This window comes from Schistocerca serialis, chromosome 5, assembly GCF_023864345.2.
Source record: "Schistocerca serialis cubense isolate TAMUIC-IGC-003099 chromosome 5, iqSchSeri2.2, whole genome shotgun sequence".
Taxonomy (NCBI): Eukaryota; Metazoa; Arthropoda; class Insecta; order Orthoptera; family Acrididae; genus Schistocerca; species Schistocerca serialis.
Window position 1 is genome coordinate 216,925,594 of NC_064642.1, and position 72,089 is coordinate 216,997,682.

Consider the following 72,089-nt stretch of genomic DNA (forward strand, 5'->3'; position numbering starts at 1 on the left):
ACTACCATGAAATTTCCGTAAGAGTGATGAGCCTGACATCTGTCATGTAAGATAAACTATTAGTAATGCCCCAGACAGCGAAGTATGAGGGGGAGGAGGGGCTTCTTCCCCACTGTATAATATGTTACTGTGTGGCTTCCCAGTGTCATTTCATAGGTCTGCATGTCACCAGTCCACAGAAAACGACCGAGCGAGGTGGCGCAGTGGTTAAACACTGGACTCGCATTCGGGAGGACGACGGTTCAATCCCGCGTCCGGCCATCCTGATTTAGGTTTTCCGTGATTTCCCTAAATCGTTCCAGGAAAATGCCGGGATGGTTCCTTTCAAAGGGCACGGCCGACTTCCTTCCCTATCCTTCCCTAATCCGATGAGACCGATGACCTCGCTGTCTGGTCTCTTTCCGCAAAACAACCCCCCCCCCCCCCCACAGAAAACGGAAAGCTGCACTGATATAAAGTATCTCCCGACCTCCAAATTCTTTGCATTTTACGTTATTTTTAGCCCAAAGCATGAGTAATGTTGAGAGACATCCAGAAACTATTCAATGTCTAAAAACTGGTATCAAACTGATATCAAATTGTGTTAAAATGCGTAAGGGTAAAATAGATGCACATGTTACTATTGGTATAACACGTGAGTTTTTCATACTTCAGGTTGGGACGGGGGTATGAAATTTTGGTGAGTTGTACAGCCCTATAAAAGAAGAAAATACACAGGAGTGGTGGTCCTGCAATGATTATGGACAGAGATAGGGCTCTCAAAAAATCCTGTGTCAAAAATGAACCATGTGATACTTCTAGCATCAAAGCTGATGATAATTTCAAATTAACCTCAATACATTGGCAAAAATACATATTCAAAGCCGGTGGTAGGTACAAACTATCATCATAAATTGTACTAAATGCTTTCCCTGAAAATTATAATCAGTTAGCTCAGGAGTCCACTGGAAGTGTAAAAGGCTGCAGAAACATAATTGACCTCTTAGCAACAAATAATCCTGAGCAAATATGGAGCATCACAATGGTGACAGGGATTGATAACCATAAGGTTGCTGTAACGATGTAACGAGACAAAAAAGAGCAGATAAAAATTCGCTTGACACCCTCTCTTAAGAGATAGTATCCACTCGTTCCAAACTATAATATTAGTAGTAGTAGTAGTAGTAGTAGTAGTAGTAGTCGTGGTGGTGGTGGTGGTGGTGGTGATAGTGGTGACAGTGACAGTGGTGATGGAGATGATAAAGAAGAAGATGTATGACTTATTTTACATATAACATGTATACATATAAAATAGCAAATCTATGTGCTACAATGATAATTTATAATTACCTGACATTATAAAAGCGTGTTCTAAAAGTGATATAACTTTATGAAAGAATGTTTCTGTTTTGTAGTATGCATGACCATTTCTTAATTGAGGAAGAAACAAGTTTTTAAAAATTTATGCACCATTTATGTGTAATATTCAGTACATTGGATGTGCCATTTATGCCAAGACACAGAATACTTATACATAAATGTCTTCAAAGGATGCCACAAACAAATCCACCATAAAACAGCTGTATGATGAGTCCTAGAAGACAGGAAATGCAGCAGATTCCACTGAAACTGCCTAAACAAAAGTGCTAACACCAATAAAACTCACAGACATACAAGCTGTATTTTCTAGTTCCAAAAAATATTTGACACCGATCTAGCCAATTTCATTTCTCCATTGGTGGTGCACATATTTAAAGATGCATCCACAAAGAAATTGTACTGTTCTTGACTTGCTACATGAAGGTATTGGAAATGTGTCAGTGATTCATGTTATCTGTAACAACACATGGTTTTAGTCCAATGAGGCATGGTACCAGTTTGATGTACGAGGTGCATTCAAATTCTAAGGCCTCCGATTTTTTTTTTCTAATTAACTACTCACCCGAAATCGATGAAACTGGCGTTACTTCTCGACGTAATCGCCCTGCAGACGTACACACTTTTCACAACGCTGACGCCATGATTCCATGGCAGTGGCGAAGGCTTCTTTAGGATTCTGTTTTGACCACTGGAAAATCGCTGAGGCATTAGCAGCACGGCTGGTGAATGTGCGGCCACGGAGAGTGTCTTTCATTGTTGGAAAAAGCCAAAAAACACTAGGAGCCAGGTCAGGTGAGTAGGGAGCATGAGGAATCACTTCAAAGTTGTTATCACGAAGAAACTGTTGCGTAACGTTAGCTCGATGTGTGGGTGCGTTGTCTTGGTGAAACAGCACACGCGCAGCCCTTCCCGGACGTTTTTGTTGCGGTGCAGGAAGGAATTTGTTCTTCAAAACATTTTCGTAGGATGCACCTGTTACCGTAGTGCCCTTTGGAACGCAATGGGTAAGGATTACGCCCTCGCTGTCTCAGAACATGGACACCATCATTTTTTCAGCACTGGCGGTTACCCGAAATTTTTTTGGTGGCGGTGAATCTGTGTGCTTCCATTGAGCTGACTGGCGCTTTGTTTCTGGGTTGAAAAATGGCATACACGTCTCATCCATTGTCACAACCGACGAAAAGAAAGTCCTATTCATGCTGTCGTTGCGCATCAACATTGCTTGGCAACGTGCCACACGGGCAGCCATGTGGTCATCCGTCAGCATTCGTGGCACCCACCTGGATGACACTTTTCGCATTTTCAGGTCGTCATGCAGGATTGTGTTCACAGAACCCACAGAAATGGCAACTCTGGAGGTGATCTGTTAAACAGTAACTCGGCGATCCCCCAAAACAATTCTCTCCACTTTCTCGATCATGTCGTCAGACCGGCTTGTGCGAGCCCGAGGTTGTTTCGGTTTGTTGTCAGACAATGTTCTGCCTTCATTAAACTGTCGCTCCCACAAACGCACTTTCGACACATCCATAACTCCATCACCACATGTCTCCTTCAACTGTCGATGAATTTCAATTGGTTTCACACCACGCAAATCCAGAAAACGAATGATTGCACACTGTTCAAGTAAGGAAAACGTCGCCATTTTAAGTATTTAAAACAGTTCTCATTCTCGCCGCTGGCGGTAAAATTCCATCTGCCATACAGTCCTGCCATCTCTGGGACGTATTGACAATGAACGCAGCCTCATTTTAAAACAATGCACATGTTTCTATCTCTTTCCAGTCCGGAGAAAAAAATCGGAGCCCTTAGAACTTGAATGTACCTCGTATATGTGAATGCACTCAATTCACATATTTGGGCTATAACACACACCAACTGCAAGCATTCCCTATGCATACATTCATTCAACGAAAAGTGAATACTGAATACTACACATAAATGGTGCAGAAATTTTTAAAAACTGTACCTAAAGATCCCCCACCCCATGAATCATAGACTTTGCCGTTGGTGGGGAGGCTTGCGTGCCTCAGCGATACAGATAGCCATACTGTAGGTGCAACCACAACAGAGAGGTATCTGTTGAGAGGCCAGACAAATGTATGGTTCCTGAAGAGGGGCAGCAGCCTTTTCAGTAGTTGCACGGGCAACAGTCTGGATGACTGACTGATCTGCCCTTGTAACACTAACCAAAACCGCCTTGCTGTGCTGGTATTGCAAACGGCTGAAAGAAGGGGAAACTAAGGTCGTAATTTTTCCCGAGGGCATGCAGCTTTTCTGTATTGATAAATGATGATGGCGTCCTCTTGGGTAAAATATTCCAGAGGTAAAATAGTCCCCCATTCGGATCTCCAGGTGGGGACTACTCAAGAGGATGTCGTTATGAGGAGAAAGAAAACTGGCATTCTATAGATCGGAGCGTAGAATGTCAGTTCCCTTAATCGGGCAGGTAGGTTAGAAACTTTAAATAGAAATGGAAGGGTTAAAATTAGATATAGTGGGAATTAGCGAAGTTTGGTGGCAGGAGGAACAAGACTTTTGGTCAGGTGAATACAGATTATATAATGGTAAAACAGAGATTTAGGAAGCAGGTTTTAAATTGTAAGACATTTCCTGGATAAACTGACTAAACCAGAGGTTGTACAGAGTTCCAGGGAGAGCATAAGGGAACAATTGACAAGAATGGGGGAACGAAATACAGTAGAAGAAGAATGGGTAGCTTTGAGGTATGAAGTAGTGAAGGCAGCAGAGGATCAAGTAGGTAAAAAGACGAGGGCTCGTAGAAATTCTTGGATGACAGAAGAAATATTGCATTTAATTGATGAAAGGATAAAATATAAAAATGCCGTAAATGAAGCAGGCAAAAAGGAATACAAACGTCTCAAAAATGAGACCGACAGGAAGTGCAAAATGGCTAAGCAGGCATTCTTAAGGACAAATGTAAGGACGTAGAGCCTTATCTAACTGGGAGTAACATAAATACTGCCTACAGGAAAATCAAAGAGACCTTTGGAGAAAAGAGAACCACTTATATGAATATCAAGAGGTCAGATGGAAACCCAGTTCTAAGCAAGGAAGGGAAAACAGAAAGGTGGAAGGAGTATATAGAGGGACTATACAAGGGCGATGTACTTGAGGGCAATGTTATAGAAAGGAAAGCGGATGTAGGTGAAGATGAAATGGGAGATATGATACTGTGTGAAGAGTTTGATAGAGTACTGAAAGACCTAAGTCGAGATAAGGCCCCGGGAGTAGACAACATTCCATTAGAACTACTGACAGCCTTGGGATAGCCAGTCCTGACAAAACTCTACCATGTGGTGAGCAAAATGTATGAGACAGGCGAAATACCTTCAGACTTCAAGAAGAATACAATAATTCCAATCCCAAAGAAAGCAGGCATTGGCAGATGTGAAAATTACCGAACTATCAGTTTAATAAGTCACGGCTGCAAAATACTAATGTGAATTCTTTAAAGATGAATGGAAAAACTGGTAGAAGCCGACCTCGGGGAAGATCAGTTTGTATTCCGTAGAAATATGGGAACATGTGAGGCAATTCTGACCCAACGACTTATCTTGGAAGCTAGATTAATAAAAGGCAAACCTACGTTTCTAGCAATTGTAGACTTGGAGAAAGCTTTCGATAACATTGACTGGAATACTCTCTTTCAAATTCTGAAGGTGGCAGGGGTAAGATACATGGAGCGAAAGGCTATTTACAATTTGTACAGAAAGCAGATGGCAGTTATAAGAGTCGAGGGACATGAAAGGGAAGCATTGGTTGGGAAGGGAGTGAGACAGGGTTGTAGTCTCTCCCTGATGTTATTCAATCTGTATATTGAGCAAGCGGTAAAGGAAACAAAAGAAAAATTCGGAGTAGGTATTAGAATCCATGGAGAAGAAATAAAAACTTTGAGATTCACCGATGACATTGTAATTCTGTCAGAGACAGCAAAGGACTTGGAAGAGCAGTTGAACGGAATGGACAGTGTCTTGAAGGGAGGATATAAGATGAACATCAACAAAAGCAAAACAAGGATAATGGAATGTAGTCGAATTAAGTTGGGTAATGCTGAGGGTATTAGATTAGGAAATGAGACACTTAAAGTAGTAAAGGAGTTTTGCTATTTGGGGAGCAAAATGACTGATGATGGTCAAAGTAGAGATGATATAAAATGTAGACTGGCAATGGCAAGGAAAGCTTTTCTAAAGAAGAGAAATTTGTTAACATTGAGTGTAGATTTAAGTGTCAGGAAGTCATTTCTGAAAGTATTTGTGTGGAGGGTAGCCATGTATGGAAGTGAAACATGGATGATAAATAGTTCGGACAAGAAGAGATTAGAAGCTATCGAAATGTGGTGCAACAGAAGAATGCTGAAGATTAGATGGGTAGATCACATAACTAATGAGGAGGTATTGAATAGGATTGGGGAGGAGTTTGTGACACAACTTGACTAGAAAAAGGGATTGGGTGGTAGGACATGTTCTGAGGCATCAAGGGATCACCAATTTAGTACTGGAGGGCAGCGTGGAGGATAAAAATCGTAGAGGGAGACCAAGAGATGAATACACTAAGCAGATTCAGAAGGATGTAGGCTGCAGTACATACTGGGAGATGAAGAAGCTTGACAGGATGGAGTAGCATGGAGAGCTGCATCAAACCAGTCTCAGGACTGAAGACCACAACAACAACAACCTAAATATCCGCCGCAGGACGTATGGTTGCAGAATGAGAATGCTGCAGCTCATACAACCAACAATACTGTAACTGTTTAGGATCTGTGTTTTCATACACAAGTAATTTATCTCTCCCTGACTCTTGCTTGTGGGTTTAGTAACGTCATTGGACATTCCCTGGAAGCTAACAACATATCTAATTGCATAACACTGCTTATGCCTGACAATGGTGCCTCTGGTGAGGAGAGCTGATAATATTGCAGGCCACTCATGTGAAATTCTGAACGTACTGATGTATGATACAAGTGACACCCAATCACCTGACCACATTTGAAGCCCGTGAGTTCCACATAGTGCCCTGTTCTGCTCTCTCACATTGTGTAATGACAACTGAGGTCACTGTTATGAAGTAACTGGCAGTAGGTGGCAGCACAATGCACCTAATATGAAAAATGTATGCTTCTGGAGGTGTCTGGATACTTTTGATCACATAGTGTAGGTACATAGGCATTAAAGTTCGATCATTTATGTCAAATGTTACAAGGTAATTTAAGCCCGAGCAGTTTAGGTACAGCAATGTATTTTATATAGGAGAAATGGAGGCCATCATCTTCTTGATGTAGTATCAACTTGCTCTGCCTAATCAAAAGATATTAACTGTACAGTAAATCACCCTTAATTAAGCATGAAATGTACAGCATGTTTAGAAAGAGAAAAATTTATTATTCTGAAGTAGAATAAAAAAGGGGGGAGGGGCAAGGAGGGCTTAAGATAATTGCCCCTCCAAGTTTCACAGTTTCTTTGTTGCAGCTTTATCAAAACTAATACCGCAAATTAAGCATATGTTGAAATGTAACAGTGTTATCTTTGTTCACTGTCCACACTCATTGTACTCCTCATCCATACTTGGATAAATTAAAATACTGAACGAAAGAACTGAGCAAGTACAGGCATATCTAGCTGTATACAGAATTTTTTTTAGGATAGTTGTGGTAGATAACACAATGTGATCTGAATTGTGAATCACAAGATATTTCAGTTTTCATTGGCTGGCTGATCTAAATTCACAATTGCCAGAAGCAAGTGGGGTCTACCATTGTCACAGAAAGGTGTGGTGGTGGCTGAGGAAATGCAAGTTATTAGAGATGCAGGTGAAGCCATGGCATCAGAAAAGTTACTAAGGCTGGTAATGGATACAAACTGCATATTCTGCAGCAGCAGACGCCCTTTCTTATCAAATGAGTGGAAGAGTCCAAAATGCCACAAACAGCAGGGTAAAGGTGAGGAATGATAAACTTACATACTATAATAATCATAGGAGAGGTAAAATTCTGGCAGACATCATTCTGAAAGGGTTTTACTTGGCACTATCCATGAAGGTATTCTAATATCAAAAACATTAACAGTTCTTAAAGGTGATGGTGTGATGTTACTGTTGCCCCAGTTGGGCAGGAGTGGGGAGGATGTGCCTTCGCTCCAAGAGAATATGGCTGAAGCCTGAAGCAATCAGAAGTATTGCAAGGGGGGTTCCACAGTTATGGTAAAATACAATTTATCTTTGAGTGTACTACATAACTGATGTATTTGCAAATCAAGTCACACAAGAAGTGAATTTGTTTGGTGATTATAAGTATTTTTGATTTGTGACAAATTCAAAGAATTTGACCATGTCAGACAATGTGCAAAGGTAATGCCAGTCTCGATGCCATTACTAGAATTAATGTGGTAAGTTGAGTGTCTTTACTATTCCAGTGCTTACTGCCTCAGTATTGTTACTGTATCATAACTGATGAACATTTCGTTGTGATAGGCAGAGGAACTGGTTATTTTGTGTTTGTTGAGAAAGTGTCAGCATTTACTAAACTATCCTGGCAGTGTGGCAGCAAGATCTCCATGGCAGGTACATGTTTCAAAGCATGCTAGAATTTTGGCAGCTTAGTATTGCATAGTCTGGTGCAAGTAACTTTCTCTTGTGCATTAGTAATGTCAGTGCGAGAGTATAAAGTTACATCCACGAGAGCACTGTGAATTCTAATGTACACCAATGAAATTGAAGGACATTGGTCTTGACAATATACTGAGTTTTCACCAGATTTCTCTGTGATTCATTTATGGGTGCAACAACTTGACCAGAGTGTTATTTCTGTGGCATACTAATTCTCAGAATTCATATGCTGGTGTGCAACATGTTGCTAGTTGTCCTGCACGTAAGAGGAGGAGGAGCTTAGTGTTTAACGTCCCGTCGACAACGAGGTCATTAGAGACGGAGTGCAAGCTTGGGTGAGGAAAGGATGGGGAAGGAAATTGGCCGTGCCCCTTTCAAAGGAACCATCCCGGCATTTGCCTGAAGTGATTCACGGACATCACGGAAAACCTAAATCAGGATGGCTGGAGACGGGATTGAACTGTCGTCCTGCACGTAAGATCAGGTTAAGTTTGACAAATGGGGAAGGTGTGATTGGACTTCAAAGATGCAGAACCAAAGAGATGGTTTGCGATTCACTGGAACTATGTGCTCTTGTTGGGCTACCGCTTTCTGATACAGGCAGTTTACATGTGGTATGTTGATGGTTTGGGTTTGGGCTGCTGGTATTTTCTCCCATATCAAATCAATGTTTTTTGGTCTGTTTGACAGTAAAAAGGTAACTATGCAAATCGATAGAAAATACTTGAGGGGAGAGCGAATAGGTTTCAAGGTTACCAAGATTGGACCAAACACCTGTACTTGTAAATGTACTGACCAGGGAAAACTGTCAGTTTCCTCAGAAAGAGTTTGCTAAAAAGCAGTCTACAAAAAGAATGAGAAATTTGACATCAATAAACATGTTTGTTTATGATTCACCTACCTTGTTTGAAAGCTATCAATCTTTTCTTTCTAAAGAAGATCTTATCTTTTCAGAAAACTGTACTGGAAAACTAAAAAATTATCTGTGTTCAAAGTTGTTGACTTATACAATGTTCAGAACTTAAAATGCAATCCTTTCAACCATTCAATATTATTGTCTTGTAGTCCTAATTTTTTGTTTGCATTATGTATAATTTTGCTAGAACAACATACTAGTTATGGAAATATTTCCGTTATAAAATTTGAGTCTATAGAAAATTTTTGGCGGGTCTTTCAAATTCATAAGGATAAAAGTACACCATAAATTCCAACACATAAACTAAATATCACAGTTTTTGTCATTTGAAGAATACCCTGGTTATCATTAAGTAAAATAACTTTATGCACTAACAAATATACACTGATCAGCCAAAATGTAGGATGCCACCTGGTGATGCTACAGGCTCGTGATGTGGTAACAAAAATCAAACGGTCGAAAATCCAGGTGGAATGTAACAATATTGTGAAAAGGAAAGCTGCTACTCAGCATAGAGCCAAGATGCTGAGTCGCAGATAGGCACAACAAAAAGACCCTCACAATTAAAGCTTTCGGCCATTAAGGCCTTCATCAACAATAAACGACACACACACACACACACACACACACACACACACACACACACACACACACACAACTGTAGTCTCAGCAATTGAAACCATACTGCGAGCAGCAGCACCAGTGCATGATAGGAGTGGTGACTGGTTGGGGGTAAGGAGGAGGCTGGGGTGGGGAGGGTGAGGGATGGTACATTGGTGGTGGCAGACAGTGAAGTGCTGCAGGTTAGATAGAGGGCAGGGGGGGGGGGGAGTAGTGGAAAAGGAGAGAAATGGAAAGATGGCTGTGATTGTGGAATGACGGCTGCATAGTGCTGGAGTGGGAACAGGGAAGGGGCTGGATGGGTGAGGACAGTGACTAATGAAGGTTGAGGCCAGGAGGGTTACGGGAATGTAGGACATATTGCAGGGAAAGTTCAGACCTGCGCAATTCAGAAAAGCTGGTATTGATGGGAAGGATCCATATGGCGTATGTGCATAACTGATTTGGTGGTGGCATTAGTGCCATGGTGTTTAGAAGTATTTGCGGTTGTATGAGCTCCAAATTCTAATAAATATTCACATAATTTTGCATAATTGTTGGAACAAATGTATATGAGGGTAATCTCAAAAGTTAGGTCTCCTATTTTTTTATAAGTACATAGACCTGTTTATTTCTACAATGGCTTACGTCAGTTTACATCTTAAACATTTAGTTATTTTTCAACATAATCACCATTTCTGTTGCATTTTTGTAGATGCTGTGGCAGTTTTTGTATGACCATGTCATACCAGCTCACCACCATGCTGTTCAGAAAGTTATGAACCTCTTCTATCACCTCGTCGTCGGAGCTGAATCGCTTTCTGGCGAAATGTTATTTTAATCTAGGGAACAGGTAGCCACTGGGCACCAAGTCAGGACTATAGTGTGGGTTGGGTTCCACTGAAACTGTTGCAGGAGAGCAACGGTTGGCCGAGCAATGTGTGGATGAGTGTTGTCATGGAGAATGTGTACTCCTTTGCTCAACATTCCTCTTCTTCGGTTCTGAATTGCCTGTCAGGAATCAAAGGGCAGAGATCATCCAGGGTGATCTGCCGATCTTCATGCATGCTTTGCTCAACCTTCAATACTGTCTCCTCAAAAACTGACGGTCTCCTACTCCTTTGTTCATCGTGAATATATGTCTGACCAGCTGCAAACTCTCTACACCACTTGCGAACTTTTTTGACATTCATGCATGACTCACCATACACATCCGTCAATTGGCGATGGATTTCAATTGGTGCAGTGCCCTTTTGTGTTCAAAAACTGAATAACTTGGCGGTAACGTCCAACGGGAGCTCCATTCTCATTGGCTGCCAAGCCTAGACTGAGCACCTCAGTGTGACGTGCGCATGTTTACACACAACGCCTGAAGCACTCTTCATAACAGTGTGACCAACTGCCACATAAACAGAGTTCTGTACTTATAAAAAAAAAATAGGAGACCTTACTTTTGGGATTACTCGTACTAACAGTATCTGAGGACACTGAGCCTCAACAACGTATAAAGATTTACCAGATTTGCTTACTTTTCACATGCTGATGAACCGACTTCTCCCAGAGTGTTGTGTTAGAGTATGTTGTCATCAGAGTATACATGCTGGAGTGTGGCATACAAACATCTACACTATAGGAGTTAAACAGGTTCACTTTGACCATGCAGTACCACCAGGTAGGTCTATTGAAACTCAGTCCCACTCCTCTGCTAGGCCTCTACTTCCAGTCACAGGTAATTTGTTCCATAGTGCTTTGTTGGTTAGGGTTTTGCAAATAATTTAACATATTCCAAAATGGTGCATCTGGCAAAAAACTGCACAAACACTATGGTATAGTTAATAACAAAGCAATTAGTTGATCATATATTCTCCTATAGTAAAATCTAGATTTTTAAACAGTAAACTGAGAAGTAGCAGACTCGTCTCGTTGTAGCAGTAAGACTGGACTGAACTGAACACTTTTGCCAACACTGATGGACCATTCATAAAACTTGGCAGTGGTAGCCATGAGGGAGCCAGCAGAAGATGGACTGGTGTTGGGATGAAAAGTACCAAGCAATGGGATGTCGATGCATCTTAGCACCAGTGGCAACTACAGCAGCGATGGATGATGCTGTCCAGAATTCTTCAAAAGCTAAGCTCTCAAAATCTGTATCAACTGTTCTACATGCATGTAGCACTTCAGGACAGAATGCCCAATAGGGATAAATATCCAGTAGTTTCCGCTTCACTGGGTGAAGTCAGGGTGCAACTGACATGGGTAGAATTAAGAGGGAACTGTACAGTACTTAGGTTTTCAGCCCTGACACGTACTCGACATGAGTATTGTATGAAGATGAAAGGGGATCAGAATCCCTGAGTACTGTGTCAGCAGAACAGTGTAATTTTAACCACTGGTAATCTATCTAAGTGGTTCAGCACCTGTGCGTGTTGATGATACTCAAGTATCAGTATCAGAGCAATTGTCTCCAGAGGTTCAAGCTGGACAGGCAAACTGTGTTACTGTTGTCCTTAATTGCAATGTTAGGTAATAAAAGTTGAACTTATAGACAGAAAGGAGTAATTTAAATTCCAACATGTAAACTGAAATAAAGACTGGTAGTGAAGAGGTAAATTTAAATGTAAAAACAGACTGACATAGTCAAGTCCAAGGTGTCTAACTTAAAATTCGAATAAAAAGTGACACTGAAGATTACTTTGCCCAATACTTAGTACAAATGAAGCTGTAGGCTGAAGCACAGCTCAGAAAGATTTTTTAAAAAGTAGATTCAGATCCTAGTGGAGGAGAGCGGAAGTTGCAACACCCATGCAAGATAGTTTCAAGTAACAGATCATGAAAAGGTAGGAAGCTTATGAAGCTGTCTATTGCACTTTCACTCAGTAAATAGGGCTGAGGCAAGCAACATGAGAAGATGGTGGGCAAGGAATTGTCTATATAAGGGATAAAATGCTGCTCAATCAGTGCACTAATTTTAATATGCATGTAACCAAGAAGAATTGGATGTTTGATGCAGAGCAAACACAAGCACATCGTTTCAAAAAGAGCAGCTTGTGCATAATCAAACATTTGATTCAAAACTAGACAAAACACAACACAAGATTCTACATTTGTCTCAGTGTGTCATACAGCATTTGTCTTTTATCTCGCTGAAAGCAGCAGTCATCTGTTGTCTAAAATTGATTTATTTTGATCTGCATGGAAATGTGCAGCCAAACTTATTCATACAGGAATTTATAGGTGTGCTTCAAGTATCTTGGTCAGCCCAGGAATCAATTCCTTGTGTTGTAGGACATTTTAAAGGCCAGGTACATTAGGAGGATGGATAATGTGGCTAAGTTCATGCCAATGTGGAAGAGTTTTGCGATAAATTTCTCAATGAGTAATGGTCTGCTGAAATTCTAGGTTGGGGGAAAAATACAAGGGAATAAAGTATACTGACAAGGGCTTGGCTGTATAAATTTTTGCAGAGGGTGTGGAATGTACGTTGGCACTGTGTGTTCACTGAAAGATGGTTGCAGTGTCACAGGATAATTATGATAACTATGTCCATTTCCTCAAAAGAGTGGATTTACTGGTGACCAGCATGGCGGGCAGAAGAACAGACTGCTACAGCGAGATGGTGTTAGGCTGGTGTATCCTATTCATAGCTGAAGTTTCACACAAAACACAAGCTGTAGGTGACAGAACAGGAGCCATTGTAACAATGCAGAATATGGCAATCAGCATAAGCTACATGATCTGTTAAAGTAGAAAGTGTCTTGTTGGGGGTCAATCAGAGACAACGAAGTCTGAGGTCCCAAACTTTAGCAAAAAACTGGCAAACAACATTCATGGATTATGTGTAAACAATCTACAGTACACAGACACCATGGCTGATCTTGATGGTGTGCAATAGTGATGGGGTGGGATGGGGGGAGGGGGGGAGCTTTAGGGCAGCCAGGCAGCATGTGAAAACAGTTGCCAAGGTATTCTAGTGACTTCTTTCAGAGTGAAGAGACTCATACCCTTCAAGAGTCAGAATGGGGCACACCCACAGTGCAGGGAGTGCATGCTGAGCAGCTTGACCAACGTAGCAGCAGTCAAGCCATCATCACATTCAGATGGACTTTGCACAAACGATATATTCAAAATTGTGAGGCTGTCTGACAAACAGGAACTGAATGCAGTAGGAATAGTAATGAATAACAATTTGTCAAGAACGTTGAGCTCCAAAACAGAATAATAGTGCAGGGTGAATGCGCTTTAGTCTTAGAAGCGACAGAATCCAAACAAGCAAGAAAAGCATAAAGAGCAAGAGTGCCTCTGGAGGAAAGTAACATTATCCCTAAATTAAACAATGGAAAATCCAGGATGGAATGTGATGATACCAGAGAAGGAAAGTTGCTACTCACCGTACAGCGGAGATCTGCATCTACATCTATACTCTGCAAGCCACCCAACAGTGTGTGGCGGAGGGCACTTGTGTCACTGTCATTACCTCCCTTTCCTGTTCCAGTCGCGTATGGTTCGCGGAAAGAACGACTGCCGGAAAGCCTTCGTGCACGCTCAAATCTCTCTAATTTTACATTCGTGATCTCCTCGGGAGGTATAAGTAGGGGAAAGCAATATATTCGATACCTCATCCAGAAACGCACCCTCTCGAAACCTGGACAGCAAGCTACACCACGATGCAGAGCGCCTCTCTTGCAGAATCTGCCACGTGAGTTTGCTAAACATCTCCGTAACGCTATCACGCTTACCAAATAACCCTGTGATGAAACGCGCCGCTCTTCTTTGGATCTTCTCTATACCCCTCCGTCAACCCGATCTGGTACGGATCCCACACTGATGTGCAATACTCAAGTATAGCTCAAACGAGTGTTTTGTAAGCTACCTCCTTTGTTGATGGACTACATTTTCTAAGGACTCTCCCAATGAATCTCAACCTGGTACCTGCCTTACCAACAATTAATTTTATATGATCATTCCACTTCAAATCGTTCCGCACGCATACTCCCATATATTTTACAGAAGTAACTGCTACCAGTATTTGTTCCGCTATCATATAATCATACAATAAAGGATCCTTCTTTCTATGTATTCGCAATACATTACATTTGTCTACGTTGAGAGTCAGTTGCCACTCCCTGCACCAAGTGCCTATCCGCTGCAGATCTTCCTGCATTTCGCTACAATTTTCTAATGCTGCAACTTCTCTGTATACTACAGCATCATCCGCGAAAAGCCGCATGGAACTTCCGACACTATCTACTAGGTCATTTATATATATTATGAAAAGCAATGGTCCCCTAACACTCCCCTGTGGCACGCCAGAGGTTACTTTAACGTCTGTAGCCGTCTCTCCATTGAGAACAACATGGTGTGTTCTGTTTGCTAAAAACTCTTCAATCCAGCCACACAGCTGGTCTGTTATTCCGTAGGCTCTTGCTTTGTTTATCAGGCGACAGTGCGGAACTGTATGGAACGCCTTCCGGAAGTCAAGGGAAATAGCATCTACCTGGGAGCCTGTATTTAATATTTTCTGGGTCTCATGAACAAATAAAGCGAGTTGGGTCTCACACGGTCGCTGTTTCCGGAATCCATGTTGATTCCTACAGAGTAGATTCTGAATTTCCAGAAACGACATGATATGCGAGCAAAAAACATGTTCTAAAATTCTACAACAGATCGACGTCAGAGATATAGGTCTATAGTTTTGCTCGTCTGCCCGACGACCCTTCTTGAAGACTGGGACTACCTGTGCTCTTTTCCAATCATTTGGAACCTTCCGTTCCTCTAGAAACTTGGGGTACACGGCTATTAGAAGGGGGGCAAGTTCTTTCGCGTACTCTGTGTTGAATAGAATTGGTATCCCGTCAGGTCCAGTGGACTTTCCTCTTTTGAGTGATTTCAGTTGCTTTTCTATTCCTTGGACACTTATTTCGATGTAATCCATTTTTTCGTTTGTGCGAGGATTTAGAGAAGATTACCCCTACTATTATTACTATTATTATTATTGATGATGTTGTTGTTTTTGTTATTTTCATTATTATTGAGTGTAAATTTCAATATGCAGAGTAAGCACCGCGTTGTGACTTTTTAAAATAATGTCAGAATGGTACTGCATCTATTCACCGCAGCATTATTCTACAAAATTCTTTCTGTACTTGTACCATGTCACATTTGAGTAGTAACATGAACTTTCGAACGTGAAGACCAAGATCAGTCTCAGGAGATGAATGAATGCCATAAGTGCTGTGTGGCTCTTGTTCGGCAGTGTTCTGCTTAACTGTAGGTGTAGTGACGTCAAATTGAGGCCGGTGTTCAGCTGCTTAAATGTAGGTAATCAACAATGGAGCAAATACAACCCTCTCAGAAGGGCCATAAATATGGAGCAACACGTGGAAAGAGACTGGCAAAACAACACCTCTTCGCCGGCTGGTGTGGCCTTTCGGTTCTAGGCGCTTCAGTCTGGAACCGCGTGACCGCTACGGTCGCAGGTTCGACTCCTGCCTCGGGCATGGATGTGTGTGATGTCCTTAGGTTAGTTAGGTTTAAGTAGTTCTAAGTTCTAGGGGACTGATGACCTCAGATGTTAAGTCCCATAGTGCTCATAGCCATTTGAGCCAACAAGATTCAGACACTACTTTTCCTCTTTGTGAGCATCCCATCTCTAGCGCTCATCCACAGGCTCCACAAATTAGATCAGCATTCGCATTGCGTGCGATGTGATGCAGTGGTCAACATACTGGGCCTTCACTCGGGTGGATGGCGGTCCAACCTGCCCAAATCGCTTAGTGCAGATGCCCATATGGTTACTTTGAAAACACTGTGGTCAGTTTCCTTCTCCATCCTTCCCAAATACGCCTCTAAGCGCCCTGTAATCCAAAGGACATTGAACCCAAATCCTTCTTCCTACTCTCTCCAGTAACGGTAGGCTAAAACCAATTCAGACTACGGAAATGTACACCCAAAGCAATCTGGTTTTTCAGACACAGCACGTCTGCTAGGCAAATATAATATTATTAAGCCAATGTTATTCCCACTACCAGAAAAATAGCTCATGCTATTTTCCGTGTCAGAAGTCTTTGGTTTGATAATACCTGGTATATACAAAGAGTCATGCGAATACAGTGAGACACAGCGTACACAATCCGCATAACGTCCGACTGCTGCAATGAAAATAAATGAGAATAAAGCTAGAAACCTCGAAAAATCAGCGATAATGGATTACAGCCTTACATAGAGGCTTAAGGTTAGCATCGAAAACACATGCATCTTGATCAGTGCTTAGTCTAAGTGGGATCCTATAATAAAAGAAGCAGCATCGATTCACAACTGCACATGCAGTAAAGACAATATCTACAATTCTAATACAGAGTGGGGACGAGTACTCACGGTCACAAAAAGGTAAAATTTAAGGAAGACGTTGAAAAAATCAGCCAACCAGTTTCAAAACAAAGGTTCACTATCCCTTGACCTAGGTTTCGATAGTTCTAAAAATATTTTTTTTTCAGAAGGGATGGGCCTTGATACATCACACAGTGGTACAATACATTAGCTGAAGCTGAGCGGCTCTTGTTATATTTTTAGAAACGTTCAAATCTGAGACAAGGGCTCATAAACCTTTGTCTTGTAACTGGTTGGCTGATGTTTTTTCAACCTCTTCAGATTTACACCGTTTCTGATACGCAACCATGTTAAATGTTTTAAAATTTATGGACTGAATACAAGTTGGGGAGGTGACGTTGAGATACTCCCTGCTCCCTTCCTCTCCATAATTCTGACCTCAGTCCTGATTCCCTACATTTGCGCACGCGAATCTTGCCCCCAGGTGACGTCGTCATTGCCGTAGTAGGCCATAATGTTAATATATAAGAGGCACATATAACTTTGGCAGTCATCTCCTGACGATGAAGATGGAACTAATCTTCGAAACGTCGAACTTGAAAGCGGATGTGACGCGTTTGAACGCCAGGAAAATTCTATACGGGGTGGAAAGATACTGCGACTGTCAATAATGTTCTGTTGTATTTCATGTACTGTGGGTGAGCTGTAGATACCGATTCCTACACTTCGTGTCATTTTGCACGAAGACGCTCGAGAAACTCATCTCTGAGAGTTGTTGTTGTTGTTGTGGTCTTCAGTCCTGAGACTGGGTTGATGCAGCTCTCCATGCTACTCCATCCTGTCAAGCTTCTTCATCTCCCAGTACCTACTGCAACCTACACCCTTCTGAATCTGCTTAGTGTATTCATCTCTTGTTCTCCCTCTACGATTTTTTCCCGTCCACGCTGTCCTTCAATACTAAATTGGTGATCCCTTGATGCCTCAGAACATGTCCTACCAACCGATCCCTTCTTCTAGTCAAGTTGGGCCACAAACTCCTCTTCTCCCCAATTCTATTCAATACCTCATCCTTAGTTATGTGATCTACCCATTTAATCTTCAGCATTCTTCTGTAGCACCACATTTCGATAGCTTCTATTCTCTTCTTGTCCAAACTGTTTATTGTCCATGTTTCACTTCCATACACGGCAACACTCCATACAAATACTTTCAGAAACGACTTCCTGACACTTAAATCTATACCCGATGTTAACAGATTTCTCTTCTTCAGAAAGGCTTTCCTTGCCATTGCCTGTCTGCATTCTATATCCTCTCTACTTCGACCATCATCAGTTATTTTGCTCCGTAAATAGCAAAACTCCTTTACTACTTTAAGTGTCTCATTTCCTAATCTAATCCCTCAGCATCACCCGACTTAATTCGACTACATCCCATTATCCTCGTCTTGCTTTTGTTGATGTTCATCTTATATCCTCCTTTCAAGACACTGTCCATACAGATTTAATAACATCGGCAATAGGATACAACCCTGTCTCACTTCCTTCCCAACCACTGCTTCCCTTTCATGTCCCTCGACTCTTATAACTGCCATCTGGTTTCTGTACAAATTGTAAATAGTCTTTCGCTCCCTGTATTTTACCCCTGCCACCTCCAGAATTTGAAAGAGAGTATTCCAGTCCATATTGTCAAAAGCTTTCTCTAAGTCTACAAATGCTAGAAACTTAGGTTTGCCTTTTCTTAATCTTTCTTCTAAGATAAGTCGTAAGGTCAGTATTGCCTCACGTGTTCCAACATTTCTACGGAATCCAAACTGATCTTCCCCGAGGTCGGCTTCTACCAGTTTTTCCATTCGTCTGTAAAGAATTCGCGCTAGTATTTTGCAGCCGTGACTTATTGAACTGATAGTTCGGTAATTTTCACATCTGTCAACACCTGCTTTCTTTGGGATTGGAATTATTATATTCTTCTTGAAGTATGAGGGTATATCGCCTGTTTCATACATCTTGCTTACCAGATGGTATTGTCAGGACTGGTTCTCCCAAGGCTGTCAACAGTTCTAATTGAATGTTGTCTACTCCCAGGGCCTTGTTTCGACTTAGGCCTTTCGCTGTTCTGTCAAACTCTTCACGCAGTATCATATCTCCCATTTCATCTCCTTCCACATCCGCTTCCATTTCCATAATATTTGCCTCAAGTACATCGCCCTTGTATAGACCCTCTATATACTCCTTCCACCTTTCTGCTTTCCCTTCTTTGCTTAGAACTGGGTTTCCATCTGACCTCTTGATATTCATACAAGTGGTTCTCTTTTCTCCAAAGGTCTCTTTAATTTTCCTGTACGCAGTATCTATCTTATCCCTAGTGAGGTAAGCCTCTACATCCTTACATTTGTCCTCTAGCCATCCCTGCTTAGTCATTTTGCACTTCCTGTTGATCTCATTTTTGAGACGTTTGTATTCCTTTTTGCCTGCTGCATTTACGGCATTTTTATATTTTATCCTTTCATCAATTAAATTCAATATTTCTTGTGTTACCCAAGGATTTCTACTAGCCCTCGTCTTTTTACCTACTTGATCCTCTGCTGCCTTCACTACTTCATGCCTCAAAGCTACCCACTCTTCTTCTACTGTATTTCGTTCCCCCATTCCTGTCAATTGTTCCCTTATGCTCTCCCTGAAACTCTGTACAACCTCAGGCTTAGTCAGTTTATCCAGGTCCCATCTCCTGAAATTCTCACCTTTTTGCAGTTTCTTCAGTTTTAATCTACTGTTCATAACCAATAGATTGGTCAGAGTCCACATCTGCCCCTGGAAATGTCTTACAATTTAAAACCTGGTTCCTAAATCTCTGTCTTACCATTATATAATCTATCTGATACCTTCTAGTATCTCCAGGGTTCTTCCATGTATACAACCTCCTTTCATGAGTCTTGAACCACATGTTAGCTATGATTAAGTTATGCTCTGTGCAAAATTCTACCAGGCAGCTTCCTCTTTCATTTCTTAGCCCCAATCCATATTCACCTACTACGTTTCCTTCTCTTCCTTTTCCTACTATCGAATTCCAGTCACCCATGACTATTAAATTTTCGTCTCCCTTCACTATCTGAATAATTTCCTTTATCTCATCATAAATTTCATCAATTTCTTCGTCATCTGCAGAGCTAGTTGGCATATAAACTTGTACTACTGTAGTAGACATGGGCTTCGTGTCTATCTTGGCCACGATAATGCGTTCACTATGCTGTTTGCAGTAGCTTACCCACACTCCTATTTTTTTTATTCGTCATTAAACCCACTCCTGCATTACCCCAACAGACCAATAAACCTCCATCGGAAATTTAAATGGCTGCAAATAATTCTCCTAAAGACCTTAAAAATGTTGGTGTAAACTGGAAGGACCGAAAACTTGAAAAGGAACTGTTCACAAGACAATAGTGTAATTAAGATGGTGATGAGAAAACACATGAGATAGGTATTGGAAGAATTGGTAGACAAGGGTGTTGTTTGTTAGCAACGCTTCTCAACATTCACTCGGAGAAACATTACAGAAAGCAAGAGGCGTCGTAGTAGGAGCACAGACAAAGGGTGTTAACACTTTCTCCGCTACAGACGTGCTGTTTGCATTCCGTGCCGAGGCGGCTTTTGTACGGCTGTACTGCTCACCAAATGCTGACGCTTGTGCTGAGAGAGGGTGTTCCGGTCCGAGTCAAATACTTATCATCCGGTTTACCGATAATTTTTTTCCATCTTACAGTCTGATATCTTCGCTCCATGAAAAACTGAATTTCTTTTCGTTACCCGCCACACTTACTGCGCTGCATCAAATTAAAAAAAAAAAACATTGCACGAAATGTTAAAGATTTTGCAGAGGTAGAAACATATTGCGTAATTTTTTGCGTATGGTTGATTTTAGCTGACACATTGCAGTAAAGGACATGTAGATAAAACATCAAAGATTTATTTGAAGTTGGGAGCTGAACGATATTTCATTCTCGAGTTATTGGACCGAGCGAGGTGGCGCAGTGGTTAGCACACTGGACTCGCATTCGGGAGGACGACGGTTCAATCCCGTCTCCGGCCATCCTGATTTAGGTTTTCCGTGATTTCCCTAAATCGTTTCAGGGAAATGCCGGGATGGTTCCTTTGAAAGGGCACGGCCGATTTCCTTCTCAATCCTTCCCTAACCCGAGCTTGCGCTCCGTCTCTAATGACCTCGTTGTCGACGGGACGTTAAACACTAACCTCCACCTCGAGTTATTGGATTTGTATCTTTACGGAAAGTCGGGAGCGGTGCGCTCAGTTCCGTCCATGCTCAATTCTCGGCTGTTATGAAATACCGTTTTTAATAACACTATTAGGCGAAAAAAATTTATTTTTGCTCAACTTACAGACTGAAATATTCGCTTGAAAAAGGACTACAATACTGCTTCAAATTAAGTAAAACAATGTGCGAAATTGTGACTATTTTGCAGATGTAAAAGCACGTTGCTTAAATTTTTCGTATGGTTGATTTTAGCTCTTATATTACAGCGAAAGAAATATAGATAATATATCTAAATTTTATTTAAAATTGAGAGCAGAAGGATATCTCATTTCGTTCTTGAGTTATTGCATTTTATGTCCGATGGGCGGACTCGCGCGACGCGCCCATAGACGTTCCTGCGCATCGCGAATCACGTGGTCATAATAAGCGTCATATCTCATAAACGATTCAGGATATGGAAACGAGGTCTTTTGCAAATGTTGGCACACGATGAGACACATATGTCGTACAGTGAATACTCGAAACTTTTTCATTGACTGAAAAATGGAAGTAACTCGTCCACGGCAGTGACCATGCAATGTTGACTGAATCAGAGGAGGATCGTAATAACGGGCAAAGCTTATGTAATTGGGGTAAACACATGAAAGATCGGTAATGAGAATCAGAAAACTTGAAGGTTTCGTGTAAATATCACTGTTTGGAAAGACACTGGAGTAAGCAAAATCGTTTAGGTAGTAAGGAAATTTGGTGATAGGAAACAGAAAGTGGTTGGAGACACGAGCGAGGTGGCGCACTGGTTAACGCACTGGACTCGCATTCAGGAGGACGATGGTTCAAATCCGCGTCCGGAGATCCAGATTTAAGTTTCCCGTGACTTCCCTAAATCGCTACAGGCAAATACTGGGATCGTTCATTTGAACAGGCTTGGACGATTTCCTTCCCCATCCTTGACATAATCCGAACTTGTGCTCCGTCTCTAACGGCCTCGACGTCAAAGGGACATTAAACCCATTCTTCCTTTCTTCCTCCTGTTTGGAGGAAATAGGAAATAAAATATTTGTGAGTTAAAGAACTTTTGGAAAAGTGAAAGTTATGTTGACGTCAAAAAAGAACTGTGATAAAAATTTCGGCAAGTGGTATTTATAGAGTGTAGTGTTGTATGACAGCGGATCATGGACAGTGAAAAAGAAAGAGGGAAAACACTTGGATACCTGTGAAATGTCGTTCTGGAGAAAAATGCTAAATGTTAAATTGACTGACAGAATGACGAATGAAGATGTTTCTAAGAACAGGAAAGGAAAAGACACTAGTGTGATTGGTAAGAATGAGGAATACATTTTGATGGGACGTGTACTGCGAAGAAATTTCACATAACAAAGAGCCATTAAAGGGAAGAGCGATAGAAGAATAAGAAGAAGACTGACTCATAACAGGTGTACCAAAGAAGAAGAAATAAAAAAGCCTGGCATCACTGTTGGTGGGGATTGAAGTTGATAAGTCTCAAGAATGTTTGTGTTAAGTTACCTGATGGCCAGAAGGTGATCATCAGGGCGGTGTAGGTGGTGAGGATGGAGATGAATGTCGCGACGAGGCTCATTTTCAGCGTCAGCACGCCTGCCAGATTGGCCTCTGGACGCTCCGAGTTCGTCTGAAGCGCCAGCAGCCGCAGCTCGCGGTGGGCGGCGCCGCCCATGCGCCTCCCTTCCATCAGCAGCTCCCAGCACAGCCTTTGTGTGCGCCCCGCCTCTACCTCCACACAGTGGGCGGGGACCACAAGTAACAACAGGAAGCTTGTTTGGAAGAATATTCCCAGATGATACTGCCATTTCATGCCATTCAGGTCCATATCTAGGAATAACACTTTTGTAAAACTGAAATACAACATTATGACACTCATTGCCGAAATGGCTACGAAATACAATATTAAGAAACTTGCGTGAGCGGAGGATACCACCGTTGACAGTTCACACAGCCCCATATACACTCTCCTGAGTGATCGCACATGTTCCGACATGTAATAGACACACCCATGGCTGACATCTAGGTCTTTCACTGGCGCAGCCCACCCTGTGGGGTTCACTTGCCTATGGCATGTCGCGCCTAAGTTATCACGCATTTCGAGTATGCAAATATACAAGTGTGAGATTCTCTGCCTTATCACAAGCTGCAAATTCAAAAATCGTAAAACTGTTAGTATACCTGTTCCATAATTGTACACACAATAAATTCCTGTTACCACTAAGCTCTGATCAGTCTTGGCAGTGATTCCAGCAGCAACCAATATACCACAAACAACAAACAATAAAAGCAGCTGCACCTTTATGAACATTCCCTCTCTCCTAGTCTCTTTCTTGATGTGGACAGACAGAATTCTGTCACAAGCCGTAATTAGCTCAAGCATATATTCATACTTTTTTTGGTTGAAACAAGCATCAGAGATTACAGGAACTAAATTCAGAACTACGTAACATATATTTCCTATCAGAGTAATACAGTCTATCACAGAAAATATCTTTACCGAACAATAAGATAAGATTGAATAAGTTAATGCAGACACCAGTTGTGCTGAGCAGGCGAGGATAAGTGTCACCAAATCCGATCTGCATCTTCTGAATGACGCCGTCCTCACATCGACAGTAAACGGCATCAGGCCAAACAGCTTGCATACGACGTGGAACGGTTTGCTCCCCAGTAGGAGCTTCCTAGTGATTTCTGTCACTGTGCCGGTGTCCATGTTTACTGACGTCATCTGAAAAAGTAATATATGCTGCTTGTATGTTACAAGTGCCAAAGTATTTATTATTTGCATTGCTGCCAAAAGAAAATCTTCTCCCTCTGTCTATCAAGGTGTGGGTAATGAATATACTTAAAGTGTCAAACCTTTTCATCATATTTGCCAGATCTTCCACTGTGTGTCTGCTTCAAGAATAAATTGTTAACTATACAACACTGATGGGAATTTATACCCTGGAACTTTCATTTTACGAATCATTAGGAGAGTTATAAGGGAAATAAAGCGTGAACCAAAGCCAGGAAGGGGATTTAACTGTGAATAACATTTTTTATCATTCGTTTCCCTTAATAGTTTACAAGCTAAAGACAAAGCATGCTCAGTCTCTTGCCCTTCCTCTGTCAGAATCTGAAACAAAAGTAAGGGGAAACAATAAATAAAATAAAATTGTTCACAATTTCAGGGCCACTGTAACTTTTGATTCACCCTGTACTTTACATTGGAATGTTCAGCTACTCTTATTGAAGTTTTCATCCTTGATAATTGCTAGCCTCATTGGAAATTGATCAGAAGCAGGCAGTAAATTTGTCAGAAGATAAATATGAGAGAAGGAAGCAGAGTCCAATAAAGCAGTGATTGAAAGTCATCAAGCAATGAACCAACAGCATCAGTAGCTGGGCAGCGTGGCAATACTTAACTAGTACAAGACACTTCAATACACAAAGTATTAGGTTTGTAACGTTACGCATATTTAGGTGAGCTAATCGGCCGCCCAATATTGGCACGAGGTAAGATGAATTTTTGTACGGCTGAATGCTAGTGGGCCCACATCTCAGGGCACCCCTGGCAGATCCGGCTTCCGGCTAGGCGAACAGTATGAGCGAGTCCAGGAACAAAGACTAGCAGCGTAGCCAGAAATGGGGATGTTCCCTAAACTGGGAATTTTGACGGCCGTTACATGTGTGGCCTTTGTGCAGGAGGTGCTCCAAGAAACGGCGGAGTATCGGACAATCTTAAAGATAGCTAAGTTATAGCTCTCTGACATTCGACAACAACCCACATCAAATACTATTAATGCAAATATGAATACATTGTCGATCTCAGAAAAATGAGGGACATCCAGTGACACTACAATATTTCAGTCAACAGTATTTCAAAAACTACAGAAGTTAATATTTCACAGTGAATAAATATTTGCGCCATGGACCTCTGAATTAACAACTTTTAATCACTTCATGCAATTTCAACAAACCATATCTGAGATGACATCATTGCACCAAAGCTACAATCTCTGATAGCTACGTTTCTGTATCTATTTTATTTATTGATTCACAATTTCTTTTGTATCTTTTTCCATTATGCAAATGTTTGTCACAACACTGTGTTCTTCACATTTACACAGAGCACGGCATTAAAACGTCACGTTTTGTCGTACTTGTGTATTTATTTAATGAACACTTTACTATTTTGCCAGTAACTTTATTCAAATGTTGACTGCAAGTGGTATTAAAAAATGTGCTAATTTATAAGTGGTCTGTCACATGTGTTAGCGGACACCACCATTGAAAAGAGAACCAAAAGACACTTCTGTCAAGAAGGCACAAATAACTGTTTACAGAGTACTTAAGAACAATCTGTTGTCATTTATGATGAACAAACTTGCGAAAGAATACTGGTTTATTTATTTATGAGCCAACTTTTATTTACATTTATTGCAAACGATCTGAGTGTGACTGAATGTTTATTACATTTCTTTATTCAGATGGTGTTGTAATATATTAGTTTAGTCTGGGATGAGGTCAACTTGAATGAAATCATGTCTGTAGAGCTTATGGATCGTCTCTGGTTGACAGCTGAGTTAATGCGTTGTTCTCCAGCAACGCTTTAGAAAGTTTCTTAATTGCCATCTTCAGGCGAAGATGACAAGTAAGATAGCAAGTAAGAAACTTGTTGAAACGTTGCTGGACAACAACGCATTAACTCGGCTGTCAACCCGAGAAGATTTTATCATCGAGATTCGCCGAGAAAGCCTGCATTCTCATATAGGACATGAATGTCCAAAACGTAGATCATAATATAGGACACCATGATATGGTAGACAAGCAAACGGTTTAATCAGAGATTTGACGTTAGTGAGTACATTATTTTAAAAGAACCTTGCGCGCTGTACAAATCGATATCTGTATTATTAGAGTATTAGTCGTATTATAGTATCCTATTTTATCTTCCCTCCTTTTATCATCCGTCACATTCTTCCATCATATAATTTCTACATCTTTAAGATTGTGACGTCTATATCGTTGACCCACTGCTACCCTGAGTTCTTTGGTGAGAGAGTGCTACACCTGCTAGCATCTGGAGTCACAGTGAAATGTAGTGAGAAATATAGTGCAAAGAGCTAAAGTATCTTGGCTTTGTTCTTGTCTACAATAAAGCTCATCGAACTCAAATTTATATTTAGTCGCGTTTGTAAAAATTTTTAATTTGGAACACAGTAGATTACATGTATGTTATCTTGGAAATGATCAGGGCTATATAATATAAGAGATGGCGAAATACACGTGGACCTTTATTTCCTGTGCTTAAGGACTCGTCTGTTATCGTTGCATGATCAATGTCAAACCAACATCTGGCCGAGCGGCTCAAGGCGCTACAATCTGGAACCGCGCCACCGCTACGGTCGCAGGTTCGAATCCTGCCTCGGGCATGGATGTGTGTGATGTTCTTAGTTGGGTTTAAGTAGTTCTAAGTCAGAAGTTAAGTCCCATAGTGGTCAGAGCCACTTTTTGAAACCAACATCGGCCCTTCCATCCACTTTTGTAAATGTTATATTTATTTAGCTCGTATTTGTTCTTTTCATATTTATAGGAGATGTAGCTTGGGGTCTGAGTTATCGATCTGAGCTGGGGACAGATCCTGTTATTACAAGGTTTATTATTGTTGTTGTGGTCTTCAGTCCAGAGACTGGTTTGATTCAGCTCTCCATGATACTCTGTCCCGTGCAAGCTTCTTCATCTCCCAGTACCTACTGCAACCTACATCCTTCTGAATCTGTTTAGTGTATTCATCTCTTGTTCTCCCTCTACGATTTTTCCCCTCCACGCTGCCCTCCAATACTAAATTGGTGATCCCTTGATGCCCCAGAATATGCCCTACCAACCGATCCCTTTTTCTAGTCAAGTTGTGCCACAAACTCCTCTTCTCCCCAATTCTCCTCTTCTCTCCAATTCTATTCAATGCCTCCTCATTAGTTATGTGATCTACCCATCTAATCTTTAGTATTCTTCTGTAGCAAAGGTTTATTATTAGCTTTTTCGTGAAAGCAATTTTTCGTGACTTCTTGTAGCCCTTGTCTTAACAAGTGGGTCTCATTTTTACACTACTGGCCATTAAAATTGCTACACCAAGACGGGTATTCATTGGACAAATATATTGTACTAGAACTGACATGTGATTACATTTTCACCCAATTTGGGTGCATAGATCCTGAGAAATCAGTACCCAGAACAACCACCTCTGGCCGTAATAAAAGCCTTGATACGCCTGGTCATTGAGTTACACAGAGCTTGGATGGCGTGTACAGGTACAGCTGCCCATGCAGCTTCAACATGATACCACAGTTCATCAAGAGTAGTGACTGGCGTACTGCGACGAGCCAGTTGCTCGGCCACCATTGACCAGACGTTTTCAGTTGGTGAGAGATCTGGAGAATGTGCTGGCCAGGGCAGCAGTCGAACATTTTCTGTATCCAGAAAGGCCCGTACAGGACCTGCAACATGCGGTCGTGCATTATCCTGCTGAAATGTAGGGTTACGCAGGGATCGAATGAAGGGTAGAGCCATGGGTCGTAAAACATCTGAAATGAAACGTCCACTCTTCAAAGTGCCGTCAATGCGAACAAGAGGTGACCGAGACGTGTAACCAATGGCACCCCATACCATCACGTCGCGTGATACGCCTGTATGGCGATGACGAATACACGCTTCCAATGTTCGTTGACCGCAATGTCGCCAAACACGGATGCGACCATCATGATGCTGTAAACAGAACCTGGATTCATCCGAAAAAATGACGTTTCGCCATTCGTGCACCCAGGTTCGTCGATGAGTGCACCATCGCAGGCACTCCTGTCTGTGATGCAGCGTCAAGGGTAACCGCAGCCACGGTCTCCGAGCTGATAGTCCATGCTGCTGCAAACGTCGTCGAACTGTTCGTGCAGATGGTTGTTATCTTGCAAAGGTCCCCATCTGTTGACTCAGGGATCGAGACGTGGCTGCACGATCCGTTACAGCCATGCGGATAAGATGCCTGTCATCTCGACTTCTAGTGATACGAGCCCGTTGGGATCCAGCACGGCGTTCCGTATTACCCTCCTGAGCCCAGTGATTCCATATTCTGCTAGCAGTCATTGGACATCGACCAACGCGGGCAGCAATGTCACGATACGATAAACCGCAATCGCGACAGGCTACAATCCGACCTTTATCAAAGTGGGAAACGTGATGGTGCGCATTTCTCCTCCTTACACACGAGGCATCACAACAACGTTTCACCAGGCAACGCCGGTCAACTGCCATTTGTGTATGAGAAATCCGTTGGAAACTTTCCTCATGTCAGCACTTTGTAGGTGTCGCCACCGGCACCAACCTTGTGTGAATGCTGTGAAAAATTTATCACTTGCATATCACAGCATCTTCTTCCTGTCGGTTAAATTTCGCGTCTGTAGCACGTCATCTTCGTGGCGTAGCAGTTTTAATGGCCAGTAGTATAGATTGGAAGCAATATAATAAAATGTGTCCGTTGAGTGCTTTCCAGTGTCCCACATACTTTCACCGTTCTTCAGCTACTCACCGTGAGCATAGTCACATTATGAGGTAGCACCACACATAGTACACGTGGGTTAAGTCAAGCGCAGTGCAGACAAGTACACAGTTCAGAGCGGTAAGGCATAAAGTCGCTTAATAGCGCCACATGAAATTCTTAAAAGAACTGCATGTGCACGAACAGTTTTCAGTATTTCTCTGCGAAACTTATCTCATTCAGTATCTCTGATCACGTTGAAATAAGGTCTTAAAATTATGAACAACTTAGATGTTTTAAGTATAATGCCTTTCGCTAAGTCCGTACTTATTATTTATTTCATTTGTCCAAACAAATGATATCAGTGAAAAACAGTCAATGGTTTCGTCAAGCCCTGGATCAGCGATAAAGTGCTCTACTGTTTGAACAGTTATGAATGACAATCGCCATCCATAGTATCGCTGAAATATGCAGTCAATTTATTGTTACAATTTCAATTGCGAGGTGATCATGAATATTTTTTCTGGAACCACTGAAAGTCACAATGTTTGCTGCGTTCCTCATTTACAATGTTAGCTTTTAGTGTGAGCAGATACCAGGCGGTGCATACCCAAGAAGAATCCTTCGCCGCTGGACTAGTTGGCTCCAGATCGCTGTTATCATTTACGTCAACGATATATGTCGCTTGCAATCTGGCAGTTCTGGAGAATTGCAGAAGTCTTAAAGACAGCTATTCTTACAAGTAAGGCCCCAGAGCACCTGTCAATTTGAAGTATCATTAAGGTGATGGGTAAGCTTCTCGGACATGAAACTCAGTGGAGAATCTACAACAGAGGGCTCATTGGTTCTGCGCCGACTTCGCCTGTAGATTTCTTGACATTTGCTATGGGGCATACACCACTAAAGTCTAATCCACGAACTGTGGCGGTTCTCGCATGTCAAGGCACGGACAGGGATGGATTGTTGCAGATTCCAGTCGGCAGTTGCGGTACGCGCAGGCGCATGCTTTACGCTTGAAGAAAAAGTATAGCCAGCAAATTATGTCTCTCGCTTTCTTATGCAGAATTTCTCACCTACCACCACCATCAGTGATGAGAACTCGGCAACAAACTGAATAGAAATTCACTAAATAACCCTCTACTATCACATTTAATGCTCGCATTAGCTGCAGCGTTCGCAGTAGAGCGCTGAAACAATTATTGGACGCTCATTGGCTGTTGGAGAATGAGTCACGTAGATGCGCAGAACAGGCCTAAACACCACGGCCTTCGTTGGTGACTCCAACTATAGTGATTCCAAATTGAAATTTTCACTGTGCAGCTTAGTGTGCGCTGATATGAAATTTCTGCTGCAGTTTAAAATTTTCATTCTAGAAGAATCGCTGGGCTGTGGTTTGGCCGTATCTCCACAGTATCCTTTCGTCCAAGAGTGCCTAGTCCAGCAAGTTTCGCAGGAGAACTTCTGTGATATGTGGAACATCAGAGACGAGGAATTGGAGGAAGTAAAGCTGTGATGACGCGTTATGTGTCGTGCTTTGGTAGCTCAGTTGTGTAGAGCACTTACCCGCAAAACACAAAGGTCCCGATTTCGAGTCTCGGTCCGACTACAGTTTTAATTTGCCAGCAAGTTTCGCTACTAGCGTTATTCAAAATCGGTCAGGTGTGCTTTGTGCACCACATTCAGCTGGTCAGATGTACGCTTGTGTAGAATGCAAATGGAATTTTCCTGGTTAGCACGAAGAGACAAGTTATGTTTCAGTTAAAAAGTGAAAGTACGCTACATCTACAGGAACACTAACCAATACACTTGACTGCATTGGTAGCTGCGAAGTCAGCGTGGCTGGATACCACACAGGGGAGCCTGGGTTCGATCCCCAGCTGTGATGCAGATTTTTCTCCTCTTGGCAAATGAGTGTTGTGTTATCTTCAACAGCGCGTCATTATCAACGTCACGCAAGTCGCCTAAATGGCGTCCACTGAAACGAGCTGCACCTGGCAGCGTAGTCCCCATACGAAAGAGAGAAAGGTGGTGTGTACCTCATAGGCGTTACTTATCCATTGCTTACCTATTCCTCTCGCCATCATCCGAAGAATGCAGCAGAATCGTTTTTCGGACTGTCCAGAACACTGATTATTTAAACACGCGGAACAGTATTTCTAGAAACGACGTTCCTGCAAGAACACTCAACACTTTCGTAACAACGTCATACTTCTAACTGCAAATGTGGCATAAGACTGAACTCACACGATCTTCTGAAAATCGTAAATCCTCTAGCATTATCCCAGAAGAGGTTGCCTGAGTTTCCACGTATGTGATATCCTCTGCACTCAAGTCCCATAATTTTAACAATAAATCCAAGTTTGAATTTTTTCTAATTATTAATATCTTGTATTCCTTTCACGTCATATCACTAAGCAACGCTACTCCAAAACATGCGAGCGGCGCTAAATTAATTGTGCAATATATTTTCTTTTTCTGAAAGCCGATTGGTTTTATTCAGGATTTTAATACACCGTATTATCCTCCACACTTTTGACTACAAAACATTATTTTTCGCCGGCCGGTGTGACGGAGCGGTTCTAGGTGCTACGGTCTGGAACCGCGCGACCGCTACGCTCGCAGGTTCGAATCCCGCCTCGGGCATGGATGTGTGTGATGTCCTTAGGTTAGTTACGTTTAAGTAGATCTAAGTTCTAGGGGACTGATGATCTCAGAAGTTAAGTCCCATAGTGCTCAGAGCCATTATTTTTCAACATTACCGTCTTACTCCACCGCACAGGGTGGGTATGTATTTACGCAAGGTACCACTTTACTGGTCGACGTCGGAACCAACGTCTTCCTACATTAATAACCTCCCCATCATCCATGTCCGCAGCTCGTGGTCGTGCGGTAGCGTTCCCGCTTCCCACACCCGGGTTCGACTCCCGGCGGGGTCAGGGATTTTCTCTGCCTCGTGATGACTGGGTGTTGTGTGATGTCCTTAGGTTAGTTAGGTTTGAGTAGTTCTAAGTTCTAGGGGACTGATGACCATAGATGTTCAACCCCATAGTGCTCACAGCCATTTGAACCCATCATCCATGTACTGCCTCCCGCGGAGTGCATCCTTCATTGGGCCAAACACATAGAAACAAGGAGGTGCGAGATCTGGGATGTATGGTGGATGAGGAAGAACAGTCAAATAAAGTATTGTGAGCTCGTCTTGTGTGCGTAGAGAAGGAGAAGTTCGTTTTTGTGGCGACGAACACGCCGCAGTCATTTCTTCAATTTCCTGGAGGGTAACAAAATACACTTCAGACTTGATCGTTGCACCATGAGGGAGGACATAAAACAGAAGATCGTCGACATGACTTTACCGGCTGAAGGTCCGGCTTTCAAATTTGTCTTCGCAGAAGAGATGGTGTGGCACCACTCCACGGACTGGCGTTTTGTTTCTGGTTCGAAGTGATGCACTCATGCTTCATCGCCTTTGACGATGTTCGACAAAATATTGTAACGATCAGCCTCGTAACGCGCAGGCAGTTCCGCACAGACGGTCCTTCGATGCTCTTTATGTTCTTCTGTTGGGTGGCGAGGAACCCATCGGTCACACACATTTGAGTACCCCAACCGGTAGGTGAGCGTGTCAGCAGTACCAACAAAGACGTCCCATCGTGCAGCGAAGGTGTGATTGGGATCCGTCATTCACTTGGAATGGAAGTATCCGCATGCTCCAACATTGCAGGAATCACAATTGTGTGCAGCCGCCCGACACGCGGTAGGTCATAGAAGTTCGCGCGATCTTGTTGCAATAATGACTCACTGTGTTTTTGTTCACTGCTGGTATCCGTAGATATTTTGCAAGCAGCTACGAGTATGAATAAATGCAATGCTCTGATTTTCCACCAAAAGAAACTCAATAACAGCTTTCTGCTTGGACCGCACATCCGTTACAGACGCCATTTTCAAAGTTATATATAGCGCAAGCCACCTATTGGAATTTCATGAAACTATAGAGGCCGAAGAGAGACCATTCCGAAATATCGTACGACAAATTTCACTTTTTTTTCAACTGAAGTTCGCCAAGAAACAAAATTGTGATGCATTTCTTATTGAACGCCCCTCACATAATAAGCATAAGAGTCCAACCTCATACCACTCTTATGTCCCAGTATTGCAGACACCCCTCTGTCCTGTGAATATGCACGCCAAAGTCACATGGAAGACACGCAAATTACTGTGAAAGTCAAGTAAAAATGAAAATTCCTTCGCGATGCTTCTCAAAAAATAATTTTGTATTGAATCACACAAATATAATAAAGTGATAGCGAATATCTTCACAATTTGTATGCCATTAGGAAGACACAGTTTTACCCGACCTAACAGCTGAGTACGTTAAATCGTCCGCTTCTGCCAGCCTCAGACAGAATCTGCCCAGTGGGTTAACAAAGAGGGTCAGTGCGTGGGCCAGCCTGAATGTGGTTTTAGGCGGTTTCCCACATCCGACTAGTTGAAAACCTGGCTGGTACCCTCAGCGTGCAACGACACGATCCTAAATCATTTCGAAAACGTTCTCACACTTGCACGTGAGAAAATACTCGACACAGACAGTTAGGGTACAAAATTTCCGTCGTGGGGTTATGTGGTGCCAAGGGGAAAGGCTTCTGGCCACCCGCTACCATCAACACTACCAAATCCGTAATGACAGACCAACCCCTTTGAAACACGGATTAAGCACAGGAAGAGGAAAAAGAAGTAGAAAAAGAGGAACTAGAGAAAGACATAGTATTGCAACAAAAGCTTGCTATAATTTCTGGATAGGTGTAGTTAGCACGGAGCACAAAACCACCTCGGTGTGTGGAGGGCTAGGGAGAAGAGAGTTGTTAACTAATCAAGCGAATGGCTTTTGAGAATATTAGCTGAGTGATCAATATCTTTGCGGACGCGCACTGTACTTACGAGATGAAGCCTAGAATTAACTCTCCAGAGTTAAATTTCCTCTCCCCTTAGTAATTAACGAATGAGCCTCATGGCCATCGATAACAAACATAAACGTCCTGTCGATAGTCAAAGCATCACTGAATAAACAGTAGTCAACAGACGCCCGGACGGCAATGCTTGACACGGACGCAGTAGTTCTGTATCCAGTATTTCGTCAGGAAATATGTGAAAGAGTGCTTGGCCGCTGACCACTACAGTGTTGAGCAACCTAAACCCAAACAATAACAACTAAAAATCGGTGATTGCAGAACATAAGCTCTAAGCTATACATCAATTTCTTTCCTTAACTTCCAAAACCCACCATATGTTCTCAAGGAGTGACATCTTATGAATAACGGGTGTGTACCAGTTTCAGAACAAAGACTCCACTGTTCTCCTTAAGTGAACAAACCGGTCGTTTGCGATAACCTAATTTAATGGCCCTTTTATAAAGAAACTTCACTTGGGTGCATGTATTCTTCATTTGTGTCATATGTAATGGCCAATAGCTGTCATGATCATTACCATAATTTATGGACAAGATGACCACCTAGTGGCTTCAGGTTTACCCAAGTGTTGAATGATTTTATCTAGGTGATAACTGTCATTTTTATGTGATGGTAGTTTATGACCCAAAAATGACACCTGTCACCGTCCCACTGTGCTATAATTGGTCATCCCCCTCCACATCACCACTGCCCGCACTGATCCTTAGCATCCCCGAGATTGTCATTCTTAATGTGGATCTCACTGGAGCAGCAGCGGCAGTAGCAGTAAATTCAGATTATGTTGCAGATTTTCACCATAGCATAGCACGCAGATATACAGGGTTATTACAAATGATTGAAGCGATTTCACAGCTCTACAATAACTTTATTATTTGAGATATTTTCACAATGCTTTGCACACACATACAAAAACTCAAAAAGCTTTTGAAGCATTCACAAATGTTCGATATGTGCCGCTTTAGTGATTCGGCAGACATCAAGCCGATAATCAAGTTCCTCCCACACTCGGCACAGCATGTCCCCATCAATGAGTTCGAAAGCATCGTTGATGCGAGCTCGCAGTTCTGGCACGTTTCTTGGTAGAGGAGGTTTAAACACTGAATCTTTCACATAACCCCACAGAAAGAAATCGCATGGGGTTAAGTTGGGAGAGCGTGGAGGCCATGACATGAATTGCTGATCATGATTTCCACCACGACCGGTCTATCGGTTTTCCAGTCTCCTGTTTAAGAAATGCCGAACATCATGATGGAGCACCATCCTGTTGAAAGATGAAGTCGGCGCTGTCGGTCTCCAGTTGTGACATGAGCCAATTTTCCAGCATGTCCAGATACACGTGTCCTGTAACTTTTTTTCGCAGAAGAAAAAGGGGCCGTAAACTTTAAACCATGAGATTGCACAAAACACGTTAACTTTTCGTGAATTGCGAATTTGCTGCACGAATGCATGAGGATTCTCTACTGCCCAGATTAGCACATTGTATCTGTTCACTTCACCATTAAGAAAAAATGTTGCTTCATCACTGAAAACAAGTTTCGCACTGAACGCATCCTCTTGCATGAGCTGTTGCAACTGCGCTGAAAATTCAAAGCGTTTGACTTTGTCATCGGGTGTCAGGGCTTGTAGCAATTGTAAACGGTAAGGCTTCTGCTTTAGCCTTTTCCGAAAGATTTTCCAAGCCGTAGGCTGTGGTACGTTTAGCTCCCTGCTTGCTCTATTCGTCGACTTCCGCGGGCTATGTGTGAAACTTGCCCGCACGCGTTCAACCGTTTCTTCGCTCACTGCAGGCCGGCCGTTGATTTCCCCTTACAGAGGCATCCAGAAGCTTTAAACTGCGCATACCATCGCCGAATGGACTTAGCAGTTGGTGGATCTTTGTTGAACTTCGTCCTGAAGTGTCATTGCACTGTTATGACTGACTGATGTGAGTGCATTTCAAGTACGACATACGCTTTCTCGGCTCCTGTCGCCATTTTGTCTCACTGCGCTCTCGAGCGCTCTGGCGGCAAAAACCTGAAGTGTGGCTTCAGCCGAACAAAACTTTATGAGTTTTTCTACGTATCTGTAGTGTGTCGTGACCATATGTCAATGAATGGAGCTACAGTGAATTTATGAAACCGCTTCAATCATTTGTAATAGCCCTGTACTGGCTTTGTTTTCACGTTTGTTCAGCTCCCACACTGTTTTCTGCGATATACGACGTTATTTATGGTTTCGTGGGTATTTTTGAGGAAGATGCAGTTTTTCATTGCTGTTTTCTTATTCCTCTGCACTTTTCTACAAGAAATATGTAAATATGGGTTTAACTGATATTTCTCCCCCCCCCCCCTCCCCTCTTTTTAAAAAGATACACGTAAATATATATTTCGTGACTAATTTTACCGATTTTTGAGACAACACACATAAATATGGGTTTTGCTGCTATTTTATCGATTTTTTGAAAACACATGTAAAAATATACGGCTTTAAATTTTGAATAACACCGCCAACACATGACACGGTTTACTGTTTTTAGGCGAGTCGTTAGAATTTTGTCGATTATCCCTCAACGTCCCGAAAACACCTAACTATTCAGCAAGATCGACTTAAATACGGAACTTTGTATATGTAGCAACTAACACCATTGTGAATACCCTACGAGCCTATCAACAATGACACTATTTACAGTTATTAAAAATGTTGTCGATTTCCACCGCAAATAGCCACTTTCTTCAGGAAGACACACAATAACGTGAATAATGCAGCAGGCGTATGTTTCGCTCAAAGTAAATTTATCTCTCCGCGCTCTTAAAGTATGACGTAACTATCAGCTCCCATAACAATATATGATTATACCAGATTTGTAAAAAAGAACTGCTGTAACACTTCTGCAGAGGGAGCTATACATTCTACTCGCGAAGTCTGCAATGGCCCAGTGGAGTCTTATGTTTCTGTGACCACCGACCGCATCTAACCATCACTCACAGTTCGCATTTTACTACTTCGATTTAACTACTTTCTTCCTTTCCCCTACGTATTCGAGCAGACTGAATGGGCTAGCTGCGTCCTATCCTGAAAGCTTGCATGCGTTTCCAGAGGTACGTGACGTCATTTGTTTCATTAAAACTCACGTTCATTTATTGTTTGGCAATTCTAGTATAATTTTTTCCCGTCTTTCCGGCCGAATGATAATCGATGAATGTTTCAACATTCCAATTCCGGCAGATGGCACTGCCCTCATTTTAAGTTTCACTATCGGAGCGATAAAATACACAATTTGTCACTTCTATTAGTCGAGAAGCATGTCTGTAAATAGCTCGTGGAAAAAAAAGGCCTTTCCGTTAGTCAGAATTTTTGGGCTGCATAGTAGTCCCATAATCTGATCCGTAGGATTTTTATATTTAGTCTGCCTATCAAGATATCAGTCTATCAATGTAATGGTTGACAAAACTCACAGAAGAATGTACACTACCACCCAGTCTTCTCACCCACTCACGAAGACTCTAACACTATTTACTGCACAGCGCAGTGATCAGACGATTGATAATAACTGACGAAGTAACGCTATTATCTTCCATAACTGAGCACTCGGAACAAAATGTTAAATTATAAGTAAACTCTGTGTTGGTAATGTTCAACATTTTCTTCCACAGGTCATCGAGAAGAACCATCGTCTATTTAGCTTGATGTTACAGACTGTGTCAGGCTATTTGCTCATCGTCAATTATTACATAATAATTATTTAACCGTGTTATTCCATACTTTGATAGTGTAATTTTAATTGGAGGTGGGGACCACCGACCAGCTCTAATAACAAGAGCTAATCCTTCGTGAATGACACCGCTTTTCCCCTCATACTCTTGTCTTTTAAAGTGCCTCAATTTAAAAACTTCAACCATCGATATATAGATGTCCAACGGAGCAGTAATATCATCTTTTTTTTGTCCTATCCTATTTATAGAGAGAAAAGAAAAAGACAGGACTTCTGCTGCTGGATGTCTCTCGGTAAAAACCTCCCTTATTTTCTCACTGCAGTCACTTCATGAAACATATGTGGGAGGGAGCAATATGTATCCTCACAATATTTAGAAGAAGCTGTAAAATGATCACCTCGCTATCTCCCTGTTGCCAGAGTAGCGTTTGCCTTCCCACATTCTCATGAATCTTCCAGTCTCCGATGTAAGCCTTTTGCATCCACATGCTTTTCAAGAGTGAGGTTGGCTCTAGCTATCCCAGCCAAGTCACAGACCTCTGTTAATTGTCTCGAAATCCCATCACGTTGTGACTGCACTATTCCATTAGTCGTAAGTATGTCCAGCCCTCAACCGTCACCGGATATGTAGAGAACTATTACAACGAGAAAAATAGCACACTAACACGCAGGGGAAAATTCACCAACTTGGGGATTCACACCTCCAGATATTTTACTATCGGTAGTGTTTCCAGTGATTTGTAGTCAATGGCGTAATAGGACAGTAGCAGGTCACTTAAATTATTTTACATACAATATTTACATTTATCTGCATTCAGCTCCAACGCCCACCTGTCCTTAATCATCTGCAAATCATTATAGCCTACCGCTGTCACCACCCTGCTATACGCAAGAGCCGACATCTAAACACATACAGTCCAAGGCGTAGGTTATGTCGAAGCACTGTTATCGATTGTTTTGTGTCTGTTCCACTCACATTGTCTGTGTACCTCTATATATTCCATAATCCGCCCTACGGTAACTTCGCCAGATATAGATTTTTTTAATGACCAAGGGAGCCTTACTGCTGCCCCTTTGCTATATGATGCCTTATCAAAAGAATTTAAAGGGGTAATCCACGCAGTTCATCAATATCAAATGATTGTCTACCAATATGTCCCTCTAAGTGTCCTAATCGCCTTTATTATATTGCTATGATCACTACGCTAGAAAAACAATAGCAAAAGGGTATCAAAGTCTTATTTGAATCCACAGCGTTTCGCGAGAAATAAGTCTTTTTTTCAGTTGGGATACACCGAGATAATCCGATTTTAACAGCGTCGCTATGCTTCCAGCACATTGTATTAACTGAATCATTTCTACTGATGCAGCTGGTTCACACGATCAAGCACAATTCAGAATTACTGTAACTGCAGGGAAAAGACTTTGGGATTAATCACAGTGTTGTTCACCAACCCCCCACCCGTTATTCGGAAATGGGCTGAACATGAAATCTTATTCCAATTAGACCAATGGACATTGTGCGTACTAAAAGTGGTACTATTTTTTTGTTATTCGAAACCAACCCACCAGTATTTACAAGTCTATGCGAGATTTATTGTTAGTTAGCTGACATGCAGAGGGGATTTACAGTTGCTCGCCTGCCACATGCAAGTCGACCTGTCAGTTCTTAGTGCTTCGGTTACTTCCCTTAAGATTACAGCAAATGATTCTGAGTCTTATATACACATTCTACTTCAGCTCGCTCCATATGCTTACTGCTAGGCAGTTTACTGCAGTTAATGCTTCCGATAGCGTGTACGGAATTTTTACTCATTTTAATGTGTCATAGATTTAGTTACGTCCACGTTAGCTACCAGCCCGACAACAGGTCTTCCCACCTGCTTCTAGTCAACTCCATCCCCTCCAAACATCCTAAGTCTAAAACAAATATGCCACGCCACAGTGAACGATCCTCCCTCGGGCATGGCTGTCTGTGTTTTTCCTTAGGATAATTTAAGTTAAGTAGTGTGTAAGCTTAGGGACTGATGACCTTAGCAGTTAAGTCCCATAAGATTTCACACACATTTGAACAATTTTTTATCATTTCCCATAGTCAGGAGCAGGATGCATATACGCAGAAATTATTATGGATGCAGTGGAAATATTGGAAGTCTGTCTATAGCACAACTTGTTGAGGCTGAAATGGACCATCTGTTTCTACTATTACAATGGCCTTCTACAGATCAGCGCTAGCTTCTGGATCCGGATAAAAAGCGAGATTTTTTTTCACAGAATGGAAATGTACAACCACCTAACGCAGGCAGGATATAATCCTGCTAAAAAGATTTTCGCTCTTAAGCTCTAATTTATAAATATGGAATTCGACTGCTTGAGTTTGATCCTATCTAAATTCTAGCGATACGGGAGTACATTTTAAAAATCAGCATGGAGTGTATATGGTGTAGAAGCCTGTAGTTTTAATGGAACATTTGTTGATGGTCGGATGGAATACCACAGTCTGCATCACTGTTCTTAAACGTCCCGGAAAGACGTTTGAAAACTATGTTACAGACATCTGAATCCATTGCTTCACAGGACAGCTGGGTATTTCATCGTAACGAAATTACATTTCAAAATGAGGAGTCTATATATATTTATATGGCACAGAAGACTGTAGTTTAATGGAACATTTGTTAACGGGTGGGGGCGTACCACACACAGCGTCACTTTACTTAAGGGCACTGACGGACGGTTAGAAACTACGGACAGTATGTGGCAAATAATTTTTTTTTGTATATTCTTTGAATTCCACATTTATTGCATCCAAAACCTGTTGGAGTAAGTACACCATCTTGTATTGAACTTCCGTTGACCTCAGAATGACTGAGTGACCGAAATCACAAGCACCACAAGTCAATCTCAGCGACGCCACTACCATACTCAAGACAATACCACAGATCAACTCTCGCTCCACTATAGCACTTACCCGTTCCTGCATCCAGATATGGTTATGGTACTTGGACGCTTTAGAAATAAGCTCTCCAATGGCCCTCGACCTGTTAATTTTATCGTATTAAAACCAAACACAAGGAGTATTGAAGCACTAACATTGCTGCTGTCGCGACAGATTTTACCATAATTAGCCGTCAACTGTACCACGATATACTCGTATGACAGTTTGTCGCACAGGTTCTCCTACTCCGTTTGAACGAGCCCCTCTTTCGTACCTCACCATACATTTTCAATTTCCACTCCAACTCGAGGCCACTGTCAGCTGATATCTTGACATTAACATGCATAACCCGTTTGCGGTTAGATGATTCGTACTGGGGAACAGTAACGTCGGTTCAGCAGCTCAGCACCACCTAGTCGATGTCTACCAATTATCTGAGGCCACATCTGTTCGTGTTACATGGGTGATCTGCGAAGCAAAGGAATCATTTGTTTCCTGCTAGGATTGTACAGGTTAGCACACTCCAATTTAGAACGTAAATGGAAAAAAAAATCTCTATAAAGGGTGACGTATCTCTCCCAGAAGCGTAATGGTGGATTATGGTATGTACGGTTTAGTGTTGGCAGAAAAGCCAACACTGTTTTTCTAGAGGAGGACGAAATGCACGCGTTTAATTACACGCTGACTGGCGTGAGGTCTGGAACAGGACAATATCTTGAGAATTGCAAATAAAGTACGTATTTGATATAATACTTAACTTAAATCCACAATTGTAGAACATCTCTCGTTATGGTACATGCTTCATAATATTAATTATCAACTGCTATGGCGCCTTGCTAGGTGGTAGCAAATGTAGCTGAAGGTTATGCTAACTATCGTCTCGACAAATGAGAGTGTATTTGTCAGTGAACCATTGCTATGAACGTCGGCTGTACGACTGGGGCGAGTGCCAGTACGTCTCTCTAGACCTGCCGTGTGGTGGCGCTCGGTCTGCTATCACTGACAGTGGCGACACGCGGGTCCGACGTATACTAATGGACCGCGGCCGATTTAAAGGCTACCACCTACCAAGTGTGGTGTCTGGCGGTGACACCACATACGGAACTATATAGACAATCATTTTTTTACTTGATCAGTGCGTGAGAGTGGGATACAATAGTAATCGATAATGTTGTTGTTGTTGTTGTTGTTGTTGCAGTCTTCTGTCCGAAGATTGATTTGATGCAGCTCTCCATCCTGCGCTATCCTGTGCAAGCCTCCTCATCTCCAAGTAACTACTGTAATCTACATCCATCTGAATCTGCTTGTTGTATTCAACTCTTGGTCTCCCTCTACGATTTTTACCGTCCACTCTTCCCTTCAGTACTAAATTGGTGATCTTTTGATACCTCAGAATGTGTTCTACAAACCGATCCCTTCTTCTAGTCAGGTTGTACCACAAATTTCTCTTCTACCCAATTCTATTCAGTACCTGCTCATTAGTTACGTGATCTACCCAACTAATGTTCAGCATTCATCTGTAGCAACACATTTCAAAACTTCTATTCTCTTCTTGTCTAAACTGTTTATCGTCCATGTTTCACTTAACTACAATCCATACAAATATTATCAGAAAGAATTTTCTCACTCTTAAATCTATACTCGATGTTAACAAATTTCTCTTCTTCAGAAACGCTTTTCTTGCCATTGCCCGTTTGCATTTTGTATCCTTCCTATTTCGCCCATTATCAGCTATTTTGCTTCCCCAATAACAAGGCTCATCTACTACTTTAAGTGTGTCATTTCCTAATCTGATTCCCTCAGCATTACTTTATCTAATTAGACTACATTCCATTATCCTAGTTTTTCTTTTGTTCATTTTCATCTTACATCCTCTTTTCAAGGCACGGTCTATTCGGTTCAGCTGCTCTTGCAAGTCCTTTGTTGTATCTGTCAGAATTACACTGTCATCGGCAAATCTCAATGTTTTTATTTTTTCTTCTTGACCTTTAATTCCTACTCCAAATTTTTCATTACGTCCAGCCGAAGCGGGCCTAACACTTTTGCACCCCGTGTTCGAAATTCGATTATTACTTTCATTTTTTTTTTTTTTTGATTTATGAGTATCTACCCATGTTCGGAGAAGATTACTAAGCGAATGGTTCACAATGTACACTGAAATAACGTTTTCCTTATTTGTCTACTAACTGCATGTCTGAGTCGCCTCATTCTCTGGGCATCCGTACCACTCTAATTGTATAGATCCATTAACGATAGTTACAATATAACTGCTGCTGATGCTTTGCTTCCGGCCGCAGGTTCGAATCCTGCCTCGGGCATGGATGTGTGTGATGTCCTTAGGGTAGTTAGGTTTAATTAGTTCTAAGTTCTAGGCGACTGATGACCTCAGAAGTGCTCAGAGCCATTTGAACCATTTTTGATGCTTTGCTAAGAGACGTGAAAAGTGCATTTTAGATGACAATTTATATTTTCAGTACACCTCGATTTTTGAGTTTGACCATAGTAAATTCTCGACAGTGTCACACTAACGGGCCCTTCCAGCTATCAAATTAGTCGTATGAGAATTACCTAAGCGAAATTGCTAGAACACTCAACTGATTTGTGTAGTACTCCGTTTTGGGGTGTATATGACTCGGAAAGCGACGTTAATCTGATTTTCAGTCCATCTTCTGTCGACATACTGAATGCTGACTGAATGAACCGACAACTATGTGGCCTCACACGTGAACTCTGTAAAGTGCTGTCTCTGCTGTGAGTCAGTGCTGAGTGGACACGTGTGCACAGATGTAGAAACGTTCACTGCAGTAAGGGGGCGGGGGTTGGAATCCTCCATCGTTACATGCCTCCATATCAATCATAATGAGTAAGGTAACACATAGTCATTCACAAGAAAAAAAATTGATGTCCGCAAATCCATCCGGTAGTTATGCATGAAAGGAAAGAGACTCCTGGTTTTATTATGTTTGTGATCAGGGCTGCAGTTTTAAGCTGGTATCATATTATGCTTCACAATCCTTAAATGTTTATTTTCTTACTTCATACCGAAGTAAGTACTGTGAAACGAGAGAAGGAAATGAATCATATGCATCTCAGGAAAACTATTTACTTGTGTACTACTATCGACTGTAGAAAAACTCTTTAGTTCCTTGTGTGTGTTATGCGTAAATTTTGATCTCATCTAATCTTACTTTGCCAGTAAATTCTCTTCCTTCAGGGGTAAGAAGAGACTCATCAATCACTGGTTAATAATCTAACGCTAACGACATAATAATTGTTCCACATGAAGGAGGTTGGAAGATAATGGACGTTGATGATGAAGAGCTGCTATAAACCAACGCTTGACTGATTACGAGAACAGCGACTGCATGGGTTTTAGGGAAGTGTGTACTTCTTGTAGCCAACCCATCCACCATATTTGCGCAGGGTTTCTCCAAGGCGTCTTGGAACTGATTTAATCAATTGACCTGACAGTGTTTCGCAATGGTTTATTTCCTACCACGTGTTTTTTATATTCTCCCAGAGGTCGCTTGCATTTCTAGATCCAAATGCCGATGACCTCGATACCTCTCCCTACATGTTCTCAACAGGGCTGTGGTCTGGTGATCATGGCATGAAAGCCATTACTTTTACTCTGTATTGGCCGTGAAACCATTCCTGATCGGCTCTGCTTTGATGGATGGTCCTCTGTTCCTGTAAATAAATAGATATCATCTATTTACATTTGAAGAACATATTTGTAATTTACACACTGTATTAATGCATTTTTTTAATATTGTCTAAGCGTTCAGGTCCAGACATGGCTGAGAAGTCTATTGTAAGTTAAACATTCAGATTATGAGCGTACATTACCATAATCCATTATCATTATATGACGAGAATCTTAGCCTGACAGCAAGATAGGGAGAATGGCTAAATCAGATCAAAGGACGTGGTATCGAACTGGCAAAATGATCAGCAGACCTGTTACTCACGGATTTTGATGAGTCTTCGGTATGTCGTCGAGGTACCTGTGCTCAATACTAAAGTAGCGGCGTTTCATCCAACGACCTCTAGTCGTATTGTCTGCATCTCTGTGTTAAGAAAGTGAGAAAGGCGCAGCGACTATAGTTCGAGGTTATCAAGCGGACGGTACAGGTTCAAATCCGGTCCGCGTGATCTTTTTACAGTGTAATCGTATAGAATATCATTAAATAGTATATGTCGTGCTAAATTATAAAAAATTGTCAATTTACACACAGTAATTTCATTAATAAAACAATCATTACAGCAAACTTTCTTCAAGTGTGTAGTCTGTTTGTTACGAAATGGATTACAGAATATTGTTACTCACTTTCGCTTACTGTGCTAGAACAGAAATACTGATGATATTTGTCGTAGAGGCTAGTGAAACGCAGACTGGTAGAGTATCACGCACATTAATGAAAGCTACTGCCTTCCAGGCACACGGATTTTTAAGAAGGGATAAATTCCAAAAACTTTTATTACTGCGGTCAACTTCGATGTGAACCACGCATATTTGATCATTACTGTAAAAGCAGCCGCACTAAAATGATGCAGAGTTGAAGGATGTATTTTTATGGAACCTTCTCTCAAAACAATTTCTGTGCTAGTCTTTAGCAACTTGATGCACTTTGAATTTTTTTCGTGAGTGCTAGCTAGCTACGTACTCAGAACAGATCCCTATTCAACATACTCAACATTTATCAAAATTTCTGGTTTACACGTCTAGTGGTCTCCTTGTGGGAGATGGAAATCACTGGATAGTTTGAACTGCTTCGTTTTCGACAATACTGCGCAAATAAATCCCATCGATGGAGTAACAGGCAGCAACCGCACAAGGGAAATTGAAGAATATGACTTGTGCCAGCATTGTGAAAATTCTCACACGCTATGTTTATGTGATGGTAATACTAGAATGAACATTAACTATCTGGCTTAGAGGTGAAAATATACATCGAATCACATTAGTGGACGTCGTAATAACAATAATAATAATAATATCATAATAATAATGGAGAGATTATTAGAAAAATGTGGGTGCAATACAAACTACAGTTGACTCGAAAATGGTTAAAATTGAGGAGATGTACAAAATTATAGAGAAAATACTGGCAAAGCGAGGATTAATCTTTGTTGAACGTATCTACAAAATGAATGCGAAAGAGGCTAAAGAAACAAATATTCTTTTACTTCTGGAAGAATAAATCAACAGTAGAATCGGTTAAGAAGTAAGCAAAGAACTAGAAAGAAACAACATCAAAGAATCGGAACTAATAGTAATAAATCATTTTAAGAATAAAATATTGAATTTAGAAGCCTTTCAAAGCAGAAGAACTAAGACAGAAGAAATTGACAGAAGAAGAAAAAGACACCATGGGAGAAAAAGACGAAATACTTGAAAAATAGGAAACAACAAAAACGAAGAGGAACTGAGGTTGTTATGTTTGCCCAATAATTGCGCATTCTCTGGCTATGTTTCCCCTTTCTCTCCTTCGTCCAAAGGGCGCCGGTCTTTTTACGGGGTGATCTGTCCTGAAACCTCTTTTCTTTTAGTATCCTTCTGAGAAGTACTCCATTTCTAATGTCACTTTCAGTTATGTTCAGTTCCTGGATGTCTTTCTTGGCTTCTGTCAGCTATGGTGTCCCAATCTTCCTGCTCTTCCAGTAGTTGAGAAGCCGGCTGGTTAGTCTTGTTTGGTCCATCCTTGTGATAAGTACGTAGCATTGGAGACGTTTCTTCCTGGCTACATTTGTGATTTTTTCGGTATCATTGTATAGCTCCTGGTTTGATTGTCTTCTGTACTCACCATCTGTTTTTACCAGTCCCAGAATTTTTCTCAGGATCTTCCTCTCCTGAATCTCCAGTTTATCTGTCAAGCCTTTCCTGTTCATATTCAAGCATTCTGAGGCATACAGAGCTTCAGGGCGGATAACTATTTGGTAGTGCTTTAGTTTGAAATTGTGAGATTGGCATTTGTTGTTACAGATGTTTGTGGTTAATCGATATGCTTCATTATATTCTCCAGAATATTAACGTAGGCTTCTGCGTTGAAAACACCCTCAATGTGCCACAGGAACCCTGCTCCTTGAGCCGATATATAGCCCCAAATGGCAACAGAATAGCGTCCACTTCTTTGTCATACCACGAGATACGTCGCACTAAATAGCTTTCCTCGCGGACTGCACACCCAGTAATATCAAAACCGTTTGATGTTAATAAATCCATTCACAAATTCAACAAAAGCATTTATACACCAATAGCACCATCATAGAAGTGTAACTATAAAAAAAGGAAAACCTATTCTATAAAGAGCGCCGCATAGTGGAACAAGGTAAAGCGAGTTTTACATAAAATGCTTACATATGTGATACTATACACAATCAATTTATTGGTATCTCATCTGAACTGGGGAATTACTCACGGAAGAAATGAGTCTGCTCCAGTCGAAGGAAATGTATTCTTCCGCAAAAGTCGTGCGGTCGATCTCCTGATACGCAGTCAAGCGTTCCTTCATAGCAATTCTTCCGCACAAAAGTTGATTATCCTTCAACCTCCTCCTCACAGTACTTGCACTGCCAGGGACTCAGAAATGTCTCTCCTAGGCGCCGTCAACCGAGAAACGGATTGGTGCATATGTTGTCGAGCAGCCGTCTGTCACCTCTCTCTCTGTACAGACGGGGTCGTCCACTCGCAGTTTACACCTGGTACGGATGGTGGCGACATACTTCTCTCCACCAACGCTCCGCCGTCACTTTTGGGACGCCGCATCTCTCACCTGCCTGGGATGGGTATTATCACCCGTACTCGATCAGTGCGAAGACTCGAACTCTCGTCTCGTGATTCGAGTGAGCTACCATGATGGCTGAAACCTATGTGCGGTTTTTCTTCCTTCATTGTTATTTCGTACCCCTACCCATGTGAGCAGGGGGGAGCTGGCAGCGGCACAGTTCGCCGCTCTTCAGCCAAGAGACTGTGTAAAATAAAAGGCTGCATACATGAAAGATGAGGATAATACATCAGGATAAAAGATGGAGTTTACACACGAGAAGGGGAAGCAATGGGATTTAAAATAGGGATAATTTCATGGTGCATCTTTACTTAAAATCCACTTATAATTAAAATGACACTCGACGAAAACATAGCATACAAAAATTGGCGGCACGAAGAGCACAATTAAAAACGGCATTTACACTAATGAGATCCCCCTGAGATGACGACACTGAGCACACGCCGCACTTATGTTACATTCAAGGCGAGCACCAAAACATGACAAAGTAACTGGGTTAAAATTGGAAGGAGGTACCAAGGGAGGGGGTGGGAGGATTAGAGAGGAGGGAGAGAAGAAAGAGAGAAGGGTGGTCGGCGGACGAGGAGGGGCAGGAAGGGGTGGAAAGGGGAGAGCCGGTAGCATACCAAAGGGTGGGATTGGGGAGGGGGGAGGGAGCGACCCAGCAGGTAGTGCAAGGACTGGAATAGGTGAAGTGAGGACAGCGGAGGGGGGGGGGGGAGAGGGGGGAATAGGAAGGAGGAAATAGCAAAGGGGGAGGGGAACCTGCATATAGTGCACGTTTAGGGCTCCTGTGGCATTAGATGTGTAATATATTTAGCAAAGACAGTGCGCTCTGGATACAGTGACTTGCGACAAGTGCAGTGATAAGCAGCGACCAATGTGTTTATGTTGACTGACCAATGGAAACTCCAACACATGGCAAGATACAAACAGGAAGACATCGTCTTGGCACTGAACGAAGTGTGCCGACATCACTAGCTGCACATTCTTTGTGTAACTAAAGTGAGACTCTGTTTCCAGATCCGATGGAGCAAATCGAACCAGTATCATGCCATTAGTCATCAGAACGTGAACCAGTGATTGACGGCCCTCTTCTTACCCTTATAGGAAGAGAAATAACTCACAAAGTAAGATGAAGAGACATCAAAATTTACGCAATACACTGAAAAGGAACTAAACAGTGATCCTCCAATCGATAGTAGTAAACTAGTAAATAGCTCTTCTGAGAAGCATATGATTCATTTCCTTCTCTCATATCACAGTACTTGTTTCAGTATGAAGTGAGAAAATAAACATATCAGGGTTGTGAACCATAATATAATACCAGATACAAATATCAGTCCCGATCAAAAATTTTATAAAACAGAGGAGTCCCTTTCCTTTCATGAATAACGAGCGTTCACAAACTGTTGTTTATGGATATGCGGACATCGAGTTTTTCTTGTTAATGAGCCATGTCTTATCTTACTCATTATAGTATGGGAACATGTAACAATGAAGAATACCGCTCTTCCCCTGCCCCCTCCCCTTTACTGTAGTGAAAATCTTTAGTAAGTCGACAAAAGATGGACTGAAAATCAACTTAACATCGCTTTCCGAGTCATATACATCCCAAAGTGTAGTATTACTCAAAGCAGTCGGGTGTTCCAGCAATTACACGTACATAATTCCCGTAGGAATAATTTGATGGCTGAAAGGGCCCATTAGTGTGAAACTGTCGGGCTTTATCAAGGCCAAACTCAAAATATAAATTCTCATCTATAAGGCCCTTTTCACGTTTCTTGGCAAAGCGACAGCAGCAGTTCTATTGTTACCATCGCTAATAGAATCAGAATGGTACGGGTGCCTAGAGAATCAGGCGACGTCAGCTGTCCACCTGCTTTGTATGACATTAATGCTGATGCACTTAATCTAAATCTGACTACTTACGTAAAGATAGCGTTGCGTTGTCCTATCTTCTTATGATCAGCAGCTCTTATGAGGTTCTGCCTGTATCATCATGATCCACAACCTGTGCGCTGCTGAATGACAATGAACACCTTCGCTTCTATAGGGCCTCACGGTTCCGTCAAGAACGAGCACAGAATGGAAATAACGTTTGAAGGGAAACACCCGTCAATCTGCTCAATCCAGTACCCGTAGCACCTATCGCGATAATACTAAGTAGACACAGAATTATTTCTTATGGTAATTACATTAATTTTCCAGACAAATACTTAGGCAAATTACCGTCTGCTATGCAACTGAAATGACAGTCTTGACACAGGTTCCACACGTAACAGTTAGTTAAGTAATCAGTTTGCTGCAGCAAGTATTTGACATGTTTAGCCGCATTACAAGACAATGACTAACGGAAGAATGTCGTTAAAGTCCCATTCCATGAAATGTCTGAGAAACAGTTATACAAAAAATGGGATCTGAGGAGTATTTGGCAACCCAGTGATAGTTGAGAGTGTTTCAGGCCCAGAGATTAATTACTGTAGTTCACTAGGTATTTGTTTGGAATTTTGATGTCTGAATTACTTGTCCGTAATTAATGCTTTCGCCTAGCCTACAGGATGGTCATTTGAAAGAGGAAATTACAATGCTTCTCATAATTTACTGTATGGAGAACATCCTTTTTTCTAAATTCATTGCTGGCAAGTTGGCTAGTTTCAATATCGCGACTGTGTGGAATAATTATGACCAAATCAGTGCTTGATTAAGCAGTGCGGTAGTGTAATGTCGTAAACCACCCATCCAGAGTGCCGCGGATAGAGATGACGTATGGGTTGCCAAAAATGCAAGTGAAGAATTGATTTAACAAAAAGTGTGTCACACGGTATCGCACCACAGCAATTGAGGAATCACTATAACAAGCCCACACAGGCCGCGATTTCAATCACGGCAAACAAGACACAGCTCAATGTCAACAGAAGTGACTTCTGGCAATGGATTTATCGCCACTCGCTGTCACCGCTTCCCCTCAAATACTCCAATGGTAACTCCAGCGGCGAACAGCGAATAAATGTTCACATTCTCGATGGTATCTCACTAGCTGCATACTGCTGCAACTGTAGCGATACATTCAGATCACCCCTCAAATCTATGTTTGGAGCCAGACGTTTTTCCTCTTCCTCTATTTTAACTGAAAACGACCGCAACGAATTCATCTAAAGGAATCATATGAAAAATTTGAGTTCATAATAGTCAGATGAATGATGGAGTTCGCCACACTTTGCCAGTTACTACCATTATTTTTGCTATCAGTCATAAGCGCATTTATGACACCAGGAAGCCTGTACGGTAGGTATGAAACTGCATCAAATGTCAAATTTCAAGATACATCCACGGTAGCTGTTGTGATTGTGTGGGGAAGGAGTAGGGGGTGAATTATGGTGTGGTAGACTGTAACAATTGTTCATAGCTTTCAAAACGAGGTAACAGTCTATTTGCAAAAGAAGATAAAGTAAAAAAAAGATGTTGCCATAAAGACGCGAGACTGTGGCATTTTACTATGATTACCTGGTATATTACAGGTCTCTGTTATGTATGGGGTACCAGGGTGTGGATCCTACACATCCACTGCTGAGGAACTCTCATGAGCAGAAAATAAGTCTGAGCTAGAATGCGACGTAGAGGTAGTTTAGCGTCATGAATCAGCAGAGTATAGATAGTTTCTGCAAGTATTAGAAGTGTAAGCCCCTCTGTGCCTTCGTATTGCACGTTGATAATTCTCAGGGGACTAATATGGCAGGAGAGAGGCGTCATTTGTAAATGACACCACCAGGGATTCAGTTAATAACACAGTGCACTGACTGTGAAGCAGTGCATAGAAAATTAGCACAAGGCTCAGTATGGTGAACGTATTGTTATCTCAGTATCTCTCTGTCTTAAGCATAATGGAAGTTGAAAAGCTCTTCAACGTGGGTGCTTTTCGCTTTTACTGACAAAACATCACTAGTGGTTATACAGTAATCATTACAAGTAGATACTTAACATTCTTCCAGTATTTATAGCCTCAATGATAGTTTTGCTTTAGGAAGACTTATTCCAGACATTATTCTCTGCATTTTTTGTTCCTTATTCCTTGTACTGATGAAAACTGCTCCTTATTTCACGTTACCAGTAGCTCGAATCGAACTAACACTGCACATATTCGCTGGCGTCATTTTTTACACCGTTTTTGAGCCCGCTTTTCAGCTAATTCTTGGTTTGGGGCATAACAGTATTCGTAGCTTACGAAGTCTCTTTCGGATGTTCACGTTTTGCAATGAAAGCTCTGTCACTTAATTTGTGTTCTTCCGTTTCGGGGACGGTACCAACGACTTAAGAGAAACATTTTCGTTTTCAAAGGCTGTAACCATCAAAAGACGTGTTACATCCTCACAATGTATTCAGTATAACCACTTGAGACTCTCCAGACATGTGAATTGCGTTTGGTGAATTTGTTTTTCATTTTTCAATATGCTTACGATAGAAAAACAGAAATAATTGTGGTAGTTACTCATTTATGATCTTTACGCAGCAGTTGTAACACCTGAGTATTATTAGTAATTACCCTCATACGCTGTGTCTTTCAGACACAAGAGGTGCTCACTTTCCCGCAAGGCTTCACATCGCGTGGTGGAACGATTTCGTCCTGCTCGTAATATAACAAACGCTGCAAGAAGGTTGAAAATGGTTGGCAACGGTGTGACTACCCAGTTACTTCCTGGATTACATATAAGTTTGCTTACAAGTTCACTTAATATTTCCTTGTCAGTTTGATTGAATAGTCTGCGTTATTTTGCTTAAAGGTGTGACATCGGCGTATAACTTTATGCTTTTGAGTCTGGGTAGGTTATTCCAGGTGGAGAATGCAATAAACCTTGCGTTTTACGTTGTAGTTTGTAAGTTCAACCCACCACTGGTGCAGTAAGGAAGAACGCATGTCAGCAGCACCTTATTGGCACAGCAGTAATGTGTTTGCCTGTGGAACAACGGTTGCCTTGGTGCACGGTTCCAGTCTTGCAGGAGACCAGATTTTTTTCGGCTGTCTCGCAACATAGCTACCGGCAAAGCAGACAGATCAAAAATCAATAAATAAATTGCAATTATGAAATGCCAAATTTTCATACTGTTAAAGTTTGACATAAGAAAGCAAATATACACAGACCGTATCGAAGTCCAGAATGTGTAACATCTTATTCATTCGTCCTGTTGTAGGCACGCTCGTGTTACAGTTCTTTCCGTTTTATTACGATAGGCTTACGCAAGTAAGCTGAATGAAATTTCGTAGTCATCAGTTAACACCAGCTACGATAGACTCGGCCTTGAAGAGGGTTTCATAGTGTATAACATCCTTACTGGGCCACCGGCTGCAAAATATTATGATCACACTGCCCTTTGCTCGATGAGACTTCTTGTCTTACGGCTCAAACAGGAATTTCCCCTTAAGAAGTTAATATAAAGACATCATAACTAGACACTAGTAACAACACTGGATATGAAGTCTCAATCAGCAAAACGATGACGTTCAAGCTAAAATGCATTAATAGTCCCCCCTTCAATTTTTGTTGCTTTCATTTGAGCCTGTTGTACTCCTACACCGACTTCTCAACCTTGTCTACAGAATTAAAATGCCGCACTACGGTTAAATGGTCGCGGTTCATCACCTATGTTAGTTATCGAGACTTCCTGAGTGTAGAAAAGGGGCCATGACGGAACGAACGGCGTTTCTCGAAACAGTAAAATTGTTTACCGACGTTTTTTGTCCAAAATTACTGGTTCAATATAAAGTGTAAGTGTTCCAAGATGCCTTGCTGTCTTCACACCTATGTTAAACCCAGAACACACAACATGTTGCAAATATTAGACTTTTTTTCCACTTGCGACTCATTTTTGCAAACCCTTGAATAACGTTCATTAGAGTCGAGCATGAAAAATCCAATATGTAACTGCAAGATGAGAGGACTTCAAATTAGAAAATGACATTCGATAACACAATCATAACGCCGCGTTCGCATGGTCGTACGATGCATGACGAAATGTGGGAGTGCGGTGCGGTCGGTAGCCGTCTGCCAGGGCCCTCTGTAGTCCAGGGGATTCCCGAGAGTCAACTTGGTCTTGGCACAGCCGCGACCTATGTGGAAAAATGTTGTGGAGATTTCTGATATTACAAGTGTTTTAGAAAGTGAAGGGAATTATTCTAACTCCCTCAGGCTGACGACCGAAATGCGATTTAAAAAATATGGAATGTTGTAGATACGCTCTCGCAACTTTGAGGTAACAATGCGCGATGTTTATCACTAGACCATAAGGCCGGCATTACACTATCAAATATCTTTGTCAAATATCTATTTCAAAAATCTTTGTCAAAGATATTTGATGGTGTAACAGTGAACTTTGTCAAATGTCGTCCAATATTTGATCAAATCTAGGGCCTCGCTTTAAATTTGATCAAAGAAGTCGCTTGTCTTCTGTTCACTGCAATGTGACATGTTACCGTCATGGAGCGCTAGCATCGCTGCGGCGTTTTGTCGTCTGTAGTGTTTTTATATACATTGCTGGTAAACACAATTGGTGTGTTCCGACAACTATAAAATTAATGGAGATATATGAAGCTGATGAGGCGCTTTACAACGTGAGGCGCCCTGAATACAAAAATTGATTAAGACGATTGGAGACCTGACCTGACCTAACGTAACCTAACCCTCTCCTGTAGCAAGGAATCAGAGTGTTACAGTGATCCTGTGTTCTGCAGATGTAGCAGTTCTTAAGTGAATATTGTGCTTTGTGATATGAGGATACACTTCACTTAGCACATACAAAAATGTATGCTCATCCATCCTTAAATAATTGATGTACGACTTGACGTCTTCCACTGTAAGCTCACGTAACAAGTTTTGTTGAATGCTTTTATCGTGTCGTCGTAAAACCCACGGCTTCACCCAGGTATGTTTCCTTTCTTTTTCCCGCTTCTCATCCGCATGTGCACACAGTGCAATTGTGCTACATGCAACTGCTGCGATTAATAACAAGTTGTTGTTGTCAGCCATCTTGAACTTTGACGAAAAATATGATGACAGTGTAATAAAAATGGCTCTGAGCACTAAGGGGCTTGACATCTATGGTCATCAGTCCCCTAGAACTTAGAACTACTTAAACCTAACTAACCTAAGGACATCACACAACACCCAGCCATCACGAGGCAGAGAAAATCCCTGACCCAGCCGGGAATCGAACCCGGGAACCCGGGTGTGGGAAGCGAGAACGCAACCGCACGACCACGAGATGCGGGCGACAGTGTAATACCCTCTAGCGCTACGTCAAAGATCTTTGTCAAATATATTTGACGGAATATTTGATCACATCTTTGATCAAATCTTTGACAAAGAGATTTGATAGTGTAATACCGGCCTAAGCAAGCCTTGCGGCCTCTCGAGAGCAGAATAAGACTTCCTTCAGACACTTCCGCATTCTAGAGTGTTGCCAGATAATGCATATCCCTGGACTTAGAATTCTGGTGGGTGATCGACTTTATTGGCCACCTTAAGTGAACGATTCGCATTTAGCCTCTGCGGCAGCTGACCGGCAATCAATTTTTTTTTGTCTAACACTGTATTTGAGCGGCTTATCATTGCAGCAAACTGTGTCGCCATGCACAGCCCACACCCAGTCGTTTTGAGACTCCAAATGGTCGATTTCAACTTGTCCACCTCAACCTGGTTGATCCTGTTCCCGAGTCTGAAGCCTATCCGTATCACTGACAGCGTAATGTGCTGGGTGGGAGCAATTCCCTTCAAGCAAATTACAACAAAGATGACAGCAAGAGCATTTGTCGGCATATAGATATCACCTTTCGGCTGTTCGATCTCTATAACCACTGACCATGGACGACAGTTTAAACGGTCCTATTTAACTAACCATGCAACCTCTTTGGTGTACGACGTTACTCCAAAATGCCTTACCATCCATAAAGCAATGGCTAAATGGAACGATGACACTGTAAACCTAAAGCCCCCCTTATGTGTCATGGTGGTCATTGGATGGGAGAATTACCTTGGATGGTATTACTGTACGCATTGCTCACAAACAAGATCTCTGTGCCTCTATGGCGAACCACCTGCTACGCCCACAGACTTCGTGCTACGAGAACCACTGGTGGAGGCCTCAGAAGTCCCTACTCTTGTCACAAGACTCAAACAAAACATCACACAGCTCAGGATACCGCCTCCAAAGCCACATAGGTATCCGAAAATCTTCGTGCATAAGGCACCAGTGGACTGTCACTACGTCGTGCTCCGAGATGACACTATCCGACCTTCCTACAGCCACCATACACTGGCACTAACAGAGTTATCTGATGAAGCACTAACATTTCCGACATACAGCTAACCACTGAGGTGGTTAACCACTTAAAAACAGCTTGGTTTTTATGTGACATCACCCACGCTGGCGACATACAAACCACATCATTCACATGGTTCCTCTGCTCCCTTCACAACCCAATGACACATCGTCCAGCTTGAACAACGACAACAGCTTCATGTTCCAACAAGATGCGCAGCACTTTCAGCTGCGTGGCATTCAGGTCAAACCAGTCGATGATTCCCTCATGACTGAGGGGCGGCATAAGTAACATCAAATCGATAACGGATTTATCACCCTACATTTCGCTTGCAGTGACAAAATCCTGTGCACTGTGGAAAAAGCCTAATTCACATCACGACTATCACCTGAGGAATTCCTCACTATCACTGCTCCCAGGGCATCGCGGTGCCCTGCAAGTGATCCTGCAGGTCCTGACGCCACTGCCCCCGTCACTTCGACACACCCACGCTCAAGCCCCACACTGTCAACAATCATCATCAGTCATTCTCGTTATGGCCGACCCATTGGATTCCATCTGTATGTCGTGGATTAGGATCAATGTCATCGCGTCCTCCATGTTCAACGAGAAACGGTCCAACTGTGTCCTGCTTTGGAGCCAGCTTGAGTGCAGTTGGTCATGTGCACAGGCGTGAAGGTGATCGCTACAGTGACGCTCCCTGGCTATCTCCACCCCCAATGCTCCACATTCCCAGTGGGAAGAGGAGCGAGGAGGGGACCTCCGTGGGGACTCCAACAGCGTCTGCTACATAGAGTACATTCTCTGACTAGCGTCAGCATCTGGTGTGAAATATCTAAGGACCTATGATTTGGTCTGCTTTATGCCTGCTGTTTTATTTGTCCCACCTCGATTACAGAATAAAGTGCATATTATATGTAACTCTCTCGTTACTACACGTTACCCTTATCCAGTCCCAGAGTAAAATCCATATTCATCGAAATATAAGTGAAAATCGGTATTAAGATGAATATTACAGACTGACGAAATATGTCATCCCATACGATTCGTGAATATGCTGGGCATTATAGAAAAGGCAAGTCACATGAAAGCTCGCATCGAAAGTAATCCGAAAACCCTAAAATGACCACTGCCTAGCGGATGCGAGAAATGTGGCAGGTTCGAAAGGGAAATGAAAAAAAAACGGCGCAAACCGATTATGTGGCTGACCCGTCGACATACAGCGGCCGGAACCAGTCGAAACTTGTGAACTATTTGCTCTGTAACCATTATACTACACTGTGGACCACTGTATTAAACTTATTGATAATTAAATTGCATGTTAATACGAAAGGGTTGTTACCATTTTATCTCGACGTTTTTATGAAAAATCTGCGGCACAGTCATGAACTTTGCATATAAAATTATTTTTTTTACTTGGTGTTATTTTGGTAGGATTCTGAAGTGTTTAATTTTAACACTGTGTGTGCAATTGACACACTTGATGCTGCATATATGTATGATATGGTCTGAAATCTTCTATTGTAGAAAGGGCAATAATGAGAGCATTTCACCTACGTAGTCATACTATTATCTCCATCTACACATACACCCACAAGAGCCCAACGAAACTTATAATTAACCGATTGGCAAAGGGTTCATCGATCCACCTTCAAGCATATATCTCCACCGTTCCGTCCGCCTGCTTAGCTGTGTGGTAACGTGTTTACCTCCCGTGCAACAGGCCCGCGTTCGACTCCTGGTCAAGTCGGAAATTTTCTCCACTTGTGGGCTGGGTCTTGAGTTGTCCTCATCATCATTCCCTCCTCATCACCTCCGCGCAAGTTGCCCAGTGTGGCGTCCAGGCGTCCACTGAAATTAAACTTGCACTTGGCGGCCGAACTTCCGAGAATGGGGCCTCCCAGCAAACAATGCAATGCTCTGATTCCATTTTTTTCTACCGTTCCACTCTCTAGCGGCGGGCGAGAAAAACGATCATTTAAATCTTTCTGTGGGATCTCTCTCTATATCGGTAGTCGCCAAAGCAATATTTTCGAAATCGGAGCAGAAAGCTGTTGTTTGAAATTTCACGAGAAGATCCTGCGGCAACGAAAGACGCCTTTGTTTTAATGATTACCACCACATTTCACAGATTACGTGATTTATCGTGTGATCGAAATTACCGGATTTCTTCTAGTACTCAAATTGACGCCTTCCCAACTTTCATTATTTAGAGTTATTTACTACTTTTCGCACTATACAGTTATCTGTGATATCGCGGTGTCTGTGTTGTTTCGAAGTACGATGCAACATTGAATTGGGCATGCACATGTGGGAAGAAACACTCCATCGTACTTCTGAACAACACAGGCACTGCACTATCGGCACCGGGCAAGAAAACTTTCAGTTAAAAGTGTCTCCCCTGTGCGATATTATACATAATAGACGTACGAGTGCAGACAGATTATAGACACATAGTTGGCAACGACTGAAAAATTGGAACTAGCCATGAAGCGTGCTCGGAGAGCCTAAAGGTAAGGCGACTGCTCGCGATAAGAGGGAAAATCCGGGTTCGAGTCTCAGTCCAGCGCAAATTTTCGTTGTTGTCATTCCATTATGCAGCTGATGGTTATCCGTATTCACGACTGCGTATACATTTAATGTAGACATATATCTTGTCTAAATCATTTTGCATTTGGTTTTGACCATCCGATGACTTTACAAGACAGTAAATGATTGCATCATCTGTAAACAATCTAAGAGGGCTACTCAGATTGTCTCCTATGTGGTTTATGTAGATAAAGAACAGTAAAGGGCGTACAACGCTTCCTTCGGGAGCGCCAGATATTACACTACTGGCCATTAAAATTGCTACACCACGAAGATGACGTGCTACAGACGCGAAATTTAACCGACAGGAAGAAGATGCTGTAATATGAAAATGATTAGCTTTTCAGAGCATTCACACAAAGTTGGCGCCGGTGGCGACACCTACAACGTGCTGACATGAGGAAAGTTTCCAACCGATTTCTCATACACAAACAGCTATTGACCGGCGTTACCTGGTGAAACGTTGTTGTGATGCCTCGTGTAAGAAGGAAAAATGCGTACCATCACGTTTCCGACTATGATAAAGGTCGGTTTGTACCCTATCGCGATTGCGGTTTATCGTATCGCGACATTGCTGCTCGCGTTAGTCGAGGTCCAATGACTGTTAGCAAAATATGGAATCGGTGGGTTCAGGAGGGTAACACGGAACACCGTGCTGGATCCCAACGGCCTCGTATCACTAGCAGTCGAGATGACAGGCATCTTATCCGCATGGGTGTAACGAATCGTGCAGCCACATCTTGATCCCTGAGTCAGCAGATGGGGGCGTTTGCAAGACAACAACCATCTGCACGAACAGTTCGACGACGTTTGCAGCAGCATGGACTAATAGCTCGGAGACCATGGCTGCGGTTACCCTTGACGCTGCATCACAGACAGGAGCGCCTGCAATGGTGTACTCAACGACGAACCTAGGTGCACGAATGGCAAAACGTCATTTTTTCGGATGAATCCAGGTTCTGTTTACAGCATCATGATGGTCGCATCCGTGTTTGGCGACATCGCGGTGAACACACATTGAAAGCGTGTATTCGTCATCGCTATACTGGCGTATCACCCGGCGTGATGGTATGGGGTGCCATTGGTTACACGTCTCGGTCACCTCTTGTTCGCATTGACGGCACTTTGAACAGTGGATGTTACATTTCAGATGTGTTACGACCCGTGGCTCTACCCTTTGTTTAATCCCGGCGAAACCCTACATTTCAGCAGGAAAATGCACAACCGCGTGTTGCAGGTACTGTACGGGCCTTTCTGGATACAGAAAATGTTAGACTGCTGCCCTGGCCAGCACAATCTCCAGATCTCTCACCAACTGAAAACGTCTGGTCAATGGTGGCCGAGCAACTGGCTCGTCACAATACGCCAGTCACTACTCTTGATGAACTGCGGTATCCTGTTGAAGCTGCATGGGCAGCTGTACCTGTACACGCCATCCAAGCTCTGTTTGACTCAATGCCCAGGCGTATCAAGGCCGTTATTAAGGCCAGAGGTGGCTGTTCTGGGTACTGATTTCTCAGGATCTATGCACCCAGATTGCGTGAAAATGTAATCACATGTCAGTTCTAGTATAATATATTTGTCTAATGAATATCCGTTTATCATCTGCATTTCTCCTTGGTGTAGCAATTTTAATGGCCAGCCCGTTGAATTTCCATTACGACGAACTGTGACCTTTGTGACAGGAACTCCCAAATCCAGTCACAAGTGCGACGACGTTCTGTAGGCGTGCAATTTGATTAGCAGTCTCCTTTGAGAAACGGTGTCAAAAGCCATTTGGAAATTAAAAAATATGAAGTCACTTTGACATTCCCCGTCGGTAGCACTCGTTAAGTCACGAGAATAAAGAATTAGTTGTGTTTCACAAGAACGGTAGTTTCTAAATTCCTGCTGACTATTTCTCAATAAATTGTTTTCTCCGAGGTAATTGATAATGTTCGGACATACTAAAAGTTCCAAAATCCTACTACAAATCGACGTTGTTGATATGCGTGTGTAATTCAGCATATTACCCCTACGATTGTTGGAATTATTATTATTGTTGGTGGTGTTGTTGTTATCTTCATTATTATTGAATGTACGTTTTCAATACACGGAGTAAGCACCATGTTGCGCTTTCCTAAAATAATGTCAGAATAGCACTCCATCTGTTCACCGCAGCATTATTCTATAAAATTATTTCTGTATTTGTGCCGTGTCACATTTGAGTAGAAACATGAACTTTCGAACCTGAAGACCCACTTCAGTCCCAGGAAATGAATCAAAGCCATAACTGCTGTGTGACTCTTGTTCAGCAGTGTTCTGCTTTACTGTAAGTGTAGTCACGTCAAGTGAGGGAGGTGTTCAGCAGCGTAAATGCAGGTAACCAGCAATGGAGCAAATACAGCCCTCTCCGTGGGGCCAGAAATATGAAGCAATACAGGATAAGAGACTGACAAAACATCACCTCTTCCCTCTGAGATTAAGACACTAATTTTTCCTATTTGTGAGCATCTCATCTCTAGCGCTCATCCGGAGGCTCCAAACATTAGATCAGCATTCGCAGTGCGTGCGACGTGACGCAGTGCTCAACACACTGGGCTCTCATTCGGACGTATGGCGGTTCAACGTGCCTAAATTGCTTAATGCAGATGCCAGGGTAGTTCCTTTAAGAACAATGTGGCCAATTTCCTTCTCAACCCTTCCCAAATATGCCTCAAAAGGCCTCGTAGTCCAAAGGACATTGAACCGTTATCTTCCCTCTTTCTTTCTTCCTACTGTCGCCAGTAACGGTAGGCTAAATCCTAGTCACACTACAGAGAAAGTGCACCCAAAGCATTCCCGTTTTGCAGAGCTTCTTCGTGAGAGACAGAATGTCTGCTCGGCAAATATGGCATTATAATGCCAGTGCTATGCCCACTGTCATAAAAACAGCTCATGTTATTTTCAGTGGCAGCAGTCTTTGGTTTGATAGTACCTGGAATGTACAAAGCGTCATTCGAATATAGTGAGACACAGGGTACACAGTCCGGATAACGTGAGACTGCTGCACTGAAAATACGAATAACTGAGAATAAAGTTATAAACATCGAAAAATCAGCGATAGTGGATTACAGCCTTACAAAAAGTTTTAAGGTTAGCGTACCTTGTTCAATGTTCAGTCTGACTGGGATCCTATATTAAAAGAAGGAGCAACAGTTCACAGATGCACATGCAGTGGAGACAGTATCTACAATAATAATAGAGAGTGGGGACGAGTACTCGCGCTGACGAAAAGGTAAAATTTAAGGAAGATGTTGAAAAAAAGTCAGCCAACTAGTTCCAAACTAAGGTTTATTTGCCCTTGACCTAGGTTTCGATATTCCCAAAAAAAATTTTCTTCAGAAGAGGTGGGCCTTGTTACATCACATGGTGGTACATTAGAATAGATGAAGCCGAGCGCCTCTTGTCATATTTTTTGAAATATAGTAACCTATCCCCCCCATGAACCATGGACCTTGCCGTTGGTGGGGAGGCTTGCGTGCCTCAGCGATACAGATGGCCGTACCGTAGGTGCAACCACAACGGAGGGGTATCTGTTGAGAGGCCAGACAAACATGTGGTTCCTGAAGAGGGGCAGCAGCCTTTTCAGTAGTTGCAGGGGCAACAGTCTGGATGATTGACTGATCTGGCCTTGTAACATTAACCAAAACGGCCTTGCTGTGCTGGTACTGCGAACGGTTGAAAGCAAGGGGAAACTACAGCCGAAATTTTTCCCGAGGACATGCAGCTTTACTGTATGATTAAATGATGATGGCGTCCTCTTGGGTAAAATATTCCGGAGGTAAAATAGTCCCCCATTCGGATCTCCGGGCGGGGACTACTCAGGAGGACGTCGTTATCAGGAGAAAGAAAACTGGCGTTCTACGGATCGGAGCGTGGAATGTCAGATCCCTTAATCGGGTAGGTAGGTTAGAAAATTTAAAAAGGGAAATGGATAGGTTAAAGTTAGATATAGTGGGAATTAGTGAAGTTCGGTGGCAGGAGGAACAAGACTTATGGTCGGGTGATTACAGGGTTATAAATACAAAATCAAATAGGGGTAATGCAGGAGTAGGTTTAATAATGAATAAAAATATAGGAGTGCGGGTTAGCTACTACAAACAGCATAGTGAACGCATTATTGTGGCCAAGATAGACACAAAGCCCATGCCTACTACAGTAGTACAAGTTTATATGCCAACTAGCTCTGCAGATGATGAAGAAATAGATGAAATGTATGACGAGATAAAAGAAATTATTCAGGTAGTGAAGGGAGACGAAAATTTGATAGTCATGGGTGACTGGAATTCGTCAGTAGGAAAAGGGAGAGAAGGAAACATAGTAGGTGAATATGGATTGGGGGGAAGGAATGAAAGAGGAAGCCGCCTTGTTGAATTTTGCACAGAGCATAACTTAATCATAGCTAACACTTGGTTCAAGAATCATAAAAGAAGGTTGTATACCTGGAAGAATCCTGGAGATACTAAAAGGTATCAGATAGATTATATAATGGTAAGACAGAGATTTAGGAACCAGGTTTTAAATTGTAAGACATTTCCAGGGGCAGATGTGGATTCTGACCACAATCTATTGGTTATGAACTGCAGATTGAAACTAAAGAAACTGCAAAAAGGTGGGAATTTAAGGAGATGGGACCTGGATAAACTGAAAGAACCAGAGGTTGTAGAGAGTTTCAGCGAGAGCATAAGGGAACAGTTGACAGGAATGGGGGAAAGAAATACAGTAGAAGAAGAATGGGTAGCTCTGAGGGATGATGTAGTGAAGGCAGCAGATGATCAAGTAGGTAAAAAGACGAGGGCTAATAGAAATCCTTGGGTAACAGAAGAAATATTGAATTTAATTGATGAAAGGAGAAAATATAAAAATGTAGTAAATGAAGCAGGCAAAAAGGAATACAAACGTCTCAAAAATGACATCGACAGGAAGTGCAAAATGGCTAAGCAGGGATGGCTAGAGGACAAATGTAAGGATATAGAGGCTTGTCTCACTAGGGGTAAGATAGATACTGTCTACAGGAAAATTAAAGAGACCTTTGGAGAGAAGAGAACCACTTGTATGAATATCAAGAGCTCACTTGGCAACCCAGTTCTAAGCAAAGAAGGGAAGGCAGAAAGGTGGAAGGAGTATATAGAGGGTTCATACAAGGGCGATGTACTTGAGGACAATATTATGGAAATGGAAGAGGATGTAGACGAAGACGAAATGGGAGATAAGTTACTGCGTGAAGAGTTTGACAGAGCACTGAAAGACCTGAGTCGAAACAAGGCCCCAGGAGTAGACAACATTCCATTAGAGCTACTGATGGCCTCGGGAGAGCCAGTCATGACAAAACTGTACCATCTGGTGAGCACGATGTATGAGACAGGCGAAATACCCTCAGACTTCAAGAAGAATATAATAATTCCAATCCCAAAGAAAGCAGGTGTTGACAGATGTGAAAATTACCGAACTATCAGTTTAATAAGTCACAGCTGCAAAATACTAACGCGAATTCTTTACAGACGAATGGGAAAACTGGTAGAAGCCGACCTCGGAGAAGATCAGTTTGGATTCCGTAGAACTGTTGGAACACGTGAGGCAATACTGACCTTACGACTTATCTTAGAAGAAAGATTAAGAAAAGGCAAACCTACGTTTCTAGCATTTGTAGACTTAGAGAAAGCTTTTGACAATGTTAACTGGAATACTCTCTTTCAAATTCTGAAAGTGGCAGGGGTAAAATACAGCTGAGCGAAAGGCTATTTACAATCTGTACAGAAACCAGATGGCAGTTGTAAGAGTCGAGGGGCATGGAAGGGAAGCAGTGGTTGGGAAAGGAGTGAGACAGGGTTGTAGCCTCTCCCAGATGTTATTCAATCTGTATATTGAGCAAGCAGTAAAGGAAACAAAAGAAAAATTCGGAGTAGGTATTAAAATTCATGGAGAAGAAGTAAAACCCTTGAGGTTCGCCGATGACATTGTAATTCTGTCAGAGACAGCAAAGGACTTAGAAGAGCAGTTGAACGGAATGGACAGTGTTTTGAAAGGAGGATATAAGATGGACATCAACAAAAGCAAAACGAGGACAATGGAATGTAGTCAAATTAAGTCGGGTGATGCTGAGGGAATTAGATTAGGAATTGAGACACTTAAAGTAGTAAAGGAGTTTTGCTATTTAGGGAGTAAAATAACTGATGATGTTCGAAGTAGAGAGGATATAAAATGTAGACTGGCAATGGCAAGGAAAGCGTTTCTCAAGAAGAGAAATTTGTTAACATCGCCCGCATCTCGTGGTCGTGCGGTAGCGTTCTCGCTTCCCACGCCCGGGTTCCCGGGTTCGATTCCCGGCGGGGTCAGGGATTTTCTCTGCCTCGTGATGGCTGGGTGTTGTGTGCTGTCCTTAGGTTAGTTAGGTTTAAGTAGTTCTAAGTTCTAGGGGACTTATGACCACAGCAGTTGAGTCCCATAGTGCTCAGAGCCATTTGAACCATTTTGTTAACATCGAGTATAGATTTAAGTGTCAGGAAGTCGTTTCTGAAAGTATTTGTATGGAGTGTAGCCATGTATGGAAGTGAAACATGGACGATAACCAGTTTGGACAAGAAGAGAGAAGAAGCTTTCGAAGTGTGGTGCTACAGAAGAATGCTGAAGATAAGGTGGGTAGATTACGTAACTAATGAGGAGGTATTGAATAGGATTGGGGAGAAGAGAAGTTTGTGGCACAACTTGACTAGAAGAAGGGATCGGTTGGTAGGACATGTTTTGAGGCATCAAGGGATCACCAATTTAGCATTGGAGGGCACTGTGGAGGGTAAAAATCGTAGAGGGAGACCAAGAGATGAATACACTAAGCAGATTCAGAAGGATGTAGGTTGCAGTAGGTACTGGGAGATGAAGAAGCTTGCACAGGATAGAGTAGCATGGAGAGCTGCCTCAAACCAGTCTCAGGACTGAAGACCACAATAACAACAACAACAACAAGTAACCTATGTCAAGGGATAATAAACCTCTGTTTTGTAACTGGTTAGCTATTTTTTTTTTTTTTTTATCTTCTTCAGATTTACACCGTTGCTGATTCGCAGCCATGTTTAAGATTTTAAAATTCAAGGACTGAATATAAGTTGAAAGCGGTGGCGTTGAGAAAGTCCCTGTTCCCTTCCTCTCCATAATTCGAATCTCAGTCCTGATTCCCTGCATTTGCGCAAGCCAATCATTCCCCAGGCCACGTAACGATAAAGATGGAACTAATCTTCGAAACGTCGAACTTCAATTCAGATGTGACACGTTTCAACGCAAGAGAATTGTATACGGATTCGAAAGGTTCCGCGTCTGTCAATAATGTTCTGTTGTATTTCATGTACTGTGGATGAGCTGTAGATCAGATTCCTACATTTCGAGTTATTTTGCATGAAGACGTTCGAGAAAGCGATCTCTGAGAGTAACAGACCCATAAATCTGCACCGTAAATTTAGATGGCTGCAAATAATTCTCCTGAAGACCTTAAAAGGCGTGGTGTAGACTGGAAGGGTAAAGGAACTCTTCACAAGGCAATAGTGGTAATTACGATTGGTGATGACGAAGAACAGGAGACAGGTATTCGAAGAAGTGTTAGATAAGGCTGTTGTTTGTTACCAACGCTTCTCAACATTCACGCTGAGAAACATGGCAAAAAGCAAGAGGTGTCATAGTAGGTGGAGAAAAGACAGAAAGAGATGACCCATTCGAGCTAGCAGGCGTGCTGTTCGCATTCCGTGCCGAGGCGGCTTAAATTATGCCTGTACTGCCGAAGTGAAATACTTATTATTCGGTTTACCGACAACTTTTTGCACATTTTGCAGTCTGATATCTTCATTCGATGAAGAGCTAAATTTCTTTTCGTTGTCCTTCACACTTACTGCGCTGCATCAAATTAAGTGAAACATCGCACTAAATATTAAAGATTTTGCAAAGGTAGAAATATATTGCGAAATTTTTTACGTGTGGTTGATTTTAGCAGAAATATTGCAATAAAGGAAATGTAGGTAAAACATCAAAGTTTTATTTGAAGTTGGGAGCAGAACGATATCCGATTTCATTTTCGAGTTATGGGATTTATATCCGACAGAAAGTCGGGCGCAGTGCGCTCAGTTCTATCCATGCTCACTTCTCGGCTCTTATGAAATACGGTTTTTAATAACGCTATTAGGTGAAAAAAATTGATTTTTGCTCAGCTTACAGTCTGATATCTTCGCTTGATAAAAGACTGAATTTCTTTCCGTTATATGCCATAGTTACTGTACTGCTTCAAATTCAGTAAAACATTGTGCGAAATTGTGAAGATCTCCCAGACGTAAAAACACATTGCGTAAATTTTTCGTATGGTTGATTTTAGCTCATACATTGCAGCAAAAGAAATATAGACAATATATCTAAATTTTATTTAAAATTGAGAGCAAAAGGATACCTCACTTCGTTCTTGAGTTGTTGGATTTTATGTCCGATGGACGGTCCGGCGCAGCGCGGCCATAGACGTTCTTGCGCATCGCGAATCACGTGGTCGTAACAACCACCCGCAAGACTGTAGGGAAACACAAGGGGTACGCCACAGCAGGACGTGTATACACGCCCACAGCTGCCAAAGGGTTTCCGTTCAGCTGACCAAGCAGTGTTGACTGAATCAGAGGAGGATCGTAACAACGGGAAAAGCTTACGAAACTTGGATGAACACATGGAAGATCAGTAATGAGAATCAGCTAACATGAAGGTTTCGTGTAAATATCACTGGTTGCAGAGATGCTGGAGTAAGCAAAATCGTTTAGGTACTCAGGAAATTTGGTGATAGGAATCAGAAGCTGTTTGGAGGACCGAGCGAGCTGGCGCACTGGTTAGCACACTGGACTCGTATTCGGGAGGACGATGGTTCAAATCTGCGTCCGAACATCCAGATTTAGGTTTTCCTTGACTTCTCTATATCGCTCCAGGCAGATACCGGGATCGTTCTTTTGTACTGGCTTGGACGACTTCCTTCCCCATCCTTGACACAATCCGAGCTTGTGCTCCGTCGCTAATGGCCTCGATGTTGACATGACGTTAAACGAATTGTTCATGCTTTCCTCCTGTTTGGAGGAAATAAGAATATTTGTGAACTGAAGAGATTTGAAAAAGCGAAAATTATGTTATCTCCAGAAAAGAACTGTGATAAAATTAAGAAAGATATTCGGCAAGTGTTATTTATAGAGTGTAGGGTTGCATCGTATCGGACGATGGACAGTGAAAAAGAAAGAGGAAAAACACTTCGATACCTGTGAACTGTCGTCGTGGAGAAAAATGCTAAATGTTAAATTGGCTGTCAGAATGACGAACGAAGAAGTGGGATTGGTAAGATTGAGCAATACATTTTGATGGGACGTGTACTGCGATGAAATCTCACATAACAAAGAGTCATTGAAGGGAAGAGTAGGGAAGAGCTAAAGAAGAAGAAGAAATAAATAAAATTGCTTTCATTGACGTTGGGGTCTGAAGTTGATGACGCATAAGAATATTTGGGTTAAGTTACCTGAAGGCCAGAAGGTGACCATCAAGGCGGTGTAGGTGGTGAGGATGGAGATGAATGTCGCAACGAGGCTCATTTTCAGCAACAGCACACCTGCTAGAGTGACCTGGGGCCGCTCCGAGGTCGTCTGCAGCACCAGCAGGCGCAGCTCGCGGTGGGCGGCGCCGCCCATGCGCCTCCCTTCCATCAGCAGCTCCCAGCACAGCCTATGTGTGCGCCCCGCCTCCGTCTCTACACAGTGGACGGGGAGTACCAGTAACAATAGGAAGATAATGTGTAAGACGAATCCCATATGACACTGCCATTTCATGCCATTGAGGTCTACACCAAGAAATAACACTTCTGTAAAACTGAAATATAACATTATGGCACTAATCGCTGACATCACTACGAAATATAATATCAAGAAACTTGCGTGAGTGGAGAATACCACCGTTGACAGTTCACACAGCCCCATGTACACTCTCCTGAGTGATCGCACATGCTCTGACATGCAACAGGCACCTCCGTGGCTGTCATTTAAGTCTTTCCCTGACGCAACTCGTTCAGAGGAATACACCCGCCTACGGCACGTAGCGCGGAAGTTGTCTCGCATTTCAAGTATGCAAATATTCAGATGTGAGATTTTCTGCCTTATCACCAGCTGTAAGTTCAAAAATCGTACAACAGTTAGGAAACTTGCACCATAATTATACATACAAAAGATTCCTGATAACCTGAAGCGCTGCTCAGCCTTAGCAGTGATTCCAGCAACGAGCATTACACAGTACGTCAAAAGAAATAAGAGCAGCTGCAGCTTTATGAACATTCCCTCTCTACCAGTCTCTTTCTTCATGTAGACTGACAGAATTCTGTCACAAGCTGTAATTAGCTCAAGCATATTTTCATACTTTTTTCTATTGAAGCAAGCATCAGAGATTACAGGAACTAAACACAGAACTGTGTAACATATATGTCCTGTAAGAGTAATACAGTCTATCACAGAAAATATCTTTACCGAACGATAAGATAAGAATGAATAAGTTAATGCAGACACCAGTTGTGCTGAGCAGGCGAGGATAAGCATCACCAAATCCGATCTGCATCTTCTGAATGACGCCGTCCTCACATCGACAGTAAACGGCATCAGGCCAAACAGCTTGCATACGACGTGGAACGGTTTGCTCCCCAGCAGGAGCTTTCTAGTGATTTCTGTCACTGTGGCGGTGTCCATGTTTACTGACGTCATCTGAAAAAGTAATATATGCTGTTTGTATGTTAAAAGCGCCAAAGTATTTTTTATTTGCATTGCTATCAAAACAAAATCCGGGCTCTCTGGCTGTCAAGCCATGGGTAATGGGTAAACTTAAAGTGTCTAACCCTTTCATCGTACTTGCCAGTTCTTCCACTGTGTGTCTGCTTCAAGAACAAATTGTTAATTACACCACACTGGAGGGCATATATACGCCGGAACAATCATTCTAAGACAGCAAAACAAAAACTGAAATTTTAAATTTAGCATTTGAGAAATCTTTCACGCAGGAGGATCGTACAAACATACCGCCGTTTGAGTCTCGTACAGATTCCCGTATGGAGGACAGAGTGATAGACATCCCTGGGGTTGTGAGGCAGCTGAATGGGTTGAAAATAAATAAATCGCCAGGTCCTGATGGGATTCCAATTCGGTTTTAAAGGGAGTACTCTACTGCATTTGTTCCTTACTTAGCTTGCATTTATCGCGAATCTCTTGCCCAACGTAAAGTCCCGAGCGACTGGAAAAAAAGCGCAGTTGACGCCTGTATATAAGAAGGGCAGAAGTACGGATCCTCAAAATTACAGACCAATATCCTTAACATCGGTTTGTTGCAGGATTCTCGAACATATTCTCAGTTCGAATATAATGAATTTCCTTGAGACAGAGAAGTTGCTGTCCATGCATCAGCGCGGCTTTAGAAAGCATCGCTCCTGCGAAACGCAACTCGCCCTTTTTCACATGATATCCTGCGAACCATTGATGAAGGGTATCAGACGGATGCCATATTCCTTGACTTCCGGAAAGCGTTTGACTCGGTGCCCCACTGCAGACTCCTAACTAAGGTACGACCATATTGGATTGGTTCCCAAATAAGTGAGTGGCTCGAAGACTTCTTAAGTAATAGAACCCAGTGCCTTGTCCTCGATGGTGAGTATTCATCGAAGGTGAGGGTATCATCTGGAGTGCCCCAGGGAAGTGTGGTATGTCCGCTGTTGTTTTCTATCTACATAAATGATCTTTTGGATAGGGCGGATAGCAATGTGCGGCTGTTTGCTGATGATGCTGTGGTGTACGGGAAGGTGTCGTTGTTGAGTGACTGAAGGAGGATACAAGATGACTTGGACAGGATTTGTGATTGGTGTAAAGAATGGAAGCTAACTCTAAATATAGATAAATGTAAATTAATGCAGATGAGTAGGAAAAAGAATCCCGTAATGTTTGAATACTCCATTAGTAGTGTAGCGCTTGACACAGTCACGTCGATTAAGTATTTGGGCGCAACATTGCAGAGCGATATGAAGTGGAACAAGCATGTAATGGCAGTTGTGGGGAAGGCGAATAGTCATCTTCGGTTCATTGGTAGAATTTTTGGAAGATGTGTTTCATCTGTAAAGGGGACCGCTTATAAAACACTAATACGACCTATTCTTGAGTACTGCTCGAGCGTTTGGGATCCCTATCAGGTCGGATTGAGGGAGGACATAGAAGCAATTCAGAGGCGGGCTGCTAGATTTGTTGCTGGTAGGTTTGATCATCACGCGAGTGTTACGGAAATGCTTCAGGAACTCGGGTAGGAGTCTCTAGAGGAAAGGAGGCGTTCTTTTCGTGAATCGCTACTGAGGAAATTTAAGAACCAGCATTTGAGGCTGACTGCAGTACAATTTTACTGCCACCAAAATTTCGCGGAAAGACCACAAAGATAAGATAAGAGAGATTAGGGCTCGTACAGAGGCATATAGGCAGTCATTTTTCCCTCGTTCTGTTTGGGAGTGGAACAGGGAGAGAAGATGCTAGTTGTGGTACGAGCTACCCTCCGCCACGCACCGTATGGTGGATTGCGGAGTATGTATGTAGATGTAGATGTAGATTCTACAGATCATTAGAAGACTCACAAGGGAAATGAAAGGTGAACCGAAAGCCGCGAAGGATTTATAACTATGAATAACTTTTTTTTGTTTATCATTAGTTTCCCGTGGTATTTCACACACTTAAAGAAAAAACATGCTCAATTTCTCGTCTTTCCTATGTCGGAATCTGAAACAAATGCAACGCTTGTATTTTATATTGTAATGTTCAAGTAATCTGATTGACACTTTCATCCTTGATAATTGCTAGCCGGATTACAAGGTGATCAAAAACAGGCAGTAAGTTTGTGAGAAGATAAATATCAGAGAAGGAAGCAGAGTCAGTAAAGCAATGATTGAAAGTCATCAAACACTGAACCAGCAGCATCAGTAGCTGGGCAGCGTCGCAAGACTTAACTAGCGCATGGCACTTCAACACACACTCGTATTAGTTTTGTAAAATTACGCGGATTGACGCGAGCTAATCAGCCGCACAGTATTGGCACGAGGTAAGATAAGTTTGTTGTACGGCTGAATGTTAGCAGGCCCAGGTCTCAAGCCGGCCGGTGTGGCCGATCGGTTCTAGGCGCCTCAGTCTGGAACCGCGCGACCGCTACGGTCGCTGGTTCGAATCCTGCCTCGGGCATGGATGTGTGTGATGTCCTTAGATTAGTTATGTTTAAGTAGTTCTAAGTTCTAGGAGACTGATGACCTCAGATGTTAAGTCCCATAGTGCTCAGAGCCATTTGAATTTTGAACCAGGTCTCAGGGCACGCTGCGGCAGGTCCGGCTTTCAGCAAGGCGACCGATACGAGCGAGCCCAGGTACAAAGACTAGCAGCGTAAGAAGCTTCCTGGCAGATTAGAACTGTGCCGCAGCGAGACTCGAACTGGGGACCTTCCCCTTTCGCGGGCAAGCGTTCTACCATTTTCTTATGGTATAGTAGATCAGGGGACAGAGTGGGCAGGGGTCGTTTTTGGAGGTCTGGCCACAGTGTCCTGGTCTTCTGACAGGATAATGGAGAGGCAGCGGGAAGGAAACATTGTACATGTATGTAATTCTTTTTGTTTTATTATTTTTCTGTTTATTTATTTAATTTTAATGTCCCAGAAAAAAATTACACATGAAAAAGAAAGGAAAGATATATAGGGCCGAAGTGACATCCCCGTCACTTCCTGTCTCGTCAAACTACGTAAACGTGGGACTCCCCACCATTGCGGGGGGTCATGAAACTTGCTGCCCAGAAAGTTCGCAAAGTGAGTTTTGTATTTAGAGTGACGTCGAATGATTTCGTGTTGTTCTAGTAGATAATGCCAATAGTCCATGCCCAAATTACGGTCCGCGAGAGCATGTAGTGTGATGCGTGTCTTCCAATCCAGCGGATTGCCGACTTTTTCTGTGACGGAAAAAAGACAGCGTCTGGCAAAAATAAAACGCCCGTCGTGGTCGTGGATTCGTCGGTGCACCGGAGGAGTTGCGTCAGCTGCCAAACATCCTTTGCCTCGCCGCACTGCAGAGAATGTTCGTTGGTGTCCTTCATGCCACATATAAGGCAGAGCGGGGAATCTACCATGTGAAT